The sequence below is a fragment of the Physcomitrium patens genome, chromosome 4 (genome assembly GCF_059467195.1).
Source record: "Physcomitrium patens ecotype Gransden chromosome 4, ASM5946719v1, whole genome shotgun sequence".
In the NCBI taxonomy this organism is placed as follows: domain Eukaryota; kingdom Viridiplantae; phylum Streptophyta; class Bryopsida; order Funariales; family Funariaceae; genus Physcomitrium; species Physcomitrium patens.
Genome location: NC_143413.1, coordinates 5,335,276 through 5,407,364, shown reverse-complemented (window position 1 = coordinate 5,407,364; position 72,089 = coordinate 5,335,276). Strand labels below are relative to the sequence as shown.

Sequence of the window (72,089 nt, the reverse complement as noted above, 5' to 3'; positions counted from 1 at the left end):
TTTCTAGTTAGTGGAAGTTGCTTGAAAAGCTTCCTAGTTGGTGGAAGTTACTTGAGAAGCTTCTTAGTTGGTAGAAGTTGCTTGAGAAGCTTCTTAGTTGGTGGAAGTTGCTTGAGAAGCTTTCTAGTTGGTAGAAGTTGCTTGAGAAGCTTCCTAAATAGGAGTATATATTGAAATCGAGGCTGAAGAGTTCTTCAGTCTCGACAACACATCTCTTAGAGCTCTAGCTCACCTCTCCGGTGTTGTTCTTGTATTCATTTGATTAATCTAGTTCTTGCTAGTTCTTGCTAGTTCTTCTTGAATTTCTTGTTAGATCTCGAACCTATATTCTATGTCCGTGAGATATCTGCACCAAATCATGTATCTTCTCTTATAATGGAACATCCTTCTGATACTAGAGAACCAAGAGTTACATTGCTTGAGAAGTTTGATGGCACAAGATCCGAGTTTCAAAGTTTTATCAATGATGTACAACTTATGATTGAACTTGAATTCCAAAGCTATCCAATTCCAAGATCACAAATTAGATTCATTAGTACACTTCTTTCAAATTCAACATTATTGATATTTTTATCTTTTTTTGAACAATTGGATCCAATATTGAATAATTTAGAGGATTTTTTGGTGGAATTTTGATCCATGTATAGAAAACATGATACAATTCATGCTATAACCAATAAGATTTATATTTTACGACAAGGTAATCGATTCATAACATTATATGCTTTATAATTTTGACAACTTATAACAAATATCAAGTAAGATGATGTTGTATTTATTAGCCAATTTTTCTATGGATTACAATATGAGGTAAAGAAATTTATGCTCAACTTACCTGATCCTCAAACATTGAGTCAAGTCATTGACTTTGCTATGAAGTGTGACAATTGACTTTTCAAATTTTGATCTGAGAATTGAATAAGTTGGCCTCAATGTTATTATAATTCAATTGTAACATCAATGTCTCTTTAACATATATATTCAAAAATAGAGGATATGCAAATTGATACTGTACATTGCAAACTTCTTACTTAGCAAAAGAAGACTTGTCGCCATTAAGAAAGATTGTGCTTATATTATAGAGAACCTAAGTGTACTACTCAATATTATCCAAAGAAGGGACGAAATTATAAAATAAGGAGTATGAATGTTAAAGAAGATAATATATCAAAAAACAAGTTTGTCCAACTACAATAGGAACCGTTGTTGTATTGTAACACGTCTATATGGTAAAAATATAAATGAAAAAGATTTATTAATATTTAGTCATCTTGGATGTTAAAAACAGTGGCCAATTCCAGTCCTAATATTCAGGGGCCAGTTAATGTCATCCCATTGTAAGCTGTACCACCGAACTTGACAATAGTGTATGCTCTACCGGTGTCATCGAACCAAGTATCCTCCGTACCAATGGAACAACTAGGATCATTTTCTAACTCTACATGAAACAAGTCTAGTAGATATATACCAATGGAGATACTCAATATGCGTGATGGAGGTACAAGAAGACCACTTCGTTGTTTCCATTGTAGACAGATTGGTCATTATACTAGTGAATGTCTCAATCCCAGAGCTAGTGACAATTACTCGCCAGTGTGTAGGAATAGGAAGCAGTTGAGGCATACTTATCAGCAATGTAATGCTCCGTTCAATTTCAATAATCAAGATCAGTAGATCTAAAACCAAGAAAAAATTAAGGAGATAAATCGAGGTCCTCAAGATTCTTCGGTAAATCAAGTGGAATGTATCGAAGCCGTTCTTACCAAAAGTCGATAAAAGGAAAAAAGACCAATTCAACATTTGGGTGAGTATGATGTGAAGGGCTAATTTGACCCAATTATGGGGACATCTCATCCAGGTCCTATTATGGGCCTCTTACCCAGTATGAGACCTGACTCGGTTGGACAATCCAATGAAGTTCCAAATACGGAGGCTTTGGTTCTATTTTAAGCTGTTTCATTCTCTATGCAGTTTTGAGAGAAATGTCCTTTCCATGGAAAGATCCTCTTAGAAGCGAGAATTCCATGGAAGCGCGGTCTGCTGTTCCAATTTTGAGTCTAGGGCGGAAGAATAGGGGACCTCACGGAGTTAAAAGAATAGAAAGAAAAAAGAAGAGGGCATTCGGAGATGGAAATTTTTGAGGTTAGAGAGCTAGCTTCAAGCTCCTTCGAAAGGTATAAGACTAAGTTTCATAGGATTTGGGAGGATTTTGCAATCGTTGCAAAAAGTCAGTGTTTGTATTGGTGAATTGGGTTTTTTTTGCAATAAAGTTAAGGCTAGTACTCTTGACTGTTTTGTGAAATTGGAGAAATATCTGCAGTTGAAATTTTAGAAGTGTCTAGATGGTTGAGTATGCCAAGTGCTTGCAAAAATTTGTATTAATCTAATGGTACGGATAGAAGATATTTGATCATTAGTGTAAAGAGGTATTAGAAGTCGGCATATTGGGGTCATTTAAGATTTCTATAATATCTGGAGATCTATCAGCTGGAATAAGGTGAATTTTGACGTGGTAAGTCGAAGACTTAAAAGGAGAGCTGCATACAAGGTTTGAATGAAAATCAATGATTGGAGAAGGAGAAATTATAAGTCAAGGTTCGTCATCAATTTTTTAAGCATCGGTCAAGGGACATCAGTGTAGATTTACGACGTTTTCTTGTAATCTTTTGTATTTAGATGGTTGAAAGCCATTAGACTACTTAGATACTTATAAAACATCATTTTATCTTCCACAGCTAGATGCTCGATGCGTTCTCAATCAAGATAGCATGTATTACGATATAATACGGCTGGAACCTTGTACAATACCTAATAAAGATGTTATTCTCTTTTTAGAATCCTCTTCTTGTTTTATATTAAATATTATTTTAGGACCCAAATATTACAAAGCCTCTACCTTATTAGATTCATGAACCTAAGCATGTTTCTTAGATGAAGAATTTGCTAAAAAACTTAGCATATCTTTAGTGAAGAAAACTAAACATATTCATAGATAGCCGTCTGTTGTCTTTTGGAGATGTTACTTACAAAATTCTTCTTCTAGAAGTAATAATCAATGGTTATAATAGCTTTGTGGTATTTAATATCATTAGATCTTTATCTAATCCAATCATTTTAGGCTTATCATAGTTAAAAAAATACAACCCTTAAATAAATTGGATTTCGTGTATTTTTTATTTTTTTAAAAGTATAACTAAGATTATAATTAATCAAGTAAAAAATCACAAGTCTAATAAAATTAAACTTATGTTTATAGGTGTAAGAATTTTTTTGCTTGTTGTAAAAGAAGATCATCTTGTTTCATTTATGCCACATCCATTTCTAATGGTGCAAAGACTTCAAGTAGCATTCTAAGCCAATATCAAGAATTTCAAGATATATTTTAAAAAAAGAAAGCAAATACTCTTCTAGAACATTATTCCAATGATTGCTCAATTGACCTTCAAGAAGGAACACAACCGCCATTTGAACCAATCTATAATTTATCACAAAATAAATTGATTCAAGGAGTATATTGAAGAGAATCTAGCCAAGAACTTCATACATCATTTCAAATCTCCAATAGGAGCTCCAATTCTATTTGTGAAGAAAAAAAAAATAGATCATTGAAGCTATGTATTAATTATCAAAGATTCAACAAAATCACCATCAAAAATAGGTATCCACTACCTTTAATATCTAGACTTCTTCATCAATTGAATCAAGCTAAGATCTATACAAAAATAGATCTACAAAGAATATATAATCTGGTATGCATCAAAAAAGAAGATGAATAGAAGACTGCATTTTGAACCAAGTACGGACATTTTGAATATAATATCATGCATTTTGGACTTATAAATGCACCAACAGCTTTTTAACATCTTATAAATGATATTTTTTGGAAATTTTTGAACAATTTCATTGTCTATTATCTAAACAACATCTTGATCTATTCTATGAACACAAAAAAATATGAACTTCATATTTATTTTGTGTTACAAAAATTAAAAGATGTGGGATTCTATACCAAAATAAAAAAGTGTGTATTCTATACTACTTAAGTTGACTTCTTAAATTACATCATTTCAAATGATGGACTTATGATGGATCCTAAAAAAATCAAACTATTATGGATTAAAAGATTTTTAAAATAATACAAGATATCTAATATTTTTTGAGATTTACCAATTACTATCAAATTTTCATCAAGGACTTCTCTTGAGCTGTAGCTCCACTTACAGATTTGACTTATAAAGACAAACTTGAGTGGAATCAAAAAGCAGAAGCAACATTTGAAGCTTTAAAGACAAATTTTTTTTTGCACCAATCTTGTATCATGTTGACTTCTCCAAGGCATTTTTTATGGAAATAGACACATCAGACTTTTTTTTAGATGCCATATTATCACAAATAGGAATAAATGATAAACTTCACTTAATAGCTTTTCATTCTAGAAAATTTTCAGTAGCCAAGGTTAACTATGAGATCTACAATAAAGAACTTCTTACAATTGTGGATTCTTTTTAAGAATGACATCATTATTTAGAAGGTGCTTCTATTTTAGTCAGTGTCTATACAAATCACAAGAATCTCAAATTCTTCATGTCAAAACATATTTTGAATTGTCGCCAAGCTTGTTGAAGCATGTCATTATTAAAATTTGATTTTAAGATCACATATTGACTTGAAAAATAACAAGGCTTGTCAAACATCCTTTCTAGACGTTCTTATCTTATACCAAAAGAAAGAAATGTATTTTTCAATCAACAAAGAATGATGCTTTTAAAGCTCGAGCATTTTCATCTTCGAGTTATAAAATCAACATTGATTGTTGATTCAATCTTTGTCAAATAAATTCAATCAAGTATGTCTTCTAATCTTCTTGTCTATGATATCAAGAATCTTCGTTTCAAGTCTCATCATGCTTCCAAATTCAAATTCAAAAACAACCTACTCTATTTTGAAGGGCACCTATATGTTCTAAAAGAAGAAGCATGTTTACGTATTCTTCAAGTATGCCACGATTTTTTAGCAACTAGGTATTTTGGATACAACAAGTCTTTAGAGCTGATATCTAAAGTTTTTTGGTCACTACAAATGTAGAAGGCAATTAAAGATTTTATTCAATCATAAGATGTTTGCTCAAGATCAAAAATTCCCCGTCTTCCATCTTATAGACTTCTTTAGCAATTACCTATTTTAAAACAACCATAATCTTTTGTTTCTAAAGATTTTATCATGGATCTTTTAGTCTCAAGTTTATATGGTTCTATATTTGTGATAGTAGATTATTTTATAAAGATGGCACATTTTGTACCATGTGTAAAATCTATCACATGTGAAGAAATAACCAAGATTTTTCTTCACAATATCTATCAATATTGTGGATTGTGTAAGGATATTATATTGAATAAAAGAACTCAATTTATATCAAAATTTTAAAGAATCATTTTTAAGATTTTAAACATAGATATAAAGCTATCTTTGGCCTCTCATCCTCAAATTGATGGACAAATAGAGCATATAAACCAAGTTTTGGAGGAGTATTTAAGGTGTACAATTAATCGCCAATAAAATGATTGAAAAATTCTTTTGCTATTGAAAAAATTTACTTATAATAATATGGTATATTCTTTCATACAACAAACATCTTTTTTTATCAATTATGGTTATTATCTACAACTTGATACTTTGATTTTTAAAAAGTTAATAATCATATGGTAGAAGATTTGACAAATTATTTGTCTAAGCTACATGCAATAATAAAGGTGGAATTAAAAGAAGCTTAAGAACAAAAAATGATCAATAGAGATGCCTATTGAAAGGAACAACCACAATTCAATGTAGGTGACAAAGTATGGTTATTTTGTCATAATATCAAGACTATTTGTCTTTTCATATGTTGGACTACTGCAAGCTTGGATCTTTTCCTATTTGTAGACAATCAATCCAATTGATTATTGATTACAACTACCAAAGTCAATGAAGATCCATCTCATCTTCCATATGTCTCTTCTTGAACCATACAAGATTCTAAACATACCAAGAAATAGACAAGCTCTACCTCTTTCTATAGAAGTGGATAATAATAAAGAGTATAAAGTAGAAGAAGTTTTAGACTCAAGGCAGCATCAAAATAAATTGGAATATCTTGTCTATTGGCATGGATATAATATTAGTCAATGTAGATAGAAGGAAGCAAAAAATCTTGCAAATGCAGCAAAGACTATGGAGACTTTTCATCAACAACATCTATCCAAACTTAGATAAAAGATAACAAACCTTTGTTATAAATGAAACAAGATCTAAGAAAAATTGCATTCTACTTTTTATCTTTGTTTGTAGATTTTATATAATTGTAGCATCAAGGAGATGGAGAATCAATAATTAGTAGATTCAATTGAAGAACTATCATTTGTTGATTTATTGAATGAAACATTGCTATTATCACAGCCTTCAAGATGACATAAGAGGGATAAAGATCTTCAAAAATGACATGTTCTTCCTCGAATAAATGGCAAGATACGATGCGTTTGATATCACAACCTGGGAAAAGATTCTTGATATTTGATGATTTTGTTAGAGGCACATATGACTTTTGATGGTGTTGCAAATGTTTTGTTTGAAGAAAGTTACAAAGATTTCAACAATGATCAAATCACAAGGCAGTCTTTTTGCCCTGGAATGGGACATTATTAATGTTGTGTTATAACATGACTATATGGTGAAAGATAATAATATAGAACTTATTATAGAAGAGCCAAGTTAAAAGATAAAGTAGAAAAATATGAATAAAATATAGGAAGGTAGTAAAATTTTTAGTAGTAGTATTACCTTTTGTACAAAAATGACTTCTATTTACTTTATAGGGCCATAAATAAGGCAAAATAAAGTAGATTGGAAAAATAAATTATATAAGTATCTTTAGGATGATATTAAAAGTAAATTTTAGAAAAAATTACCTAAAAAAACTAGATATTGATACCCAAAAAGGGCTAGTTAGTAACCTCGGTTGAAATCAGACCCTGAGGCACAAATTAAGCATCTACGATAACTCGGGGGTTCTTTTGCAGATTAGAAAGTGGGATCTGATAGAAAACTAGATAAAATTTCTATTAACATTGGTTTTGGATAATTTAGAGTTGTTTTGACTTTGTAAGAGCTTTACAAAGTCAAGATTGTTTTCGGATGACTTGGATTTTGTGAAATAAAATAGGGTTGATATTTTGAATAATTTCAAGAGTTTTGTAATAGATCTACAAGTAAAATTTAGTAAATTAATGGTTATAGTTGTGCTTTATATGTTTTGTGAATCTTAGCTCGATCTAATAGTTGAATTGAGGGTTATTGAGGTTTAAGTGAGTCAAGGTCTCAGAAAGTAGAATTTTAGATCTAATGAGGTTTTTAAGATTTTTTGCAATCTGCTAGTTGGATTGGAGTGAAATTTATGTGAGAGAATATTAGACTTGTTTTTTATGTATATTAGAATTTTGAGATTAATTGAATAGTGAAAAAGAGAAATATTGGCTCTGGGAGATTGGCATTAATGTCAGAGAAGGAGGCCAGTCAATATCCAAGCACGTTTTTGAGGCTATCATCTATTTGGTAATTTCGATCCCTTTCAAATTTTTTTATACTTGTTGTCAATTTAATTGTTAAAAATCATGCAAATTTTGAGTTAAGATCAACAATTCATTCATTAGTAATTGAGGTATAAATCTATTGTAGGAATTATTAGGATTTGATTTAGGGTTTAGGATTTGATTGAAGATTTGATTAGGGTTTGATTTAGGGTTAAGGTTTGATTAAGGTTTGATTTAGGATTAGGATTTGGATAGGATTTGATTTAGGATTAGGATTTGGTTAGGGTTTGATTTAGAATTAGGCTTTGATTTAGGATTTAGGATTTGATTAGGGCTTGATTTAGGATTAGGATTTGGTTTAGGATTTAAAATTTAATTAGGATTTGATTTAGGATTAGGATTTGGTTAGGATTTGGTTTAGGATTTAGAATTTTGTTGGGGTTTGATTTAGGGTTAGGATTTGGTTAGGATTTGGTTTAAGGTTTGGAATTTGGTTTAGGATTGGTTAGGATTTGATTTAAGATTAGGATTTGGTTTAGAATTTAGGGTTTAGGATTTAGTTTAGGATTAGTTAGGATTTGATTTAGGATTTAGGATTTAAGATTTTATTTGAGTTTGTTTAGGATTTAAGATTTAGTTAGTTTTTGGCCTAAAGTTTGAATGAAGTTCAATAGGATTTTAACTAGGATTAAATTAAGATTGAATTAAGATGTATTTGAGATATATTTGTGATCATTTTAATATTTCTTTAAGATTTCTTATTATTTCTTTGTAATTCCTTGGAGGTTTCTTTAAATTTGATTAAATCTTGTTTAGCATTGTTATGGTCTAATTAGAGTTTAGTTAGTATACCATTAGAGTTAGGATTTTGTTGTTGCAATTTCCATTCTACCTTCCACAGCCAAGTGCCCGGAGTGTTCTCAAGAAAGACTTCATATATTACGATACCAATGGCTGAGAAGACCTATTAACTACCTTCTAAGGAAACAAAGATTAGAGTATGTAGCAAATATAATTTGCCACATCTTAAACTTTCTTAATATATAATCACTGCTCCCTATAGAACTTATCTCTAGAAGGAGAGATAATGTCATAGTTATATATCTATTGTAATCATTATCTACATAGGTAGAATTAGATAAAATAGATTAATTTCATAATATCTTCTAAAAAAGATTTTTAGAAGCTTTTTAGTCACTATTTTGACTTTATATATGTTTATAGTTAATTGATAGGTTAGAAACTTTGTCAATAAGCTATCCATATGCGACATGTATTGATAGCTTGAAGAAGAAGCTAATTATGTGGCAGCCATATAGAAAACTTATCTTGCAAGTTAAGATATGTATCATGTAAAGTCAATATATTTTTTAAAGATCCTATAGAATATTGCCATATAGATCTTAGGTAGATAGAATATATAAAAGCACGAGTGAAGTCTTCTTTACTTTTGTTAATTCTTTTTTTGCTTTTAGTCTAGATTCAAGAGTCTCTAGTTTTCTTAACTTTGACAATAGCTATTCCAATTTTCTTTCAATATATATACTTCTTTATTTCTATTTTATTATATTTATTTATTTACCTTCATCAATTTCTTATCCTTAAAAATTTCTTATAGAATCTTTTTGGAAAAAATCTATTAAGAAGTCATGAACAACAAAGCTTTTATTTTTTAGACCAACGATTTTAATTAAGGTGGCTAGGAAGAAAATTTTATTTATCATTTATACAATTTCAGCTTGTGAAGAAGCAAGCTCAGTAGTAGCTATCTTATAGCAATATAAAGAATTTCAAGATGTCTTTGAAAAGAAGAGTTTTGATATATTATCAAAGCATTGATCACATGATTGAACCATCAATCTTCAAGAAAGAACTCAACTACCATTTGGTCTAATCTACAACCTATTATAGAATGAGCTTTTGGCATTAAAGAATTATAACTACAAAAATCTTGCAAAGAATTTTATTTGGTATTTCAAATCTTTAATAAGTGTACCAATACTTTTTATAAAGAAAAAAGATAAATCTTTGTAAATGTGTATTCATTATTTTAGCTTCAATAAAATAATGGTAAAAAATTATTATCCATTACCATTGATATCAGGGCTTTTAGAGCAACTTAATCAAGTTAAAATCTATACCAAAATAGATCTCTATAGAACATATAATTTGATATAGATTAAAAAAAATAATGAATGAAAGATAATATTTTGGACAAAGTATAGACATTTTGAATATAATTTCATGTCTTTTGGATTGACAAATGTTCCAACTATATTTCAATATTTGATGAATGATGTTTTTGAAAAATTCTTGAATAAGTTTATTATCTGCTATCTTGATATTATCTTAATCTTCTCAAAGGTTCCTAAAAATTATAAAGAATATATAAGATTAGTCTTACAAAAGTTATAAGATACATGATTATATGCCAAATTAAAAAATATATATTTTATTAGTAATTTTTTTTTTTTTTAATATATTATATCTAATAAAGGCCTATTAATGGATCCAAAGAAAGTTCAAGCTATAATGGAGTAAGCAACTCTAAAGATAGTACAAAATATATAATATTTTTTTGGATTTTTAATTTTTATTAAATATTTATCAAAAATCACTTCCAAATTATTACTTTTTTTATTTGATTGATATCCAAAGATAAGTTGAAATAGAAATTTCAAGTACAAAAGACTTTTCAAGATTTGAAGGCGACTTTTATTATAGCTCTAATTTTAATACATTCAAATTTTATAAAGACCTTCTATTTGGAAATTGATGCTTTTGACTTTGTATTAAGAACTATACTATTACATATAAAAAAAGATAGAAAATTCTACCTAGTAGCATTCTATTCTAAAAAATATTTAGTAGTGGAAATCACTTATGAGATTTTCAATAAAAAAACTTCTTGCAATTGTAGATTCTTTTTAAGAATGATATCACTTCTTAAAAGGTGTTACATATCCTATGATCATATATACAAATCACAAAAACTTAGAGTATTTTATATCACCTTGGATTTGAATTACGACTAAATTTGAGAAAATATGTTATTATTTTATTTTGATTTTTTGATTATATATCAACCAAAGAAGCAGCAAAGATTATTAAATGCTTTATCAAAGAGATCATATATTATTCTAAAGATTGAAGAAGCAAAATTTAATCAAAAATACATCACTTTCTTGAAGCCAAAATAATTCCAACTTGGTATTACTTCTATGGTTATATTAATTCAAGTTTTTTTGAATAAATTCATATAGTCTCAACTAAAGATTCATTAATTCATGATAACAAGTAGTTCTTTGATAATAATAAGTTTAAATTAATGAAAGATCATTTGTATTGTTAAGATTGTTTATATATTCCAAAAAAACCAATGTAATTTTGTGTTCTTCAATTTCGTCATGATTTTCTAGCTGTAAGATATTTTGGATTTAACAAAACATTAGAACATATTTTTGGAGATTTTTAATAGCTTCAAATATAAAAAACTGTAAAAGACTTTGTTTTTTCATGTAACATTTGTTTAAGATCCAAGAATTTTTGTCATCATCTTTATGGACCTTTATAGCCATTGCCAGTTTTGAAGTAACTATGGTCTTCAATATCAATAGATTTTATCATTAATCTATTTCTATTATCTATATTTGATGTCATTTATGTTGTTATGGATCAATTTACAAAGATGGCACATTTTGTCTCATGAAAAAAAAGTAATTTTAGAAAAGAAATAACAAGGCTCTTTCTTGATAATATATATTGATATCATAGCCTACTTGATGATATTATTTCTAATCAAAGACCTCAATTTATATCAAAATTTTAGAAATTTCTTTTTGAAATATTAAAGATGAATATCAAATTTTTTTCTACCTTCTATAGTCAAACTAATGGTCAAACAAAATAAGTTAATCAAATTTTAGAGTAGTATTTATGATGTATCATTAACTATCTACAAGATAATTAGACTTCATATTTACCTTTAGTAGAATTTTCTTATAATAATATTCTTTATGTTTCAATTCAAAAAATACTATTTTATACTAATTATAATTACCATCTAAAGATTGATTTATTAAATATATTGAAAGATGAAAATCCAATAGTTGAAGATATTACAAAATAATTTTTACAGTTCTAGAAAACTTTAAAGCTCTATTTATAAGCAATTCAAGATTCCTACAAAACATCTTCAAAAAAATTTAGAAAAGAATCTACTACTTTTTAAGTTGAAAATAAAATATAGCTTCTTCAATGAAAGATTAAGACCAATAAGCCTTATAATAAGTTGGACTACCAAAGACTAGAGCCATTTTATATTCAAAAGTAAATCAATCCAATTGCTTATTGCTTGAAACTATCAACATCTATGAAGGTACCTCTAGTCTTTTATATTTCTCTCTTAGAAACTTATTCAAAATCAACTATTTGTCACGGCCATAATCATGTAAGCTAATAATTACATATAGAAATAGGTAGAAGTAAGTAAAAGTAGATAAAAGTAAGTTAATTCTATAATATTTAATATAGAAGCTTCCTAGAAACTTCCTAGACGCTGCTTTGACTTCATAGGTGTCTTTAATTGACTTTTTGGATTAGAAACGTGGTCAACCAGTTGGCCATGTGCCACACATGTTGTTAGCTTCAAGATCAAGCTAACTATGTGGCCCACACGTAGAAAAACTTGCCTTGTAAGTCAAGGCATGTGTCCTACAAAGTCAACACATATTGGAGGTCCTATAGAACGTCGCCACGTAGCCCCTAGTTAGATAGTATATATAAAGACAAGAGTGAAGGCTTCTTCACTCTTGTCAACTCCTTTCTTGCTTCTAGTCCAGGTTCAAGAGTCTTTAGTTTCTTGTCTTGTGGTAATAGCCATTCCAGTTTCCTTTTAATATACCTACTTGTTTATATTTTGACTTATTATATCGAGATAGCCTTTTGGTGTATATTTTCCCTCATCGAGTCTTTGTCCTTGACAGATTGACAAGAGTACACTTACAATATCAGAGCTTTGTTTTTTCTTGAGTAAGAGTGGATTACCCCTTTCTCTTGACAAGACATAAGCATATTAGAAGTTTGCGGATTACCCACTTCTAAACTGATATTGTACTTAGTATCTTCTTTGTTATCAAGTCTTTCTTTTCTTTTGTCTTGAGCAATATCAAACAAATTTTTCTTCTTAGTGACATTATGGCAGAGCTTGTTGAAATGAAGAATGCAATGGCACAAATGCAAGAGCAAATGAGGGAGTTAATGCTTGCGATGCATCAACTCAATTCACCAATACATGAAAGAACAAGAATAGCAGAAAGTAGAGATATAGAGATGATCGGAGCTGCTTCAACATCTACAACAAATCACGTTCCTTCTCCAATTGTACAACACCCTATAAGCACTAGAAAACCAAGAATTGCCTTATCTGAGAAATTTGATGGTACAAGATCAAAGTTTCGAGGGTTCATCAATCAAGTACAATTGGCAATTGAACTTCAATCGCAAAGCTATCCAACTCCAGGATCACAAGTCAGGTTTATTGGCACTCTACTTTCTGGTTTTGCATTATCGTGGTTTTCGTCGTTTCTTGAACAACGAAATCCAATATTGGACAATTTGGAAGCTTTTTTGGCGGAGTTTCGATCTATGTATGGTGAACACGATGCAACTCGTGTTGCAACAAATAAGATCCGAATTCTGTGACAAGAAAATCGCTCAATAACAGTATATGCTTCACAATTTCGACAACTTGCAATTGACATCAAGTGGGATGATGCTGCACTCATCAGTCAATTTCTTTATGGATTGCAATACGAAGTAAAGAAATTGATGCTCAACTTACCTGATCCTCAAACTTTGAGTCAAGCAATCGATTTTGTGGTAAAATGTGATAATCGACTTTTCAAATTTCGATCCGAGAATCATTCACGGGAACCTCAACGTTATTACTCAATGGCAACATCAACATCTTTGCCAAACGTACATTCAGAAGTAGAAGACATGCAAATTGACACGGTACGTTTTAAACTCCTAACTGAGCAAGAAAAGATTCGTCGTCGTCAAGAAGGATTATGTTTATATTGCGGAGAACCTAAGCACACTGCTCAACATTGTCCAAAGAAACGACGCAACTATAAAATGAGGGGTACGACAGTCAAAGAAGACAACATGTCGGAAAACGAATTCGTCCAGCTACAATAGGAACCGTGTAGCTGGAACCTTGTACAATTCCTAATGAAGGTCCTATCCTCTCCTCAGAACCCTCTCCTTGTTTTATAATAGACTTATATTTAGGACCTAAGAATTACAAAGCCTCTGCTTTATTAGATTCGGAAGCCTCAGCATGTTTTTTAGATGAACAATTTGTTAAAAGTCGTAAAATATCCTTTGTACAGAAACCTAAACCAGTACATGTAGAAGTCATAGATGGTCGTCCATTGTCTTCTGGAGATGTCACTCATGAAACTCATCCTATAAAAGTAACAATAGACGGTCATGATAGCTACATAGCTTTTAACATAATTAAATCCCCGTCCAATCCAGTTATTTTAGGTTTATCCTGGCTAGAAAAATATAACCCTCGAATAGATTGGAATTCACGTAAACTTGACTTTTTCCAAAGCGTTATTAATAGTTCTACCAACCAAGTAAAAAATTATAAGTCTAGTATAGTAAAACCCGTACTGATAGGTGCAAAAGCATTTATACACGCAGCAAAAGAAGGATCAACTTTTGCTATTTATTCTGCACCTATTTCTGAAAATGTAAAGACTTCAATTGGCATTCCAAGTCAATATCAGGAGTATCAAGACGTTTTTGAAAAAAAGAATGCAGATATTCTTCCTGAGCATCGCCCATATGATTGTTCAATCGACCTCAAGGAAGGAACTCAGCCACCATTTGGACCAATTTACAGTTTATCGCAAGATGAGATGGCTGAATACAAGACATATATTGACGAGAATTTAGCGAAGAATTTTATACGCCATTCAAAATCTCCAGCAGGAGCTCCAATTCTATTCGTAAAGAAAAAAGATGGATCTTTACGAATGTGTGTTGATTATCGAGGACTCAACAAGATCACAATCAAGAACAGGTATCCATTACCTTTGATATCAGGACTCCTTGACCAGTTGAATCAAGCTAAGATCTATACAAAAATAGATCTAAGAGGAGCATATAATCTAGTACGGATCAAAGAAGGAGATGAATGGAAGACTGCGTTTCGAACCAGGTATGGACATTTCGAATATAATGTCATGCCCTTTGGACTCACGAATGCACCACCTGCTTTTTAACATCTCATGAATGATGTATTTCGTGAATTCTTAGACAATTTTGTCGTCTGTTATCTAGACGATATCCTGATCTATTCTAAGAACGTCGAAGAACATGAAATACATGTTCGTCAAGTATTACAAAAACTTAGAGATGCAAGATTGTACGCCAAGATGAAAAAGTGTGTATTTCACACTACTCAAGTTGACTTTTTAGGATACATCATTTCAAATGATGGTCTCATGATGGATTCTAAGAAAGTCCAAACAATCATGGATTGGAAGATTCTAAGGACAGTAAGAGATGTCCAATGTTTCTTGGGATTTGCCAATTACTATCGGATCTTCATCAAAGATTTCTCACGAGTTGCAGCTCCACTTACACGCTTGACTAGTAAAGATAAATTCCAATGGAATCAAGAAGCGAAAGCAGCATTTGAAGCCTTGAAGACATCATTTGTCTCTGCACCAGTCTTATATCGTGTTGATTTTTCCAAGGCATTTTTTATGGAAACAGATGCATCAGATTTTGCCTTGGGTGCAGTTTTATCACAAATGGGAACAGATGACAAACTTCATCCGATAGCTTTTCATTCAAAAAAATTCTCAGCAGCCGAGATCAATTATGAGATCCACGATAAAGAACTTCTTGCGATCGTAGATTCCTTTCAAGAATGACATCATTATCTAGAAGGCGCTTCTAGTCCAGTCATTGTGTATACAGATCACAAGAACCTCGAGTATTTCATGTCAGCACGCATGTTGAATCGTCGTCAAGCTCATTAGAGTATGTCTTTGTCAAGATTCGAGTTCATTATCACTTATCGGCCAGGAAAACAACAAGGTTTGTCTGATGCCCTATCTAGACGTTCTTATTTTGCACCAAAAGAAGGAGATGCAACTTTTGAGCAACAAAGAACGGTCCTCTTGAAACCGGAGCAATTTCATCTCCGAGCAATGAAATCAACATTGACTGTTGATTCAACTTTTTTCAAGCAAATCCAGTCCAATATGTCCTCAGACCCTCTTGTTTATGATATCGAGAATAATTCTTCCAAGTCTCATGATCCTTCTAAGTTCGAGTTCAAGAATAATCTATTATATTTTGAAGGACGCCTATATGTTCCAGAAGGAGAAGCACATTTACGTGTTCTTCAAGCACGTCATGACTTTCCAGCAGCAGGGCACTTTGGATATAATAAGACTTTGGAACTCATATCAAGAGATTTTTGGTGGCCACAAATGTAGAAGTCAGTCAAAGACTTTGTACAATCATGTGATATTTGTTCAAGATCAAAAATTCCTTGTCATCAACCTTACGGACTTCTTCAGCCATTACCTATACCAGAACAACCATGGTCTTCTGTTTCTATGGATTTCATCACAGATCTTCCAAGCTCAAGATCTTATGATTCTATATTTGTGATAGTAGATCGTTTCACCAAGATGGCACATTTTGTGCCATGTACAAAATCTATCACAGGTGAAGAAACAGCTAAGCTTTTCATTGATAATATCTATCGCTATCATGGATTACCTAAAGATATCATATCAGATAGGGGAACTCAATTTGTGTCAAGATTTTGGAGGACCCTTTTCAAGATTTTAAAAGTGGACATAAAGCTATCTTCGGCTTTCCATCCTCAAACTGATGGACAAACAGAGCGCGTAAACCAAGTCTTGGAGCAATATTTAATGTGTACTATCAACTACCAACAAGATGATTAGACAACCCTTCTGCCATTGGCAGAGTTTGCTTATAATAATACGGTACATTCTTCCACGCAACAAACACCTTTCTTTGCCAATTATGGCTATCATCCATGACTTGATACTTTTGATTTTTCAAAAGTTGATAATCCTGCAGCAGAAGATATGGCAAATCGATTGTCAGAGTTACATGCAATAATGAAGACGCAATTGAAGGAAGCTCAAGAACGACAAAAGATAAACGTAGATCTATATCGTAAGGAGCAACCACAAATCAACGTGGGTGATAAGGTATGGCTACTTCGTCGCAATATCAAGACTACTCGACCTTGTGACAAGTTGGACTATCGTAGGCTTGGCCCCTTTTCTGTTTCTGAACAGATCAACCCAGTTGTATATCGGTTACATCTACCGGAGTCAATGAAGATCCATCCTGTATTCCACGTGTCTCTTCTTGAACCATATAAGACAGTGGATATACAAGGAAGAAGACAAATGCCACCGCCTCCTATAGAAGTAGATAATAGTGAAGAATTTGAGTTGGAAGAGATATTAGACTCAAGGCGGCGCCAAAATAAGCTGAAATATCTTGTTCATTGGCACGGATATGATATTAGTGAACGCACATGGGAGCCATCCAGGAATCTAGGAAATGCATCAGCTAAAGTCAAAGTTTTTCATCAACGACATCCATCAAAACCAAGATGAAAATCTCTCTTATAAAAGAGACAAGATTGAGGCAAGATAACATTCAATTTCCTATCCTTGTTTGTAACTTCTTTGCATTTGTGACGCTAATTAGATGGAGAGCCAACAACCAGCGGATTCAACTCAAGAACCTTCGTTTGTTGACTTGCCGGACGAGACATTACGATTGTCACAACCTTCAAGACGATGCAATCGAGATGAAGATCTTCAAGAACGACATGTTCTTCCTCGAACAGATGGTGAGATACAACGCGTTTGGTATCACGATTTGGGAAGGGACTCTCGATGTTTGGTGATTTTGCTAGAGGTAGGAACAACTCCTGATGGTGTTCCGAATATTCTATTCGAAGGAAGTTACGAAGGCCTCAAAAATGATCAAATAACTAGGTGGTCTTCCCGCCCTGGTATGGGACACTACCGTTGGTTGAGAGGCCCTATCAATCATCTTCGAAGAGAACAGAGATTAGAGTATGTGGCGAATACAATTCGTCGCATCATAGATTTCCTCAACATATGATGACCGCTCTTCGTGGAACTCGTCTCTAGAAGGGGGGGTAATGTCACGGCCATAATCATGTAAGCTAATAATTACATATAGAAATAGGTAGAAGTAAGTAAAAGTAGATAAAAGTAAGTTAATTCTATAATATTTAATATAGAAGCTTCCTAGAAACTTCCTAGACGCTGCTTTGACTTCATAGGTGTCTTTAATTGACTTTTTGGATTAGAAACGTGGTCAACCAGTTGACCATGTGCCACACATGTTGTTAGCTTCAAGATCAAGCTAACTATGTAGCCCACACGTAGAAAAACTTGCCTTGTAAGTCAAGGCATGTGTCCTACAAAGTCAACACATATTGGAGGTCCTATAGAACGTCGCCACGTAGCCCCTAGTTAGATAGTATATATAGAGACAAGAGTGAAGGCTTCTTCACTCTTGTCAACTCCTTTCTTGCTTCTAGTCCAGGTTCAAGAGTCTTTAGTTTCTTGTCTTGTGGCAATAGCCATTCCAGTTTCCTTTTAATATACCTACTTGTTTATATTTTGACTTATTATATCGAGATAGCCTTTTGGTGTATATTTTCCCTCATTGAGTCTTTGTCCTTGACACTATTCTAAGAAGAATACAACCATCACTGCCTTGCATTAAATTAGTTAGTTATATAGAATATGAGGTAGAAAAGATCATTTTAACTTGAAAATAAGATTACTTATCTTTTTCAACAAATCTTTGAGATTGATCTATTTAAATTTATTTTTCCAAATTTATATTTAAGAAAGCTTTTTTTATATCCATTTGATGCATCTTTAAATTCATTGCTATTTCAATTGCAACAATGGTTCTAATGGTGGTGAATTTGACTATAGAAACAAATGTCTCATTGAAATCAATACTAATAATTTGTGAGTAGCTTTTGAAAATCAATCTTACCTTGCATCTTACAATATTGCCTATTGTATCTTTTTTAGTTTTAAATATCTAGTCACAACTAATTGAAGATTGATTTGATAGAAGTCAATTCATATATTCCATTGTGTATGAATAATTTATATTCTTCTTCTATAACATTTTCGTATTTCATAGAATCCATGGATTTTATTGCATCACATAAATTTAATAAAATAACCTCCTATTAATTAATAAATTATTCTAATCCATAATAATTAAATTATCTAAGGTATTCTTATTAATTGTATCTATTATTTAATTTTTTATTAAATTATTCTTTAATTTCTTCAATTAATACCATTAGTTACTAAAAACTTTAGTAATATTTATACATGTACTATCAATAAATTTAAAGCTTCTAAATATAAAAATATATATATATATATATATATATATATATATATATTAAATTTTATCCATCAATTAAATTTTATTTAATATAAATTTTTATCTTCAAATAATTTTTTATTTATAAATGAGATTTAATTGAAGAATGAGATTTTATTGAAGAATAAAATTTCATCTATGAATAAGATTTCATCTACATATTAAGTTCATTCAAATTTAAAAATCTTTCAAAAATCTTAAATTTATTTAATTCTTAATATTTCTAATTAAATCTAATTCATTAATTTTGAAAATCTTAAGTCCATTGATAAGAACAAGATTCAAAGCTTTAAATTAAGCTAAAATTAAATAAGGTTCAAAATCTTTAATCTCAATTATTCAAAAAAATCAATAATTTTTAACAAAAGATCAATAATAGCAATAATTTGGACAAAAAAACCTAATTCTATATTAATATTAATGAGTAAGAATTAGATTGCCTTAGTTAACAACTACAAGAAAATTTGAATGTAGTAACTTTATTGGGCCTTCAATCCACTTCAATGATACCTTGTAGTAACCATCACTAAAAGAATTATAAATCTTTTGTAGCACAAACAAAATAATGGCATTATCACTGCTTTTCTTGGAATTATATTATAAAATATTAAAACTTAAAAAAAAAAAAAAAAAAATCAAAGAAGTTTTTCATGCTTTAATTGTAATACTTTAAAAATTATCTATTCAAACTAGGCTTTTAATTGCAACAAAAAAAATGAGATCCAATATTGCTCTACTGCAAGACAACAAACAAAATATGCAAGAATAAGAATTAATACTTGCTCCAATAGACCAATAACATAAAAAATAATTGAGAACTAAATATCCACTTTAAACCATGGATATTGTATAGCATTGCTTTTATATAAGGACAATTATTCAAGACCAAGAAAATCAATAAACAACATTAAATGATTGCAGCACATGTTGCATTGCAAGGACCAAGCCAAACTGAAAAAAATGAAGAAAGAGAGACTAAGGAACACCATTGTATTGTAGCTAAATTTACGACAGATGGTTTATAATAAGAGAAGAGACAATGAACCAAGTGCATTCTCCACCAAACAGTTACATAATATCAACAGACAATTATGCACAATACTAAGTCTTTTAGAGCTCTATAATCCAAATGAAAAACAGAAAAAGAAAAAGAGAGAACTTTTAATGATTAGACTCTTGTCAATAGAGCCTCAAATTTTGTTAAAGTTAAAGCACCTTTAAAATTGAACTCTACTTTCTTTATGATTGTTCTTCTACTTCTAGTAGAAATCCAATTTTTTTTACAATGTCTAGACAACCTTGCAATTAAAGTATGTAGTGATTGTGAGTACCTACTTGTAACAAAAAAAAAAAAAAAAAAAAAAAAAATAGTTATCCTAAAACTAATATCAAAAATTGTGACAAGTATATTTCTCCACTTATTCTACTTATAGCTCATATCAAGTTTCTTACATCTACTTTTTTAATAATTATAGTTTTTAATATTCTAATTACATGATTTTTAAGCTAAAAACTAAAAATTAATTAATTTGGTGATTCACACCTTTGATATTATTCATAGAAATAGATACATTGGACTTTGTTTTAGATGCAATATTATCACAAATGAGAACAAATAATAATTTTTTTTTTATTATTTTTTAGTCAAAAAAAGTTTTAGTAGCAAAGATCAACTATAAGATCCATACCAACGAACTCATAATTGTGGATTCATTTCAAGAATAGTGTCATTATCTAGAAGATGCTTTAAGTCTTTTGAATATTTATATAAATTATAAGAACTTTAGATATTTTATATCAATACATGTTCTAAATTGTTGTCAAGTTTGTTGAATCATTTTTTTTGTCAAGATTCATATTTAAGATTAAGTATTAAAAAAAAAATAATGAAAAAAAAATATTAAATGCCATTTCTAAATGTTCTTATCTTGCATCAAAAGAATGAAATGTAGCTTTTGATTAATATAAAATAATTGTCTTGAAGTTAGAAAAATTTCATATTTTAGCAATAAAATAAATTTCAAATATTGATTTAATTTTTTATAAGTAATTTTAGTCAAATATATTCTTTTATTTGTAATATTCAAAAAAAAAATTAAATCTTAATATACTTCCAGGTTTAAATTTAAGAACAATCTATTTTATTTTAAATGATGCTTATATGTTCCAAAAGGTGAAGCATAACTACAAGTTCTTCAATCCCATTATAATTTTCCAACTGCATGACATTTTGGATATAACAAGATCTTAGAATCAATCTAAAGAGATTTTAGGTGGCCTCAAATAAAGAAGTTAATCAAAGGCTTTTTATGATTATGTGATATTTTTTCTATATTAAAAATTCCTTATTATTGGCTCTTCAAACTTCAAGTTTATATGACTCTATATTTGAAATAGTAAATTATTTCACCAAGATGGTACTTTTTGTATCATTTAAAAAATCTATTATAGGTAAAGAGATAGCTAAATTTTTTTTTGATAATATTTATTGATATTATAGATTACTAAAAAAATATCATATCCAATAGAAGAATCCAATTTTTATTAAGGTTTTGGAGAATTTTTTTTTAAATATTGAAGGTCAATGAAAAATTATTTTTGAAGCACTATTTAAAATGTATCATCAACTACCATCAAAATGATTGGAAAAATCTTTTGCCAATAGCAAAGTTTTTTTTATAAAAAAAAAAACACATTCTTCTATTTAACAAACATTTGTTTTTTTGCTAATTATGATTAACATCTAAAATTTGATACTTTTAACTTCTCAAAAATTAATAATCTTATTTCAAATGATTAAGAATTTTTTTTATTTGAGTTATATGCAAAATTAAAGGTTTAGTTAAAGGAGATTTTAAAATAATAAAATATCAATATAAATACCTATTATAAGAAATAATTTTAATTCCACATTGGTAACAAGTTATAATTATTTTGTCATAATATCAAGACTAGCCGCCCTTGTAAGTTAGATTATTGTAGATTTAAACCATTTCTTATTTAGGATCAAATTGATTCAATTGCTTATCAATTATATCTATTGAAGTCTATAAAGATCTATCTTTCTTAATCATACAATTAATAGACCAAAGGCATGGACCAATGAATACTTGAATATGTGTGTATGAATATCATTTTGTATATTGGCTAAAGTTTTTTTGAATAGAAAGAAGAGAGTCCGTCATGGTTTTTATGAGTATTTTATATGATATTAGCAAAAGTAAAAGCAGCAAATTTGAAGCACTTGATGTAAATCACTAAATTGACTCACTTATAAAATTAATACCAAAAATGCATGTAAAGTTCTTAAAATCTTAAAGTCTTGTGAGTTACTATAGAAATTCTTAGATAAATAGAAAAAAATAAAATGCTAGTTGTGGAAAAGCAATCTCTTGTAAAATATTGCATATAAATTTTTAAAATGAATATTTTTTCTTTAATTTTACAAATATGAAGTTATGGTCTAATAGAGGTAATTTTTATTGTCATTAAATTTTATAATTAAGTTCTTGGTTTGAACCAATTCAACAAGAAACAAACATTAATAGTTTTGAATAAATAAAGATAAATAAAAAATAGATGAAAATATATACATATATATATATATATATATATATATATATATATATATATATATATAATTCTTTATAAATCTATTAAAAACATGAATCTCAAAAAAATGAATCCTCAATAGACTCTTATGTCACTCTAAAGGACTAAAACATCATTCATAGATGATAATATATTGCACTAAAATGGCTAGTATCAAAGACAAGACTAGAAAGTCTTGAAACAAGACTAAGAACTAAAAAAGGCATTGATAAGAGTGAAAAAGGCCTCACTCTTATCTCTCTATATATTATCTAATTAAGAACTATGTGGCAATGTTCTATAGAACTTTTAATACGTATTGACTTTGCTAAATACATGTTTTAATTTAGAAGGTAAGTTTTTTATGTATGTAATACATAGTTAGCTTATTTTGTAAGCTACCAATATGTGTAGTATATAATTAACTTATTAACAAAGTTTCTAACCCATCAATCAACTATAAATACAAATAAAGTAAAAATTACATCTATAAAGCTTTTAAGAAACTTCTTTAGAAAATATTATGAAATTAATTTATATTTATTTATTTCTATTTAATTATATAGATAATTATTAGAATATATATATATATATATATATATATATATATATTTGTGATATTACCTCTCCTTTTAGGAATGAATTTCACAAGAAGCAGTCATCATCTTTTATAGATCTTGCTATTTTTTATTTTGGTTTTAATGGATGTTGTTGATAAAAAGCTTCAACTCTCTTTGTTGCATTTACAAGATTCTTTGTTGACTCCCATGTACATTTAGTAATATCATATCCATACCAATGAATAAAACATTATAATCTATTTTGATGCAGCATTGAATCTAGCACTTCTTCTACTTCAAATTCTTGATTTTTATCCACTTTTATAGGAAGAAGTAGCATTTGCCTTCTTTTTAAGTTATTAACTATCTTATATGACTCCAAAAAAAATACTTGAAATATAAAATAAATCTTTATTGATTCTAGTAGATGTAATCAATAAACAACAAAATTAACTTGTTCACAAATAGAAAAAGGTTCAAGTCTATAATAATCCAACTTGTCACAAAGACAAGTAGTCTTAATATTAAGCTGAATATCCATATCTTGTTAATCATATTGAATTGTGGTTGTTCCTTGTGATAGACATCTATATTGATCTTTTGTTGTTCTTAAGCTTCTTTTAATTATGCCTTCATTGTTGTATATAGCTTGAACAAACAACTTGCTAAATCTTTTTCTATAGAATTATTAATTTTTAAAAATTCAAAAGTATCAAGTTATTGATGATAACTATAATTAATAAAAAAGGTGTTTATTCAATAGAAGAATGTATCAAATTATTGTGTGCAAACTTTACCAATGGTAAAAGAATTTTTCAATCATCTTGATGATAGTTGATGGTACATCTCAAATACTATTCTAGAACTTGATTCACATCTTCTATTTATCCATTAATTTGCAAATAAAAAATCAAAAAGAGTTTTATATCCACTTTTAAAATCTTGAAAAGAATTCTCTAAAATCTAGATACAAATCGAGTCTCTCTATTTAATATAATATCTTCAAGTAATCTATCATAGCGATAGATGTTATCAAGAAAAAGCTTAGCCGTTTTCTTATTTATAATAGATTTTGTATATGGTGCAAAATATGCCATCTTGATAAAAAAATTTACTTTCACAAATATAGAATTATATAAACTTGAGACTAAAAGATCTGTAATAAAATCCATAGAAATAAAAGATTATGATTATTCTAAAATAGATAATGGCTAAAGAAGTCTATAAAGTTGATGAGAAGGAATTTTAAATCTTGAACAAATATCACATGATTGTACAAAGTATTTAATTATCTTCCATATTTGAGCCCACCAAAAATCTCTAGATATTAGCTCCAAAGTCTTATTGTATCTAAAATATTGGATTGTTGGAAAGTCATGACAAGCTTGAAGAACATAAAATTATACTTTGCCTTTTAGAATGTATAATTATTCCTTAAAATAGAATAGATTATTCTTAAATTCAAACTTAGAAGTATCATGAGATTTTAAAGAATTATTTTTAATATTATGAAAAAAAAGACCAAAGGATAGACTTGATAGAAGTTGCTTGAAAAAGTTTAAATCAATAATCAATATTGATTTCATTACTCAAAGATGAAAATGCTTTGACTTCAAGAAAATTATTCTTTGTTAATCAAGAGCTACATTTTCTTCTTTTGATACAAGATAAGAATGTCTAAAAAGGGCATTTGACAAACCTTGTTATTTTCCTAGTCAATAAGTGATTTTGAAATCAAATTGTGATAAAAACATGCTCCAATAGATTTGATAAAAATTCAAAACTTATGTTAATATGAAGCATTTGAAATTCTTCTATTCTATATATACAATATCATGTAGTAACATAATTATGGTAAAAAATAAAAACATGAATATTATTATAATAGAGCTTAATAAAAAGATGTGGTAGAAAAATAAGAATAAATGATAGAAAGATAATAAAAGATTTAGTTTTAATGCTGCTTTTTAAAAAAGATGCTTCTATTTGCTTTTTAAGAATATAAATATCTCAAATAAAAGTAATTGAGATAAGTAATTGATATAGACATATTAAAAAGAAAATTATCAATAAGTTCAAGTAAAAATTACTTCAAATTATCAAATATTGATATCTGGAGAGGATCACTTGTCAATTTGGATTGAAATCACATCTCAAGGCACAAAACTATATACCTATAGTGACTCTAGGATTCTTTTAGAGATCAAAAAGTGAAATTTGAGAGCAAACTTGTAAAGAAATTTTTAAGCATTGATTTTATATCAATCAATTTAATATTTAGTTTTTTTGGAGATTTTCAAAATTAGTAATATTCTTGGTTGAATTAGATTTAAAAAAAATAAAATTATGTTTACGAAATTGAGAGATTTTTGAATTTTGTGGTGTGTGTATAGGTGAATTTTGGATAATATATTGGTATTTTAGTTGTAAGTATGTGTACAAATTTTGAAGTCAATCAAACAATTAAATCAAAGTATGTTTAGGTTTTTTTGGATTGAGATCTCATAAATTAGAATTTGAAAGTTAATGAATATTTTTAAGATTTTTAACAATCTGTTGATTGGATAGAAATAAATTTTTTTATAATTTACGTATATTTTAGAGACAATTCAATAGTTTAAAAAGGAGATATTAGCACTAGAAGTTCTACATTTAGATTGGAGTAGAAAGTCAATCAATACCCAAGTGGAATTTAGAATTGATCTTCTATTTGGTAAGTTTGATCTTCTTCAAATTTTGTGTGGTTATTTCCAACTTAGTTGTTGAAAGCTATATAAAATATTAAGCAAGATCAATGGTAAAATTGATAGATATTAAGGTTCTAAACTATCCTAAGATTAGATTAATTTGATTAGGATTTGGTTTAGGATTTAGAAATTGATTAGGATTGTTTAGGATTTAGGTAGAGTGTGACTTAGAATTTAAGTAAGGACTACTAGGATTTTAATTAGAATTAAATTAAGATTTGATTAAAATTTATTTAAGATATATTAAGGATTTTATTCTAATACTTCTTTTAAATTTCTTTAGGATTTCTTTATGCTTCTTTCAAAATTTCTTTGAAGTTTCTTTGGATTTGATTAAATCTTGATTAGCATTGTTAAGATTTAATTAGAATTATTTAAGATTCTATTAGAATTAAAATCTTGTTGTTGTAATTTTTCTTTTACCTTCTATAACCAGATACTTGATACATTCTCAAGCAAGACTTCACATAATATAACATTAGTGACTATATTTGAAGTACCTTCTAGATAATAATGTCATATTTAGAATAAATCTATAATTGCAAGAAGCTTTTTGTCATGGATTTTATATTTAATCTTAGCTATTAAAAAATTCCATGAATAAAAAGCTACTTAATAAAATTTGTTATTTGCTCCCATTTGTGACAAAATAGTATATATAGAAAAGTTTGATATACTTGTTTCTATGAAGAATGCCTTCAAAAAATCAATAATGTTGTATTATAATTGTTTATAATATGTAAAAATTAACTAAATTATATAATATATTTATAATTATTAATATATATTAGAATAGTTAATAGATTAATTTAAAGAGAGTTGATGTAAGAAAATTTATTCTTAAGATTTACCTATTTTTATTATAATGTTTAAATTATATAAAATTCAAATATTTGGTATAAAATTTAAAGAAAAGATTAGGATTCAATGATGAAGATCCAAACTTCTAAGAAGCTTATTTAGAAGGATGAAAGAAAGGCATGGATGGATGAAGGCAAGGAGTGAAGATCTTCATCTCTATTGGACAAAAGTCATGCCCAATAGGTTCCTAGGAGGCTATTTGCGACTATAGTAAAGGTATTCACGGCTATAAAAGGAGCATTTGAGAATTAAAAGCAAAGATTGTAAGGTTTAGGATTTGAGCTATAATTTGTATATAAATTATAAAAGATTTGGATTTAAGATAATAAAATTATAGCTGTTTAAAGCTAAGATGTCTTTTTAAGACATATTGTTGCTTTTTTTAAAAATACAAAGATTTGTACATTAGCTTTTGGAGTTCAAAAGATGTCACTACAAAGGTAATTTTAAGATCTATATCTTTTGTAAAAGAATTACTATATTTGGAATTTTTATAAAGAAATAATAAAGCATTAAAGATAATATATGTAAATCAAAGGTAGTAAGTAAGTTGTTTTGTTGATAGTAATGGTTGGAGCCATATCTTAAGTTTCCGAGCAAATTTTTGGCTTAAAATTTTTAATCACTTTCTCTAAATGTAGTTGCAAACACTTCCAAGAATAAATTCAAATTATAGAATAGTTAAAAATATTTTTCTATTAAAGGTGCAAATCAAGAAAGAACATTTCAAAAACAAATGCTCCAATAAATCCAACTTGAGTAAATCCATCATGGTATTTAAAATGATACAATCTTAGATAGAATTTTACTTATTGTAAAAACCTTCAAAATTTTGATCTTTTTCCATCAAACTTCTTTGCTGTACTTATTCTTGTTTTTCTTATACTTATAGTAGCAAGATTCCTCAAATTCAATTATAAACTTGATTTACTTGTTTTTCTTAATTATTTAATTTTTTGGCACAAACTTTGAAGTTCATTGTTGATTTTTTCTATAGATGTAGGAATAATATTTCTATAATTTATGATAGAAATATCATAGATTTTTATTCATAGAATGTTAAAAAGTACATAGAAAATTACAATAATTACAAATCTATTCTCACTTTTACTGAGAGTAGTATCCATAATCTTTTTTTCCATAAACAACTCAAAAAAATTCAAAAAATTAAATTAGAAGAGGATAATTTGTAGCTTCTAATATTAAATAAAAATTTCTACAAAGAAAGGTAATCCACACTTTTTAAGAAAAAAATAAATGTTAGAAAACTAAATTATTTGTTTAAAGATAGGTAGTCCATAATCTTCAAAATGCAACAATAGAAGTAGGATAATTCACTTACCTTTAATAAAAGACAAGAACAATAAGTTAATATTCTTATCAAACTATCAAGGACATGAATCTTGAAAAAAGAAATCCTCAATACATTCTTATGTTACTCAAAAAAACTAAAAAATAATTCAAAGTTAATAATATATTGACCTAAAATGGCTATTATCAAAGACAAGAAGACTAAAAAGTCTTAAGACAAGTCTAAAGACCTAATAGGTGTTGAAAAGAGTGAAAAAGGCTTCACTCTTGCCTTCACATATACTATCAAACTAGGAGCTATGCGGTGATGTTCTATAGGACTTCTAATATGTGTTGTTTATATTAGACACATGTCTTAACTTGCAATGCAAGCTTTTTATATGTATGCCATATAGTTAGCTTATTTGGCAAGCTACCAACATGTGTGGCATATGGTTAACTTATGGATCAAATTTCTAACCTATTAATCAACTACAAATATATATAAAATCAAAACCACATCTATAAAGCTTCTATGAACCTTCTTTAGAAGATATTATGAAATTAATCTACATTTATCCACTTCTATGTAATCATATAGGTAATTATTGGAAAAAATATATTTTTTCATGACAAAAGCTAGAGGTTTTTTTGAATGTGAAGACTCATAGTTGAATTGCATTGATATATACATTAGATTTTAATTTATTGAGAATTACTTTATTGCATCAATTGAGCTCAAGGATGCTCATGCTATATATTTGAGAAGATGTTGTTAGATAATATGCTTCACAAGTGAATATTGTATAGTATTAAAAGTACAAAGGACTTCAAGCTTATGTAGAAGTACCTTGATTACCTTTATTATGCATCCTCATCACTTGAGAAGTTACTTATTATTTTTACATTACATGAGATGAAAATATTGTTCTTTATTGATTTTAGGGCATGTAGATAGCAATTTGGTTATATTATTTTTATTTATAAATTATGCACATTTTATACATACATACATATATATATATATTATACAAGTATTTTATTGTATATTTTATTTAAATAATTATTTTTTAAAATTAATCATCTATATATGTTTATATATATATATATATATATTGAAAAAAAATGATAAATTTCACAAGAAATTGAATAGGAAGTATTAAAAGATGAACATATATTGGATAGAAGTTTCTTCCACATCTTTATTTATCTTAAAAAATTACTATAGTTTAAGATTATTAACCAATCTAGAGTTTAATTTGTCTAAATTAAGTTTATATATAATATAATTTTGAATTGATGAAGTGTATATATATATATATATATATATATGATCAAGTTAATAAGAGAGTGGTTTATGCTAAAAAAAAAGTGCATAGAGATCCTTGAGGCTTCCTTCTAATCCTCAACAATTTTAATGTACTGACTAGAGTTTTGAAATTTGTGCATTTAAAAAATTTAATCTATTATTAGAAACTTTCTATAGCCTTGAGATAGATACAAGTCTTTTGTATTTTTTCTAAATATAAAATTGATTGATATCCTAAAGATATACTGTGAACAATGATGGTCTTTCATTGCTAGCACCTTTTAAATTTGGTATGTTGTCTTTTAATAATATATATATATATATATATATATATATTGGATTAACTTGTCTAATAGATGATAAAAAAACACATTATATTTCTATATTAGATATCTTGGAACTAGGTTTGAGGAATCAATATTAAAAAGAAAAAAATATAAAGTTTTTAAAAAATTTCTAACTAATGCAATTTTAAAATCTACTTATAAATTTTGTATACTATTTGCATAAATATACAATAATCAATATAAACATCAATTTCTTATTTATCTAAATATTTTGCTAATTTTTTAAGAAAGTAAGTATTATAAAACATTATAAATCTTATCCTACTATAATATGGAGAGTATAAGAAACTATGATTTTGAACTAAACACTAATTAACATAAACAACTTTGAAGATATTAACATCAAAGATACAAATAATGTTCAAAACAAAATAAATAAACTAATACATATATTGATATATGATAGTCTATATAATGGATGTCTATATTAATTAAATAAATATAAATAAGTAAAAATAGATAGAAGTCTTGAAATTGGAGTTCTTAATAATTTTTATCATGTGTAGTACATTACAATTTTAAGACAAGACAGGGGTGGCTAACACTAGCTTGGGCGGGAGCAGAGCACACTTCTCAGTTCTGAAGAGACTGGCCAGTCGGGGCTGCCCTTTGTGGCAGGGCAGCTAGCAAGCGTCTGCAATGGAGGAATCGGGCAGCAGAAATGCCCGGTCACTCCCCAGGATGAGACCCGGATGAATGAACATCCATCATGGGCCCGGCATCCCTGCGGAAGAATGGCAGGAATGCGGAGTGCGGCCAATTTGTGAGCTGCAAAAGCTTCAATTGGCTTTTCCGACGCGGTAGTAAAGCTCAGCCTGTGCGACTCCGCAATTGGGCTCTTGATGCTATTAACGTCTGGTTTACAGACGGAAAAAGCGCACCTCCAGGGCATCGGGTTAATAGTGAGAATTAGTCGGTAAAACGCGGAGAAGCTAGCTGTGTGCTTGCCACTAGCGGGGCAATGCGATTGACGTGCTGCTCATCTTGCGACTTAGATTAGCCAGGGTCGTGAGGTCATAGGTCTTTGCAGACTTGCTTTGTCAGTGCCGGTTCTTGTAGTCGGCATGGTTGCAGTCGGAATTCCGACGGCACTAGAACATCTTGGTCTGTGAGGAGTTCCCTGCATTGAATCCACCGTGTGTGCTGTCGATTATAGTTCAAGTTATTTGTGAGTTTTGCTGAGGCTGTTCATAAATCTGTCCATCGAGCGGTAGATGAGTGATCTTGAACGCTCGACGCAGTGCTCTGAAAAGCAAGGGTATGCCATTTATGTTTTTTTTTTTTTGAGGGTGGATGCCTTTGGGCTTCACTGACCTGTGCACGTCTCATGTCGGTATTGCAGCGGCATTGAGGCGCATTAGCTTTTTGTATGCGAGACGCTACTTGTGTGGGTTTCGTTTTCCCTGGATTTGCACCTGATTTGTGTCGTGAAGGATGTGTGGCGCCAGCTATGCAACCATGCTCTATTGTCTGAGCGTTCATCTAGTCGCTGATGCAGGTCTTCGTGAGACCCCCCAGAAAGATTGAGATCCAAGCTGGTCGGTAGTTGCGTTGAGTGTCGTGACTTGTTCACAGTTGGTTATATGTTCGCTACGAAACAGTGGAGCGACCAATTCATTTGCCAACCGAGACCTCAGATTCCTGCGTTCAGACGACTGTGTGCTTTCAATTTGTTGTCAGGTCATCTTCTCAGATTCTAAATGTGCCTCCTATGTAAATGCTCCCAACCGTCCACTAGTGACGAGAAGGATTGGGGCAATGGTATTCCCGAGATTGTGCAAAGCACAACAGATCGTGCCGCTGGAGGTCCCGCACGTGACTCCCAAAATGTAATGAAAGTAGATTCGTCAGTATCACGCACCAAGACAAGACCCAAAAACCCAATAAGATGGGTGGTGGGATTAGATTTTGGGACAACCTACTCAGGTTACGCATACACCAAAGTAGTAGGTAATGATCAGAGCGTCTATGTCAACTATGAGTGGCCGTGCGATTCTTCCGGGAGGTTTTACTGCAAAAATCTGACAGGATTGTACTACCAGAGGATCAGGGGACCCTTAGAGTGCATGTCTTGGGGTCACCGCGCTAGATCGGATCATTTGTCGGACAAAAAGCCCGGAGTTGCTACACAAGATGGACATTACCTATCGAGGTTCAAGCTACTATTGAAGGGAGACCTAAACGATCCCGAGTTGAGAAGTAGCATACCGTACCCGCTGACGGTGAACCAAGTCATCGCAGATTACTTGAAACGTATTGGTGGGCACGTTTTGGAGAAGATAAAGAACCACGACGGGGATGCTGCATTTGTTCAAGACTCAGTGCAATGGTGCGTGTCGGTGCCATCAATCTGGGACGATTATGCCAAGCAGCAAATGAAGGCGTGCATGGTGGATGCGGGGCTCGTGTCTGAGGCAGCCGGAGGAGCCGAGGCCGTGAAAGTGGTGCTGGAGCCCGAGGCAGCTTCTTTCTACTGCCATGAAATTTTGCGCGCAGACAGCAAGAGCATGTCCCTGTTTACGAAGGATAAGGTTCTGGTGGTAGACATAGGTGGTGGGACGGTCGACATTGTGTGTCAAGAGCTCTTAGGGAGCGGCGAAAATTATGAGGTGCGAGAACTCACGGAAAGCTCAGGTGGTCTTTGCGGTGGTACATTTGTGGATAAAGCTTTCATGCGGCTCTTGTCTAACAAGGTGCCGTGCCTGGACGAGTTTTTGCGCCGCGACTGCCCCTCCTACAAGACGCGTCTGCTCAAGGATTGGGAAGATATCAAGTGCACCTTCGGCGAAGACGAGGGTACAAGTTCATCAAAGTCGATTGATCTGCATCTCCAATTATCCAAAAAGTGGGAGGCCTTTGAGAAGCAACGCGGTCGCACGGTGGACACGTCAGTGGTTGAACTCACCGAGAGGGATTTGAAGTCCATATTCGACCCCGTGGTGGAAGATATTCTTCAGTTGATTGACGCGCAGTTAAGACAAGCGCTCGGCGTCAAGGCGATGTTTGTCGTCGGTGGATTTGCAGGCTCCAAATACCTCATGAGAAGGATCCGAAGCAGGTTCGCCCATGTGGAGAACATCATCTCCCCCCCTAATCCTGGAAGCGCCATCATCCAAGGTGCAGTGTTATTGGCACGCAAGCCTGAAGTTATTGTGGAGCGTGTCCTCAGGAAGACTTACGGTACCAGTGTAAGCTTGCCTTTTGAACCCGGCGATCGTGAGGACTTCAAGATTTTCAAGGACGGGAAGAAGTATTGTAGGCGATTCGACAAATTCGTTACTAAAGGGGACCGGATAAAAGTCAGCCACGTTGTAACGAAGGAGTACGTTCCCTTATCTTCGGACCAGGACAAAATTTTGTTTGATTTGTACAGCACCGATCAGAAGAATCCGAGATATGTACAGGACACCACTGTTACGAAAGAAGGACAGTTCGTGGTTACCCTCCCAAAGTTTAACATGAACAACAAGCCCAAATTCGATTTCTCATTGTACTTCGGTGGCAGCAACATAGAACTGAGAGCAGGGATCAAGAGTAGGACTGGGGAGTCGACTAGCCTGAGGATACCTGTTCGATATCAAAATTAAAGCATTTAGGGCTTGGCTTTTGTAGCTGAATTGCTCCTGGAGAGGTTTGTATGTGTATGCGGTGCGATGCCAATTTTAGCTATCGTGACCGTCTGATACAGCAATTCTTCGACTATCCTTGAATGGTGAAACCAGGGTTTTGGTGCAAGAATCTAGGCTGAATCTATATATATATAATACTAAAAGAAAATTATTAAATTATATGAAGAAAATTAAAGTTACTCCAAAAACATACATATTTTTCATGTTACTTGAATCCTTATTAAAAATAAAATCTTGAAATATGATGAAGTTGGTAAAAGTATAATTAAATTATAAAAATAGAATTATTGAAACTATAATATTAAAAATATCTTAACTAGTTAAAAAAAATCAGGTTCTATTTTATATATTTTCATGGAAGAAAAAATGAATTCCTAAATCAGATCACATATTTTTAAAATTATTCTTTGTTTATAAATACTAGCAATTTTTTTAATCTACACTAAAATAATAACCTGTCTACATTTACTTATTTTTGTGCTAGAATTTCAAACAAAAATTTCCAATTTGGTCTTATATCATGTAATTTTTAAAGTCAAAATATATTCTTTTTTTTTGTAACAACACTAGTATAAAAAAAATTAAAGATCAATCTCTTTCTTATTTTATAGGATATTTTTAGATATTATGTAAAGACATCATAATAAATACTTTGAAGTCAAGAATTATTTTGCAACAAGAACCTCAAAAGATACTTTAACTTTTGAGGCTTAATGTCAAGGACATGAATCTCGAAGAAAGAGAATCCTCAATACACTCTTCTATCACTGAAGAGAAGTAAAAAGTTACTCAAAAGGTGGTATAATATTATCTAGAATGGTTATTGCCAAAAACAAGAAGACTAGAAACTCTTGAAACAAGACTAAGACTAGAAGGCGTTGACAAGAGTGAAAAAGGCTTCACTCTTGCCTCCATATATACTATCTAACTAAGAGCTACATGGCGATGTCCTATAGGACCTCCAACATGTATTGACTTTGTTAGCCACATGTCTCATCTTGCAAGGCAAGTTATCTATGTATGCACCACGTAGTTGGCTTGTTCTACAAGCTATCAATACATGGTTAGCTTTTTGGCCAAGTTTCTAACCTACAAACACATCTAAAGTCAAAACTATTGTCGTATTACGTGCTATCTTGCTTGAAAACGCACCGGGTTGTAGAAGATAAAACAATATTTTACAAGTATCCAAGTAGGCTAGTGGGTTTCAACCATCTAAATATAAAATATTTCGGATTTCAATGTAAAAGCTTAATCCCAATACAAATTACTTAGAAACACTATTTTTAATAACTTCAAGATATTATAAGTACAAAGTCTTTTATTATTTATTATTTTATTTTTAATCCTAACTCTAAACAGCGAGCTTCAGCAAGTTGTAATTCTCAATCTGAATGTCCGATTGTTGTAAATTTCTACTACTTGTGTCTTTACAAGCCTTTTAAATGCTCAAGAAGTTTTAATCCAATCTAACTTACAGGTTGCAAGAAAATGCCGTTAATCCACATTGATGTATCTTGACTGCCACCTAAAAGTCCTCGACTTATCACGCCAAAAGTCACCTTATTTTAGTTGATAGATCTCTAGATATTACAGAAATCCTAAACAACCCTAATCTGCTAACTTTCGATACCTCTTTATACTAATGGTCAAATATCCTCTATCTGTTTTGTCAGATTAACACAAACTTTTGCATGCACTCGACATACTCAATCCTCTAGACATCTCTAAATTTCAACCGCAGAAGTTTCTCCAATTTCTCAAAACAATCAAGAGTACCAACTGTTACTTTATTGCAAAAAATCCAATTCACCAATACAAACATTAACTTTCAACAACAATTGCCAAAGTTCTCCCAAACCCTATGAAATCCAATTCTATACCTTTCGAACAAGCTTGAAGCTACCTCTCCGACCCCAAAAATCCGATCTCCAAATGCCCCTTTCCTTATCATCTCCTCCCTTTTAACTCTGTGTGGTCTCCTTTTCTCCCGCCCTGAACTTCGAATTGGAACAGCCGACGACGCTTCTCCGGAATTCCTGTTTCTAAGAGGATCTTTTCAAGGAAAGGACATTTCCCCTGAAATGGCATAGAGAATAGAACAGCTTGAAATGGAACCGAAGCCTCCGTATTTGAGACCTCATTGGGTTGCCCAACCAAGTCATCTCTCATACTGGATAAGAGGCCCATACCAAGACTTGGATGGGATGTCCCCGTAATTGGATCAAATTGGCCCTTCACATCAGACTCACCTGAATATTGAATTGGTCTTTTTCTCTTTTGCTGACTCTTGGTAAGAACGGCTTGGACTCATTTCACTTGATTTATCGGAGAATCTTGAGGACCTTGATTTATCTCCTCAATTTTTCCTTAGCTTTGGATCTACTGATTTCATTTATTAAAATTGGATGGAACATTACATTCCTAATAAGTATGCCTCCACTGCTTCTAATTCCTTCATATTGGCGCGTAATCATCAGTGGCTTTGGAATTGGAACATTCTTTGGTATAATGATCAATCTGTCTACAACGGAAATGACAAAGTGGTCTTCGTGCACCCCCATCATGCATATTGGGTGTCTCCACTGCTATATACCTAATAGGCTTATTCCATGTAGGGTTGGAAAATGATCTTGGTTGTCCTGTTCGTTAGGAGGGTACTTGATTTGATGACATTGGTGGAGTGACATTAATTGATCCTGAATATTGGCACTAAAATTGGACACTGTTTTTAACATCCAAGTTGACTAAATATTAATAATATCCATGTTCACTTTTTATATTTCCTTCAGGATCATAAGCAGTAGTCAATGATAGTTTAATTCCACATCTTTCAAAGAATTCACAAGCTTCTTATGTATTTAATTCTCCACGATCTGCAGTGATTTTTCCTACACATCCGTAGTGGCAAATAACATCTTCAAGCAAAAATCTACAAATTCCTTCTATAGTTTTTGTTCTCAATGCTCTTCCTTCTACTTGATTTGATAAATCTTTGCGAGCTAAGTCTAAATATTTCATTTGCCATAAATCGATTGGCATAATAACCAAATCAACAACCCATTTAAAATGAATAGCTAGAAGATATATAGGATGAAGACCATCTTGATGTTGTATATTAGAATACGCTTAACAAATTTCACATGATTCTACAAATAAGAGCACATCTCGATACATATTTTTCCACCAATATCGTTCCTTAAGTTTAGCAAAAATAGTCCAAATTCCTCTATGTCCTGCCCATAAACTATTATGAAACCCCTTTAATAATTTTTGTTTCTCTTCCTTATTACCTATCACTCTTTGTAGCATTCCAATTCCTTTCTTTGGTCTCTTCCATAAGAGTCCTTCTTGAAACAAAAATCCATATGTTTTTTTTCTTATTTGTTTAAATTTTTTTGTAGACCAATTTTTTTGCTTAGTCAAGGTATTCAAGTAATGACTAATATTCAGTAATTCTCCTTCATAAAATTCTTCAAGAAATAGCTTATCTTCTAAGTTAAGATTTGATATTGAATAGAATTTTGACCCAACATCATCAATGTCTTCAACCATTTCGTCTTCTCTTTCATATCTTCCTCGAGATAGCATGTCTGCTACTAAATTATCTTTTCCAGTAATATGCTTAAATTCTAGATTTAATGACTTAATATAAGCAATCCATCTTAATATTGTAATATCCGACGTTGAACAATTAGTAATCATTCCAAGTAATGGCAAGCAATCCATTTCAATTACTACTGCTACACCAATCAAATAATCCTTTTCAGCTTTCATAGCCGAAACAACTCCCCAAAGTTCTCTTTTGACTTGCAAATATGCACGTTGACGAGTACTTAAAACTTTAGCTCTAAATCAAACTGTAAATCTATTTCCACTTGAATCATCTTGACCTTTAGCCCATCCAATAGCAATAGGACTAGTATCCACAGTAAGAATTACTTATCTATTTCAGTCATAATCAATTTTTCTTAAAATTGGAAGTATCACCAATAACACCTTTAGCTTCTACATTGCTTCAGTATGCTTTCTTTTCCATTTAAATTGATAATCTTTACGTAATAATTCATATAATGGATCCGCTACATAAGTATAATGAGGAATTCATATATGATAAAATACACAAGCTCCTAAAAACTTGCGTACTTCTGTTAAAGAATCACATGAATCTTTCATTCTTCCAATTGCATCAACTTTGCTTCGATCTGGCTTTCTCCCATAAAATCCACACAAATATCCAACAATAAGAACTTCCTGTACTCTAAATATAGATTTTACTCTTGAAAATATAAGATGAACTTCTTCAAGTCGAGTTAAAATCTTTTCACAATCTTGTATATGATTAACGACATATTTGTGACACCCCCTTTCATCTAAAATTTCATCTTTTTTTTCTTCTTTACATCCTTTGATAGGAACATCATCTAAAAAGGGCATAGTTTTTTTAGGAATTAAGTCTCTTAATACCTTGTTCATCCTATTCATCATGTATGCAACTGAGTTAGTAGCACTCTGAGAGAGAGTATACATTTTAAGTAATCCAAGTGGCATTCTCATTGTTGTTAGATCTCTACTCCCATGTGTAAGTTGAAATTGATCATAACTCGAATATAAATCACCCATTGAATAAATTGCCCTTTTCGCAAACGCTTTTATAAACTCGTCTACTAAAGGTCCTATACCTTCATTTTTTATAGTTACTGCATTTATTGGCTGTATATCTTAAATAAAACATAACAATCCATTTTTCTTAGGCACCGTAAACCAACGACTAGAATATGGAGCAAAAGAAGGCTCTAAAACTTTCATTTGCATCTTTTCTTTCAATAATTCTACCAATTTAGGTAAATGTGCCCTCGACATAGGAATTGGTCTTAAGTTCCAAGGTAAAGATAACCATAGGAGCAACAATATTAGGATCTACACATCCTATTTCACGAGACCCAAAGATAAATGATTTACCTCGATCCACAAGCACTTTTTTAAAATATTCAATTTTTGTTGGAAATAAGGAACCATCACATCCAATCTTCAATTTTTCAAAAGTCTCCTTTGTAAACTGATGTCTAATCTTTTTTGGATCTCTTAAACTCTCTTCTTTTGATGCTTCTTCCATATATTCCTTAAAATCTTCTAGTAAAGGTCTGACAACAAGTTTTACCTTTTTATCTACTGTTTTATATTTTATCTCTACAATAACTTCTAGTGCTTGAAAAAATTCAAATATAGAATAAACCTCCCTCAAATGAATTTCCACAATCTTATCATTATCCCCTAATCTAATAGATGTAATTAATTCTAAAGAATCCTCCAATCCATTTTCTTCATAAATACCTAAAATCTTCTCATCATCTTCTAATGTCCCTAATTTGCATAATTCCTTTTCAATACTATATAATCTTTTCCTTTCTTTTCTTTTAAAATCATCAACTTTCTTATACATAATATTTCCATTCTCAAAAATACCAATAAAACTTGCATCAAAGATACCTTCATCTCACAAGAATACCTCTTCTTTTGTACCTCCATAATCTCACTTTATAGTGGTACTTGTCCAAAATCATTAAATCTTTCAACAACCCTTGGCAATAGTTTCTCCCTTAACCTATCTCGATTCCGTTCATGATTAGGAGGTATTGCCAAAAATTATATAGCTTTCCTTCCATCTTCATTATATATGCTTGCATAAGCAAAACCATCGTCAAGTACTTTTGTTTCCATCCGTCTTGCTATAATATAAGATTGTCCTAAAATCAATGGATAAGACGTTGTATCTTGAACAAAGAAATGTTGTTCTGTTGCAACATCTCCAATCCGAATTTTGACATCTGGATAAGCTCCATATAATTTGCCTTGTGTATTATTAGCTGCTCGTATTGCCCATCCATGTTCCATATCAATTGACCATTTTTACTTCTTATAAAGATTCTTAGACATAAGATTTATTTTAGAACCATGGTCAACTAAAGCAATAATTGATTCTTCTATATCTCCTACTTTCACCAATACTTCAATAGGTGCCATTGTCCAATGTTTTCGAGTATAATGGCTTAAAGCTTCCATTTTCTTATCACTATAATCTTCAAAACGTACTCATTGATTATATCTATTCTTTTTATTTGTTGATTGCTTATAATCATTATCAACCTCTTCTTCATCTTTATATAATCATGCATCAATAGCATGACTTATTCTGGCTTTGTCCATTAATTGCCTCTTTTGCTTAATGCTGTTAATGATAACATCATGAAACTCCATCTTTGCAATTCCCAAAATCTCTTTCAATGTGAATTCCACCTTAGCATTTAATATACGTTCTTTCAACACTCCTTTTAAATTTGTTGTCGCTTCAATATCAGAAAGTAGCTTATAAGCAATTGATTTATCTTTACTTTTTGTCTCCTTTGTTTTTTCTTCCAATAATGTTGAAGTATCCTTTATAGGCAATTCTTATGAAACCGCCTCACAAGCCTCATTTCCTCGAGTCTGACTCTTAGAAGAATTTCCTTCTCTTGTATCATCAAAAAAATTTCATCTCTTTTCTTCCATCAAAGCTTCATGTTGGCTCTTAGCAATATATGCATGAACTGAAAGAGACTCAACAGGATCTTCCCAACCTGTTGCACCTTGTATTATAGCTGCAGTCTTCAATAACACTTCTAGAGGTATTTTTCCTTTTTGCATTGTGGAAATGGCAAAAGCCTAAAATTCACTAGTTTGTATACTTCCACTAAAGTCATCATCTACTCTAGTACCATAACTTGTACTCTCTCATGATGCTACTCCATGTTTTGTTAAGTAATCTTGAACCAATGCTCTCATACCTCTTTTGCCAAAATTGGTTTGAAGGAGATCCTTTGTATCCTTTAATACAATCTTTCCATCTTTCCAACAAATAACTCCTTGCTGTATCATATTATTAAATTCATTGTAATCCTTCCTAGTATGTGAAGCATCATCAGACTAGATACATCTTTGTATATACCCTTATTTTGAAACATTCTTCAAATTATTTGTAGAAGTATTTTCTTCAAGTCTTGCCAATTTGATTTGAAGATCTCGCATTCCACGTGTAATTTCTTCAATCTCCATCTCTCCTTTCTTTGATAAAGATCTTGAAGGTTGAACAGTAGGCATTTTTGGTCGTATTGTATGTACTGGAATTTTAGGTGCTTGTATTGCTTTTAGAATATTACTCCTATCTTTCCTCATTTTTCTTTTTGCAAGCAAATCCACCATATTTTCAACATTTTTCTACTTTGTTGTCAATCCTTCATCTTCTTCTTTGTCTTTAAGAAGCAACTCCAATTTTCCTTGTAATTCTCCATCAGCAGCTTGAAGAAATAATTCAACCTTCTTCGGTTCTAATGTCAATTTTTCTACCTTCGATAATTGAAAATACTACCTCTCAAATTCTCTTAGTAGCTCTGTTGCTTGTAAATTCTTATTAGGCTGCTCAATCCATTCTATAAATAGTTTCTTAATAACACGATCAATATCCTCTAATAAATATTCGTCTTTTAATGCATGTGAAAAAATCTCCTACGAATTTCCATAATTCTCCATAATTGAGGTAATATGTTCTCTTATCTCCGGTATAGTGGCTAGTCCAAATAATTCAACCATCTTCTTCTCAAAAAACCTGATTTAATTCCATTTCTCAAACATAACATCTTAAATACTTTGAAATATCCCTTCCATCAAACTGGTCAATTTTATTGACCATTGCTTGCAAAACTTTGGTTGCTAAAGCTTCTTTGCAATCATTGCTTTGTTGTTGCTGCATAGATAATGATAAGGCTTCAAACATACTAGCAATAGATGGATCTACGTACATACCCTGTCCTTTAGAAGAAACTCCACCAGAAGCTCTACTTGAAGCTCCTTCCAAAGATCCTTCAAAATTTTTATTCTCATTCTCCATAAAATAAAATGAAAATAAACGAAATCCAATACCTTCTACCTCAAGCTTTTACGTTGGGTTCACCACTTATGTCGTATTACGTGCTATCTTGCTTGAGAATGTATCGGGCATGTAGCTGTGGAAGATAAAACAATGTTTTATAAGTATACAGGTAGGCTAGTGGATTTCAACCATCTAAATATAAATTATTTCAGATTTCAATGTCAAAGCTTAATTCCAATACAAAGTACTTAGAAACACTATTTTTAATAACTTCAAGATATTATAAGCACAAAGTCAGTTTTTATTTGTTAGTTTTTTATTTTTTATTTTATTATATTATTTTTATTTTTATTTTTATTTTATTTTTAACCCTAATTCTAGACAACGAGCTTCAACAAGCTGTAATTCTCAATCTGACCATCCGATTGTTGTAAATTTCTATCACTAGTGTCTTTGCAAGCCTTCTAAATGCTTAAGAAGTTTCAATCCAATCTAACTTACAAGTTGTAAGAAAATGCCGTTAATCCACATTGATGTATCTTAACTGCCGCCTAGAAGTCCTTGACTTACCACGCCAAAAGTCACCTTATTCGAGCTGGTAGATCTCTAGATATTACAGAACTCCTAAACAACCCCAATCTGCTAACTTCTGATACCTCTTTACACTAATGGTCAAATATCCTCTATCTGTTCCGTTGTCATGATGTAACATGGATAACAAGTGAAACGGTGAAAAAAATATCATGTTTTGAAGATCTCACTTCAAAAATATTGTAGAAAATTATCTTGGAAAAATAGATATTAGTCAAAGGGTAAAAAAATTAAAGCTACTAATGCTGCCTATTTACAAATTATGCTTCTATTTACTTTGTAAGGCCAAAAATAAGGAAAAACAAGGTAGATTAGAAAAATAAAGGATATAGGCATATGTAGGGAAGAGTTAGGAGTGCAAATTAGTAAAAATTACCTCAAGAAGACGAAAGTTGATACCTGAAGAGGACTGGTTATAAACCTGGGTCGAAATCAGATGCAGAGGCACAAAACCTCACTCTGACGGCGACTCAAGGGTTCTTTGGAAGATCGGAGAACCAAATTGGAGGCCGACTTGTGGAGAAATTTTTGAGAGGTGATTTTGTGTCATTTGGATCAATATTGGATTTTTGAGGGATTTTCAAAGTAAGTGATGTTCTCTATGAATTTAGATCTTTGAAAAATAAAATTGGTTTACAAATTTTTGGATTTCGTGACTTTTGTAGCATTTTTACGAGTAAAAATTTAAAAACTTATTGGTATGCTTGTTGTGAATGTGTACAGGAGATTTGAGGTTAATCGAATGGCTAGATTAATACATATGAAGGTTTTTGTGGGCTAAGATCTCGAGATTTAGGGTTTTGAGGACCACTAAGGTTTTCTTAGATATCTAGCAATCTGCCAATTGGATTGGAGAGATTTTTAGTTTTATCAGTAGAAGACTTGACTTCCTATGTCTAAGTAAAATTTGGAAGCAATCAAACAGTGGAAAAAAGAGATATTGGTGCTAGAAGTTTGGCATTAGATTAGAAAAGGAGAGGCCTACCGACATCCGAGTAGAATTTTGAGGTCATCAACTAATGGGACCTTTTGTTGCAATTTTCTTTTACCTTCCATAGCCATGTACCCGGTGCATTTTCAAGCAAGACTTCACATAATACGACACTGTCAGATTAACACAAACTTTTGCATGTACTCGACATACTCAACCTTCTACACACCTCTAAATTTCAACCGCAGAAGTTTCTCCAATTTCACAAAACAATCAAGAGTACCAACCGCTACTTTATTGCAAAAAATCCAATTCACCAATCCAAACACTGACTTTTAGCAATGATTGCCAAAGTTCTCCAAATCCTATGAAATCCAATGTTACACCTTTCCTATAAGCTTCAAGCTAGCTCTCTGACCCCAAAAATCCGATCTCCAAATGCCCCTTTCCTTATCCTCTCCTCCCTTTTAACTCCGTGTGGTCTCCTTTTCTCCCGCCCTAGACTTCGAATTGGAACAGCTGATGGCGCTTCTCCGAAATTCCTATTTTTAAGAGGATCTTTCTACGGAAAGGACATTTCTCCTGAAACGGCATAGAGAATAGGACAGCTTGAAATGGAACCGAAGCCTCCGTATTTGAGACCTCATTGGGTTGTCCAACCAAGTCAGGTCTCATACTGGGTAAGAGGCCCATACCAAGACTTGGATTGGATGTCCCTGTAATTGGGTCAAATTAGTCCTTCACATCAAACTCACCTAAATATTGAATTGGTCCTTTTCTCTTTTGCCAACTCCTGGTAAGAATGGCTCGGACTCATTCTACCCGATTTATTGGAGAATCTTGAGGACCTTGATTTATCTCTTCAATTTTTCCTTAGCTTTGGATCTGCTGATCACCTTTATTGAAATTGGATGGAGCATTACATTGTTGATAAGTATGCCTCGACTGCTTGTAATTCCTTCATACTGACGCGTAATCATCAATGGCTTTGGAATTGGAACATTCTTTGGCATAATGACCAACTTGTCTGCAACGGAAACGACGAAGTAGTCTTCCTGCACCCCCATCATGTATATTGGGTGTCTCCACCGGTATATACCTAATAGGCTTGTTCCATGTAAGGTTGGAAAATGATCTTGGTTGTCCCGTTGGTTAGAAGGGTATTTGGTTCGATGACATTGGTGGGGTGAAATTAACTGACCCTGAATATTGGCACTGAAATTGGACACTGTTTTTAACATCCAAGATGAGTATATATTAATAATATCTTTTTCATTTATATTTTCACCATATAGTCGTGTTATAACATGACACTATGTCTATGAAGCTTCTATAAAGCTTCTTTAGAAGACTTTATGAAATTATTCTATGTTTACCTATTTCTACTTAATCATATAAGTAACTATTGAGGTAAATATATATGTTCATGACACTTAATAACTTATAATTCTAAATTAACTTATATTTTAAACCTAGCAAAAATCAACAAATCTTTAAAGATTTATAATAGACTATAAATTTAGGTAGATGTAGATTACTTTATTGTCATCTAAAAAAAATCGTGTCAATGTTTTTGTATAAATATATAGAAACTTCTTAATATCATTTCTAACTATACCAAAATGTATTTTTTATAATTATTATAGTTACTAAATCTTATTAAAAAAATTATTAAATTCCATTAAGTAATATATATATATATATATATATATATATATATTTATAAAATAATAAATTATTGAAACTTTGGTAACAAAAATTCGTATTTAAGAATTAAATTAAAGATAAAAAAATACCTTTACAATCACTTATATTCAACTTAGATGCATGTTATATTAGATTTGTTAAGTAATTCAAGATAATTTCACACATGTATTGAAAGAAACACACACTTTGGAGTTATTTTTATAAAGATCTAATCAAACAAATATATAATATCCTTATTATAATTATTTAATCAAATTTCATTGATCATAAGATCATCACTTTGCTAAATTTGCTAATAGAAATTTTTTGTAAATTTACAATTGTATTTAATATTTAAAATCCTATTATGCTTTGTTTAAAAATAATATATTTTTTAAAACCTCAGAAAGACAAAGTCCAGGAAAAAAAATAAAAGTAGAACTCTAATACATAAATAAAATCTAAAAGCAATTTATATATTTCAACAAGACTTAGATTCTTGTTAAACCATGTGTAATATATAAATGACAATATAAAATATAACTTTCTCATAAATAATTATTAATAGAGTTGTAACATTAATATATATTATTATATTGTAGAACAATACTTTCTTATTTTAGAAATATAATAATAAAAAATAATATTATGTTTTAATACAAATCATGTGCATGCACCTAATTAAAATTACATTAAATTATATTTTATTTAATTATACCTAATTTTGTATCTTATGAAATTAGGTATAATAAAATAAAACATAATTTAATATAATTTTAGTTAATTAATTATATTTAAACATGAGAATAATATGAAATATATATAGTAATAATGAAATATTTTTTATTAGAAAAAATATATATATATATATATATATATATTTGAACTTCAATCACTTTTTGGTTGATGACACTACATTTATAAAAAAAAAATAATGGCTAAATTTTTAATGCAATATTCACTAAATATACTACTTGATTTTTAATTAATTAAAAAAATATTGAAATTTTTATAATATTTAATTTAAAACTATAAATACTTGAGATATAAAATTTTCTGTATAATAAATAATAGTTATTTTGAATTATTCTCATTTTAATTAAGATAATTCGTAGTTGAATTGATAGCATTTGATTTTTAAGGAGGCATTAATGTAAAGTATTAAAAACCATACTCTTTTCTCCAATATTCCTCAAATAAAAACGCAACGACCAAATAAAAATCTCCATTAGTACTTGGGATGTAATCTCGCAATAAGATGTCGAAATGCGACTGCTCGACGACGATCAGATAATGAATCCAAAATCATTCATCCACTTGGGAATCGTAATGGACGCGTTCACACACGTCCAGGCGGGAACGCTCAAGCCGTCCTCTGTAAATTTCTGTATACATGTGTTTCTGTTTCAACCTCCTTGCCTTTCGCATCACCGCATTTAGATTTGGAGCTTAGTTCAGGGCCCGATTTCTTGCTCACCACTGCTGGAGCTCAACGCGGGCTTCATTTGCATCGGTGAGCTTCGAATTGGGTTGATTGGATTAGGCTTGACAGCACCGGAGAAGTGAAGACTCTGTGCAGATCGCGTGCTAGGTTGTGTCGCTTGCATCGGCAGCGATGGGGTTCACGGCGTGGTGGTATGCGTGGACCCATGCGTTGCTGTACATGTCGCCTTATACGTACTCTGCCATTGGAATTGCGATCTCAATTGGGGTGTCCGTCCTCGGAGCCTCATGGTACGCGCTCACCTTCTCTCGTTATTACTGGGTTCTCTGTAGCTCGTCTTAAATGTATGCTAGACCTGAGTTTCTCGATGATGGGTGCGCCTTATACGGACATTGTGGATGTTTTAGATCGAAGACTTGAAATTAGAACACATTTGAGGTGGAAAAGCGATGGTAGAATGTAGAGTATGGTGTACCAAGAGTGCTTTTGGAGTAATCTTGTGTGATAGGTCTTTGTCCAGTTTCTTGAATTTTATACTTATGGTTTAGATGGTGGAGGGAATTTTCTATACTGTCGATGGGACTTACATTGACGTGATTTCTTCTGCAGGGGAATTTATATCACTGGGAGCAGTCTCATAGGTGCATCAATCAAGGCTCCTCGGATCACCTCAAAAAACCTAATTAGGTGAGCTGAGAGATATTGAAGTATTGGATTTATTTTTTCCCCCTGTTTGTAGCTGATTTTGGACGTTGAAATGGTTGTGTTTTGTTATTGAGCAGCTTGTGAAATTCTATGCAGTGTAATTTTCTGCGAAGCGGTGGCTATCTATGGAGTGATTGTAGCCATCATACTGCAAACCAAGTTGGAAGCCACAAAACAACCTTTTCACCCCGATTCCATGCGCGCTGGCTACTCATTGTTCGCTTCGGGAATCATCGTTGGGTTTGCGAATCTGTTATGCGGGTTAGTCTTCTTCATTAATTCACGAGTTGTGATTCACCTTTGTTTGTTGGTTTCATATGTCTAAGAGGTTAGGCTCAAACTAACTGCATTTATTCCAGGACCATTCTTCATGATATGTGTTCTCAGGGTTAGTGTCTGGTAATAAATCGAAGTGTCGTGTGCTCTACAATTAAAAGCTCTGACTCAAGTGGAATTGTGATTTTCTTTGAGTCATGGTAGTTCTATCAGTCCTTGATTTATGATCCCCGTGCTGACTACTCATTGTTCGCTTGATCCCTGTCTGATGGCAGGCTATGCGTGGGTATCATAGGCAGTAGCTGTGCACTTTCAGATGCTCAGAACTCCACATTGTTTGTCAAGATTCTAGTTATTGAGATTTTTGGCAGCGCTCTAGGTTTGTTTGGAGTTATTGTAGGTATCATCATGTCGTCGCAAGCTACATGGCCAGCAGCTGTCGTAGCCTGAACCTATGCAGGTCTTAGATTATTAACATACCTACAATCTGCAAGCGGCGCAAAAGGCATGTTAAGCTTGAAATGAGAATAGTTTTAAACTCTTCCTTCTGCGAGCAGCCATTCGTGGATCATAAGCCAGATGTTCCAGCTTGCGTGAAGGTATTAACTTTGGAAGGCTCAATTAGTATGAGAAAAATAACTCAGATTCGGTGCTCCCTTGCTTGCATGTACTTTTAGGTCGATTTTGAAAGGTTAAAATATTGGTTTGATATCCTGAGCAGATGCGTAGTATCCTCATTTGAAAGGCATATATCCCTTGTAGGAAGAGTATCTTGGGGACTAGGTGCTCTTTAAGAAAAATTCTTGTGGACATTTTTTGTGTATGATGGGTTTCGAGCATTTTCACATGCTGTGGACAAGTTACCCATTCTGCCTGTTTAAAAATCATAGATAAAACATTCAATTTCATTTTGGGTTAGTGAATGATGGATTCAATTTCCTTGAATAACCGAAACTTCGCCTGTATTATCAAACGAGGTATGTTATGGCAAAGTCACGTTAACCTGACACAAGTGTACATACAGATTTACTTAAATGAATGTTGTTCCTCATGCATACAAGAGAAGTAACATTTTAGTTCAGAATGGAGAGTAATTAAACTTGGAGTTCAATGCTTGAAACAAAAAAGTTAATGCTTATTGAAACTTGACAGTTGGAGCACAGGGAACGATGCGTGTGTGAGTTTTACCGACGCGCCCTTCATTCTCTACCCCGCGGACCTTTCAGTATTGAACCCACTTGCTTGTAACTGCACCTACAATTCATCGTTGTGTTGCTTGTTGAGCTCTGGATTAGCGGAACCTAGCTTACAGATTTTGTACTCCGGATAGACAGGTGATGGATGACAGGAATGCCTCTCGGGACAGTGCACATCCGCCTCACAGCAACACCACAATTGAAGTGCACAGAGGCCGGAGTAATTTGGTGCGCTTCTGTGCAAGACATGACGGAAGAGATCCGGCTGGAAGACCTTGCAAGGGTCGTGGTGTTGTTGCAATGCGATCATCTTAGCGAAATTCGAAGCTGGGTAATTGTCTCGCACACTGCATCTTGGGTGGCGAAATATGCGCTCCTGGTTCTTTCCCCAGTGCGGTCGGCCTTAGTATTTGCACAGGGTTAGCTGCTCAAGTGTCTCCGACATGGGTGCTTGTTTACCAGGCTTCTGAGGAGTCGCAGCGGAAGTCATCATGGTCCATTGGACCCAAGCGACGTCTTCGGTGCCGGCGTTTGTTTGTAATAGGTTTTCGCTTCCCCTGCCGAATCGGCAAACAAGCTTTTATTGTACGTCCGTATCGGTTCTGGAGGCGAGCTTCTACTTCGGCAAGCTCTGCTTTGACTATGGCTTTAACATCTTGCACCCTCTCCTCCAACCGGGAGAATTTGATTGCGAGCCCCATATCCTCAGAAACTGCCCCCACGTGAGATTGTTGGTAGATACACTTCGGTGAGCATAACGCCGATAGCATTGCATGATTGGTGGGAAGAGTTGCGTGGGCGACTGGCAATCCAGTTCCGTCTATCACCATTGGAATTCTGCTCGTTGCGTCTCCCAAGCTGCAAGCAGCAGGTTGGAGCAGAGGATTTGGGTTACTTACAGGAGCAGGATTCAGGAAAAGCAAGAACGAGAACTTAGAAATAGTGAAAGGTTTGAGAATGAAGTAATCCGCTGACCTTCATTCAACAAATCCGCAGAATCTGATGTATCCTCATCCCCCCAAGCAGCCATCACCTCACTGATCTTACTTGCGACTCCACTATCTACACCAGCCATGTAAGCAGCCCGTGCATTCGGATCAAACGCTGGGGCTGTTGCGGTGAGCGCATCCTCGGATTTCACAGGTGTGAACAGAATGGCTCTGTATGTGCTGAAGTCAGGGCGCCAAAAACTTATGACGTGAGGGGTCTCGTTTTGCAGCATGTTTTTCAACTCAGCTACAATGTTCGCATCATGCAAATCGTTTCGCGTTTCCACGATTGTCCAGGAGTATGGTTCCAGCTGCAGAGTGAACTCTGTAATGATGCCCAAGAGGCCTAACCCTCCAATTAAAGCTTTCAATTCTTTAGCCCCCTTCTTTGTTTGTGCATCACTGACGATTACTTCTCCCCTTCCATTCACCCACTTTGCCTTCGTCACCAAATCGCCGAGGCTGCATGTGCTTCCCAGCCCAGACCCATGAGCGGAGCTTGATATTACTCCGCCGAGTGTCAGGTTCCCGTAAATGGAGAGTGCCCCTGCAAGAACCGACATGTTGTTTGCTTCGGCGGCGTTCGCCAGGTTGTGAAGCGTCATTCCAGCCTCCACGGTGATCTTCTTTTGATCCGTATCAACAGATACTATTCGATTCATCAGGTGGAGGAGCAGAGTGATTGAGGTAACTCCTCCGAGTTCTCCATCATCCGTGGTCTCCAGGTTTGTGTTTGAATCGAATTCCAGCTTTGTGCTGTCCCGCCTTCCTGCACAGGCCATCTCACTCGGGGTGTGAGATCCCCGCCGAGTGGCACGGATCCTCACTAGCTTGTCAACTGATGTATATCGGTTGATGATCTCTCTAACTTCCTCGGTGCTTTTCGGGGTGGTTTGGATGTCAGAAACGCATTTCACGAAGCCACCTGCAGAGTAGAGCGCATTCTCATCTTGCTGCTACAAGGCCTCGCTCACAAATTCCTGGGTCAATGTATAGGAATCGTCATTGCCGGCTACGACATTCGCCAATCGACGACCCAATAAGATTTGCAGAAAAACCACAACTCCGACCACCGTTCTCCAAGACATTGTACACGTTCTCGACACTCGCGGTCAAGTGAGTCGACAACGCCACTCTCGCACCTCTTGGGTAATTTTTCACAGAACTGACCTAAGAAATGACTTAGGTTTTCGCAACATTCCTTCAAGTTTGGAGTTTCTTATGATCTATTCCCTTTGCCAGCTTAACAGAAATTGGGGGATCCACTCGGGGTGTGAGATCAGAAATAGAGTGGATCGAACTTCTCTGCTTGAACAAGTACCATTTTATTTGTCGCATCCAGCGAGACGCTGCCGGCACTGAAGGAGTTGAATGAAATATTCAATAGAAAGATGCGTTTGGACGACTGTCAAAGAATCACGGCGTCCTTGTGTATCAGTCTGACAACTTAAAGGCTAAGAGGTGTTTATTGAACTGCACGGCTCTTGTCATAAAGCTGACCTATCAGTTAGTACTTCATTTGAGGTTTGACACTTACACTTGCATGTTAGTTGTTATGCTGTTTGTTGTTTGTCAGAGCGATCTGTATCTCAGTTCTGTAGTACCATCTTCGTTCCTATCGGTGAATTTGGTTTTTAGGGACCTAACTCTGGGTACAAATTATCTTCCGTGGACAATGAAAATAACAGAATGAAAGTGGGTCAATCACACTGACCTAGTTACAGATAGTGTTCTCTTAGACTAAAGCTAGACATTTTGGATACAAGTTTGTAGATCATCTATATATTGGTTGAGAAGTTGAAATAATAATGAGCTCATAGATTAGCAGTAATAGTAATCTATATATTGGTTGAGAAGTTGAAATAGTAATGAGCTCATAGATTAGCAGTAATAGTAATCTATATATTGGTTGAGAAGTTGAAATAATAATGAGCTCATAGATTAGCAGTAATAGTAGAGAAGTCAAGCTGCCTTACATCTTCTTTGAAGAATAATCCCTCCACCAATACTTAGCATCCTATTCTTGACAACAATCATTAAATTATTATTATTATTATTATTTTATTCAAATCTAGTAGTGATCTCTGACAAACTTCATTATTAAATAATAGTAAAGCTCATTCAAATCACTCATCTCATACTTTTTTAAAAAAAATTGCTTTCAATCAATCTATCATTTTTAATGTGTTGATTAAGATGATCAAATCATCAACATAAAAGATGATAATCAATATGAATTCACTTAATTGCATCACATACATGGAATAATCAGCCTTATTTTTTTCAAATTCTTCATTCAAGAAGAATGTGTCAATATGTTGATACAATGCCCTTGGTTATTGCTTGTACCCATACAAAGATTTCTTCAACTTACAAACAAGGTGTTGTTTGCTTTCTTCAACAAATTTTTGAGGTTGATCTATATAGATATCCTCTTCTAATTTTCCATTTAAGAAAGCCATCTTCACATCCATTTGATGCATCTCCAAGTCTATTATTGCCTGGATTGCCTTAATAGTTCTAATAATGTTGAATATGACCATGAAAGCAAATGTTTCATTGAAATTAAGACTTACAACTTATAAGAAGCCTTTGGCAACCAATCTAGCCTTGTATCTCACAATATTATTCATTGCATCTTTCTTGGTTTTAAACACCTACTACCAACCAATTAAAGATCAATTTGGTAGAAGTTGGATCATTTTCCATGTTCCATTGTCTATGAGTAATTTGTACTCTTCTTCCATAGCATTCTCTTACTTCAAAATATAGTAGTATTTATTTATTTTTTGACTTATTAATATGTTGCATAAAACTCTTTTAGAACTAAAATAATAATCTCAATGATATAGCTTATTTATTTTAATAAAAATTTGGATGCAAATATAAGACAAAAGATTAGAAGATGTGTATTACAGTAGAAAAAAGAAAAAAAATCAACCAAACACTGTATAAAATAAAAGACAAGATGCATATGTAAAGAAAATTGGTTAAAAGAGTTTTAATTCCACTTGAATAAATAAAAAAATAAAATAAAATAAAATAAAAATAATAAAAAAATAAAAATTGAGCAAAAATTAAAAATAAAAATTATCACAAAATAAATTATATTTTTTTTCAAATAAAAATTAAAAATTTTGATGTAAAAGAAGATAATAAGATTTAAAATTTTATTTAAGTTATGCTTTAAGTATTGCAATGAAGAAGTATTAAAGTAAATTTCTAAAACTTTTTATTTTATTTTTATTTTTATTTTTATTTTTGTATCTTAATTAGAATTTTAAATTTTACTTTTTTCATGATTTTTCTTAATTAAATGACTAATAAACCATATTTAAAGAAAATTATCATAAAATTTATTTATTTATATTTTAATTTTAAAAATTAGATAATCAATTAATTAAATATTATCATAATTTAAATAAAATTAAAAATATTAATATAAAATTATACACCAATTGAATATAAAAATAAAATATAAAGTAAAATTTCTTAAATTATGTAATTAGATTAACTAACTCTATATATATATTTATTTTAATTTATCAAAAGAGCCATTATAAATATGCTAAAATCTTACTTTATCAATGACAAGCAACATATATGCAAGTCTAAAATAATTTACATCAATAATAGAAGACCAAGCAAATAATTTATATTTTATTTTTTATTTTTTTAAATTCAAGCTTTATTTTTCTATTTTCTAATATATCTTATATTCTTATTATTTAATATTTTGTATTAGAATCCTATTAAATAGTTACAAAACTCTCAAAAATATTTTATAAGAATTTAGATTTAAATTCTATATCAAGATATTGAGATTTTAATAGAATTTTAAATTTTTATAAGAATACAAGTTCAATAAAATATAAAAATAAAAATAAATTTATAAAAAAATGTAACTTAATATATTTTTGTTACACATTAGAAGTTGCTTTAGATATCTACAAGTTTAAAAGAATCAAAAAATAAAAAAAGTAAATATCTTCATAATTTATTTATTTATTTATAGTTTATTTTATGTCTTCAAATATACATTTTTAATTTTAGTACCTCAATAGGAAAAATATATATTTATATTAATAGAAATTTTAATAGAAGATAAAAAAATCATTTTTATTTTATAAAGTAATTTATAGATGCACATTTGTATATAGGATTTCTTTACTAATATTATGTAATTATCACGAACATACTCATGTAAGCCAATAATTACATATATAAATAGGTAGAAGTAAGTAAAAGTAGATAAAAATAAATTAATTCTATAATATTTGATATAGAAGCTTCTTAGAAGCTTCATAGATGATGCTTTGACTTTATAGGTGTCTTTAATTGACTTTTTGGATTAGAAACGTAGTCAACAAGTTGGTCATGTGCCACACATGTTATTAGCTTGAAGACCAAGCTAACAATGTGGCCTATACGTAGAAAAACTTGCCTTGTAAGTCAAGGCATGTGTCCTACAAAATCAACACATATTGGAGGTCCTATAGAATGTCGCCACATAGCCCCTAGTTAGATAGTATATATAGAGACAAGAGTGAAGCCTTCTTCACTCTTGTCAACTCCTTTCTTGCTTCTAGTCTAGTTTCAAGGGTCTCTAGTTTTCTTGTCTTTTGGCAATAGCCATTCCAGTTTCTCTTTCAATATACATACTTGTTTATTTATATTTTGTTATCTTTCTTTGAGTGAAGGCTCACTTGTCTAAATTGCTTTTTCATCAAGTTCTTGTCCTTGACAGATTGAGAAGAGTACACCTACAATATCAGAGCTTTGTCTAATCTTGATTAAGAGTGGATTACCTCTTTTTCTTGATAAGATATAAGCATATTAGAAGTTACGGATTACCCTCTTTTAAACTGATATTGTCTTTAATATTTTCTTTGTTCTCAAGTCCTCTCTTCTATTTGTCTTGAGCAATATTAGACACCTTCTCTTTTCTAAGTGTTATCATGGCAGAACTTATTGAAATGAAGAGTGGAATGGCACAAATGCAAGAGCGATTGAGGGAGTTAATGCTTGCGATGCATCAACTCAATTTACCACCGCAAGGAGCAACAAGATTGGCAGGAAGTGGAGATATAAAAATGGTTGGAGCTACTTCAACATCTGCACCAAATCATGTCCTTTCTCCTATGGTGGAACGCCCTTCCAGTATTAGAGAACCAAGAATTGCCCTACCTGAGAAGTTTGATGGCATCAAATCTAAGTTTCGAGGATTTATCAATCAATGACAACTTGTGATTGAACTTCAATCCCAAAGCTATTCAACTCCAAGATCGCAAGTTAGATTCATTGGTATTCTTCTTTCAAGTTCAGCACTATTGTGGTTTTTATCTTTTCTTGAACGACGAGATCCAATATTGGATAATCTAGAGGCTTTTCTGGTAGAGTTTCGATCCATGTATGGAGAACATGATGCAATTTGTGTTGCAACCAATAAGATCCATATTTTATGACAAGGTAATCAATTAGTAATGTTGTATGCTTTACAATTTCGATAACTTGCAATTGATATCAAGTGGGATGATGCTGCACTTATTAGCCAATTTTTCTACGGATTACAATATGAGGTAAAAAATTAATGCTCAACTTACATGATCTTTATACATTGAATCAAGCAATTGACTTTGCTATGAAGTGTGACAATCACCTTTTTGAATTTCAATCTGAGAACTGTATAAGTGGACCTCAACATTACTATAATTCAATGGTAACACCAACATCTCTTCAACACATACGTTTGGAAGTAGAGGATATGCAAATTGATGAAGTACATTTCAAACCTCTTACTGAGCAAGAAAAGACTCGTCGTCGTTAAGAAGGATTATGTTTATATTGTGAAGAATCAAAACACACTGCTCAACATTGTCCAAAGAAACAATGCAACCACAAAATGAGGAGTATGGCTATCAAAGAAGACAATATGTTGGAAAATGAGTTTGTCCAACTATAATAGAGACCGTATCGCTGAAACCTTGTACAATATCTAGTAAAGATCCTATTCTCTCCTCAGAGCTCTCTCCTTGTTTTACATTAAATGTTATTTTAGGACCTAAACATTACAAAGCCTCTGTCTTGTTAGATTCACGAGCCTTAGTATGTTTCTTAGATGAAAAATTTACTAAAAGACATAGCATATCTTTAATAAAGAAAACTAAACCTGTTCATGTAGAAGTCATAGATGGTCGTTCATTGTCTTCTATAGATATTACTCACGAAATCCTTCCTATAGAAGTAATAATCAATGGTCATAATAGCTTTGTAGTATTTAATATCATTAGATCTCTCTATAATCTAGTCATTTTAGGTTTATCGTGGTTAGAAAAATACAACCCTCAAATAGATTGGATTTCCCAAATTCTTACTTTTTCTAAAAGTATAACTAACAGTGTAATTAATGAAGTAGAGAGTTATAAGTCCAGTTCAATTAAACCCATGTTTATAGGTGCAAAAGTTTTCTTGCATGCTGCTATGAAAGAATCACCATATATTATTTATGCCACACCCGTTTCTAATGGTGCAAAGATTTCACGTGGCATTCCAAGCCAATATCAAGAATTTCAAGATATATTTGAAAAAAAGAATGCGAATACACTCCCAAAACATTGTCCCTATGATTGCTCAATTGACCTTCAAGAAGGAGCACAATCGCCATTTGGACCAATCTACAATTTATCACAAAATGAGTTGACTGAACTCAAGGAGTATATTGAAGAAAATCTAACCAAAAATTTCATATGCCATTCTAAATCTCAAGCAGGAGCTCCAATTCTATTTGTGAAGAAAAAAGATGGATCATTGTGGATGTGTGTTGATTATTGAGGACTCAACAAGATTACCATCAAGAACAGGTATCCACTACCTTTAATATCAGGACTTCTTGATCAGCTGAATCAAGCTAAGATCTATACAAAAATAAATCTCTAGGGAACATACAATCTAATACGCATCAAAGAAAGAGATGAATAGAAGACTGCATTTCGAACTAGGTGTGGATATTTTGAATACAACGTCATGCCTTTTAAACTTACAAAGGCACCAACAAATTTTCAACATCTAATGAATGATGTTTTTTGAGAGTTTTTGGAAGATTTTGTGGTCTGTTATCTAGACGACATCTTGATTTATTCTAAGAATCCAAAAAAACATGAACTTCATGTTTGTCATGTGTTACAAAAATTAAGAGATGTGGGACTCTATGCCAAGATAGAAAAGTGTATATTCTATACTACTCAAGTTGATTTTTTAGGTTAGATCATTTCAAATGATGGACTTATGATGGATCCTAAGAAAATTCAAACTATTATAGATTGGAAGATCCCAAAAACAGTAAGAGATGTCCAATGCTTTTTGGGATTTGCCAACTACTATTGGATCTTCATCAAAGACTTCTCTCGAGTTATAGCTCCACTTACACGTTTGACTTGTAAAGACAAACTCCAATGGAATCAAGAAGCGGAAGTTGCTTTTGAATCTTTGAAGATAGCGTTTGTTTCTGCACCAATCTTGTATCGTGTTGATTTTTCTAAAGCGTTCTTTATGGAAACAGATGCATCAGACTTTGCTCTGGGTGCGATTTTGTCACAAATGGAAACAGATGACAAACTTCATCCAGTAGCCTTTCATTCAAGAAAATTCTCAGCAACAAAAATCAATTATGAGATCCATGACAAAGAACTTCTTATAATTGTGGATTCTTTTCAAGAATAGCATCATTATCTAGAAGGCACTTCCAGTCCAGTCATTGTGTATACGGATCACAAGAAGCTCGAGTATTTCATGTCAACACGCGTATTAAATCATCGCCAAGCTCATTGGAGCATGTCTTTATCAAGATTCGAGTTCATCATCATTTATCGGCCAGAAAAATAACAAGATTTATCTGATGCCTTGTCTAGACATTCTTATCTTGTACCAAAAGAAGGAGATGCAGCTTTTGAGCAACAAAGAACGGTTGTCTTGAAGTCAGAGCAATTTCATCTTTGAGCAATAAAATCAACATTGACTATTGATTTAACTTTTCTCAAGCAAGTCCAGTTAAGTATGTCTTTAGACCCTCTTGTTCATGATATCAAGAATAATTCTTTTAAATCTCATGATCCCTCTAAATTTGAGTTCAAAAACAACCTATTCTATTTTGAAGGACGCCTATATGTTCCAGAAGGAGAAGCACGTTTATGTATTCTTCAAGCTCGTCACGCTTTCCCAATAATAGGACATTTTGGATACAATAAGACTTTGGAGCTGATATCTAGGGATTTTTGGTGACCTCAAATGTGGAAGGTAGTCAAAGATTTTGTACAATCATTTGATATTTGCTCAAGATCAAAAACTCATCATCATCGACCTTTTGGACTTCTTCAGCCATTACTCACTCCAGAACAATCATGGTCTTCTGTTTCTATGGACTTCATCACGGATCTTCCAATCTCAGATTCTTATGACTCTATATTCGTGATAGTAGCTCGTTTAATCAAGATGGCATATTTTGTACCATGTACAAAATCTATCACAGGTGAAGAAACAACTAAGTTCTTTCTTGACAATATCTATCGCTATTATGGATTACCCAAGGATATTATTTCAGATAGGAGAAGTCAATTTGTATCAAGATTTTGGCAGACTCTTTTTAAGATTCTAAAAGTGGATATAAAACTATCTTTGGCATTCCATCTTCAAACTGATGGACAAACAGAGCGTGTTAATCAAGTTTTGGAGCAATATTTAAGATGTACTATTAACTACCAACAAGTTGATTGGACAACTCTTTTGCCATTGGCAAAGTTTGCTTACAATAACACGGTACATTCTTCTATAAAACAAACACCTTTCTTTGTTAATTATGGTTATCATGTACGACTTGATACTTTTGACTTTTCAAAAGTTGATAATCTTGCTGCGAAAGATTTGGCGATTCATTTGTCAGAGCTATATGCAACGATGAAGGTGTAGTTAAAAGAGGTTCAAGAACAACAAAAGGTCAATGCAGATGTCTATTGAAAAGAACAACCACCATTTCACTTGGGTGATAAGGTATGGCTACTTTGTCGAATTATCAAGACCACTCGTCCTTGTGACAAGTTGGACTATCGAAGGTTGAGACCATTTTCTATTTCTACACAAATCAATCCACTCGCATATCGTTTACATCTACCGGAGTCAATGAAAATCCATCTAGTATTCCACATGTCTCTTCTTAAACCATACAAGACAGTGGACAGACCAAAAAGACGACAAGCTCCACCTCCTCCTATAGAAGTGGACAATAATGAAGAGTTTGAAGTAGAAGAAGTCTTAGATTCAAGGCGGTGCTGAAATAAATTAAAATATCTTGTCCATTGGCACGGATATAATATTAGTGAAAGCACATAGGAGCCAGTAAAGAATCTTGCAAATACAGCAAAGGCGGTGGAGACTTTTCATCAACGACATCCATCAAAGTCAAGATGAAAACCTTCTTTATAAAAGAAACAACATCTAGGCAAGATAATATTCTACTTTCAATCCTTGTTTATAGTTTCTTTGTAGTTGTGAAGCTCGGAAGATGGAGAATCAACAACCAGCGGATTCGATTCAAGAGCCTTCATTTGCTGACCTGCCAGATGAGACGTTATGATTGTTACAACCTTCAAGACGACGCAATCGAGATGAAGATCTTCAAGAACGACATGTTCTTCCTCGAATAGATGGCGAGATACAACGCGTTTGGTATCACGACTTGGGAAGAGACTCCCGATGTTTGGTGATTTACTCGAAGTAAGAACAACTTATGATGGTGTTCCAAATGTTCTATTCGAAGGAAGTTATGAAGGCCTCAACAATGATCAAATAATTGGGTGGTCTTCCTGCTCTAGTATGGGACACTACCGATGGTTGAGAGGCCCTATCAATCATCTTTGAAGAGAACAAAGATTAGAGTATGTGGCGAATACAATTTGTCGCATCATAGATTTTTTCAACATATGATGACCGCTCCTCATGGAACTCGTCCCTAGAAGGGGGGATAATGTCATGGACATACTCATGTATTCAAATGAAATTAATTAAATTTTAAATAATAAAAATTTATATAAATCATTATAGAATAATAAAATTTAAAGATATAATAAAAACTTCTACTTAGCATTTAATTATTTTGTTTTGTTATGGCTATAATTTAGTTTTTGAATAATAGATGTATTAAAAGAATAATATTGAAAAGTTTGTCAAAGTGTTATGTTTTATTTATTTATTTAAAATAAAATAAAATAAAGTAAACTAATCAATAAAATCTTGAAAGTTATATTTTCACAAATTTAAAATCTCTTAAATCATTTTTGTCTTTAGTCATTTTTTTTTTTTTTTTGATTTTCTACTTTCTTCAAACTTAACTTAACATTTCCTTAATGTTGTTAAGAAAATGTTAGAAAATATAAAAATTTAGAACATTTACACTTCTTTTCTATAAGTAATGCGCTTCTTTACAAAATTTTATGAAGTGACACAATTCTACCCTCTTTTGCTAACTTCAAGCATCATCTAACTACCATCAATAAAGAAACAAAGTTTTAAGATTAACTGTAGTTATAGAACAAAATGTTCTTCACCACAAAAATATTGTAATACATCATTAGTTCAAATTGTCATATACATATTCGTCCTATTTCAGTTCACGAATACTTTAAATCTCTACAAATCGATTGAAAATTGCATGAATAAAAACATTTCTGAGTAAAATTTACTAATTTGTTACCAAACTATGGCAATGAAAATTGAATGCTATCGTCGTTTAAGCTGATACATAAAACAAATGCTAGAAAACTATCAATCCATATTGAATGCTCAACTTTCATGCTAACATCCGAACAGGTAGGTCAATACAGCCAATTGATCAATCGGCCAACAGAGAGCAGCCACAAGCATCATCAGATTATCTCTCAACCGGAATTGACAGAGTCTTGCGACCAACGCAAGCTGACAACGTGGGTACATGTGGAGCATCTGCTCTCTCTCTCTCTCTCTCTCTCTCTCTCTTTCTCATCGTATTTGCTTTCCTGCAATTGTATACTTTCAATGTACAAGCCACATTTGGACCCGAGGATGTGACCAAAACCTCGCCTCGCACCCACCTACTATGGTACATAACCTCTTTTGATGAAGACTCTCTGCTTACTGCTTTTACACCCTTTCGTTGCAGGGGTGAAGCATCGGAGTCACCCAGTTTAACCCCGCCTATACAAACCCATAGCCCAAAAGATTCACACATAGTACACCATGCCGACATGAAGCAGGCACTCGTGCGGGATGTTGAGCACCACGTGACTATCTCTACTTATCCTCCGCAGGAAGGTGTAGATATAATTGATGACCACCTTCTTGAAGAGGCTCGCATCCTTTCTCGCTTTGACAACGTTGTTGCCGAGGATGTAGACGACTCCAGATTCTTTGCACGAGTTGAGAAAGGCAACTTCGTCTTGTGAATCAGAACTGGTGCCGTTGACGCTTTGTGTTTGAATGCTACCTTCTTGATAAGTCGATGTGGTGGCCAAATTGATGTCTGACACGGGATATTCAGTGCAGCAACCTTCGTCGATGGAGTTTCCTTCTCCCATAAGCCCGTGCAATCTCAGCAACCTTAGCAAATTCAACCGGTTTGAAGATTCCGTCGGCATGGCTGGCAGTGACGCAACGCTCTGCTGCTCCTCAGGAGTCCAACTGGCTGCCATGGATTCTAGGTCCGAGGTCTCTCGTTTGGATTCAATCTCAACAAACTTAATCAAGCTACGGATGAGTAATTGCTCAAAATCATCGTCCTTCTTGTGTATATCTTTGTACCCATACCGCGCCGCACAGCGATACATAGAGTAAGCCCTCGTTCCAATGCGACGGACTAGAAACCTTTCTGCTTGTGGCACCGTGTTTACCGGTAAGTACTTCACACAGACGAAGACGACTGTGGAATGAATGGCAGGGAGGTTGGTGATGAAATGCGAAAACAACGGCGGAACTCCGTGGGCGAGATCCGTATACATAAGACCAATACCAGGGACGCGCACCAGGCCAAGACTGGGCCCCAGTCCGAGCAACCATCCCACCGAAACTTTGTGTTGCATCTCGTACTCGTAACGTTTTGACGTTCCGTAATGCCATGTGTACATGACGGTGCCAAAGACTGCAGCAATGACAAGAGGCACCCAGCCTCCTTGAGTTGTCTTGAACAGGACCGCACTGATGTAAACTCCTTCGATTGATGCAAATACAATTAAGAATAGCAAGGCGAGGAGGAAGTGCTTGCGCCAGATGATGACTATCACCAGAGTCATGAGTAGGGTGGTGACGATCATGACCATGACAACGGCAATGCCTGCACACATAGACGGAAACATTAATGTAGTTTAGATTAGATATTCAGATTAGGTACTATGTTAAGAAGAGAAGGACCTGTTAGGTTTTAGAGGAGAAAACGAGAATCCTTTACCGTAAGCGTTGCCGATTTCATCCGTGTCTCGAAAACCAGCTGTGACGCTGAGACATAGAACCATAAGTATCCAGTTGATTTCGGGTATGTATACTTGCCCCACGATGTTGTTCGATGTGTGCACAACCTTCACGCGTGGGAAACATCCCAAGGCTGCCGATTGCTTGACGATGGAAAACGTAGCGGTGATTATGGCTTGGCTTGCAATCATGGCTGAGATTGTTGCCAAGACAAAGATTGGCCAGTATATCCTACCTGTAAAGAACGACAACAACAGAATGTAAGAAAATGAAATCGGCCTAAGAAACTTTGTAAGTGTAACTCCACTTGGGACAGAACAAAGATGTTTCTTTCTCTCAAAATGCACACCAGCACAGTGAAAGTTGAATAACAGCTACGATCATACGATCATAGTTGATTAACAGGAAGAATTGACGATCATACGTGGAAGGGAGGCATAGAAAGGGTCGTTGACGTGTTCCATGTGTTCCACAAGGTATGCAGACTGCCCAAGATAAGTCAGAATTAGGCAGGGATATACTAAAGAAGTGAAGGCAATCTGCACGAAAACCAACACTTCTCATGAGAGTTACAGAGAACAATCCAACTGCTTTAAGGGACAAAATCTATTTTGCGAAGAACCAAATATCCAGTTCACATATTTGGCTTCACCTGAATAGACCGGAAACTGAAGTGACCCAAATCGGCAAACATCGCTTCCGTCCCTGGCAAAGTTGAGTCCAAACGTAGCGTTAAGAATCCACTCTATATATTCAATTCATGAGACTAATTCAGCATGTATTTAGACATCAGTTAGATAAACGTGAACACTCAATAATGTAGTCAGTTTGGTATAATTTTTGAGTAAAGAATAGGGCTGTGCTAGTAAAAGTAGCATCCATACCTGTCATACAAAGCACAATGCCTCCTAGATGCTCCCACCCTTGTCTTCCGTTTCTTCTAAAGAAGTATACGATTTCGAGGGGATTTAAGGCTAAGAAGATTGATTTCTCCCATTTAATTATGTTGTAGCAACCAATAAGAGCAAGCGATAGAAACCAAGTGAGAAATATTGGCGCAAACAAGAATGAGATTCTGTCTGTGCCGAAGCGCTGCAGGCTGAAGAGTATAACCAGGATGAGACATGAGATGACCGTCACCAAATCTGCGGAGACAGTGCTGAAAGATTAGAGGAGACTTGAATGAATTCATCAACGGACCATGAAATCTGAAGGAAAAAAACGTACAAACGCATATTAGAATTGGTTGCTAAGGTAAACAAAAGCTGTTACGTGAAGAATTAGAGTTAAAACTGTAGACATTAGAAGCAAGACACTGCATGATAAGGTTAAGATAATCACTTGTATCCAAGTTGGAAGAAGCAGCTTTGATCCCAACAACTGCTGACAAGACTGCAGAGTGCAAAAGATGAAGCATCATCAGACTTGTGCAATGCCACTTGCATCTCCTTCAAGTGATCCAGATAGACAGAACATCATATTGTGTCATCTTTGAATAAGCATCAGGTTCTGGAAACAGGAGACCATCTCATCAAGGAAGATACTATTGGTTAGCGATTGAAACTCAAATGCATTACAATAGCAAAAATCTCGAGAAACATTTCGATTTTATTGAAATCACTCCTCAAACCCTAAATCTCTACCCTTTACAGTCAGGTGCAAGGCAAGCCACTGGAAAATGGATTTTGTTTCTACTGTGAAACCTTGCCTAGTAAGTTGGAAAATCGACTGCTTACCTGAGATTGATGGGGTTAATATACCGTCGCCAATCACCATGCAGGTCCCGAAGATAACAATGGCTAACAGCACTTTCTGCGCAGTGATACTGTTCTCCAGCTTCCTCTGCATCCAGGTTTTGCGGTTGACGTTGTCAACAAGGTATGTGGTGAGTTCCACATCGGAAGGATGTTGATTTGGTAGGGAACTTATGTTACAGTACCGACAGAGAATAGAGTAAAGAGCAAAAGAACCCCCTGCGCCAAACAAGATAGTCCAAGTGAGGACTACATGACCTTCCAGGATTTTGGGATTTTACAACGAATATCGATAATGCAGGCAAGTGGAGTACGCCGATGAATCAGCACAAGAAATCAAATCAGCATTCGAAATGCAAGAGTGGAAGCAACTACCTTCACCATTGTCGTTAGCTCTCAACACAATAAGGACGTATTTGATCAGAGGAATTATGGTAAGAGTGTAGATGATGAGAGATAAAGCTCCAATTATGTCACTCTTGTTGCTCACTCCTACATTAGCAAAAGTGCTCTTGAATACATACAATGGTGATGTGCCCAAGTCTCCATAGACCACCCCAAGGCTCTGATATGCTAGACGCAACACCGTAGTCAGAGATACAGCCTGCAACACACAAGGAAACAGTCTTGTTACAAAACAAAATTTTCTGCAAGACCCTAAATCGACTCTGAACCTTGTCACAACGGCAACAAGGTCTAGTAGAAAAAATACATTACTAACAGGACAGAAAACCAAATACATGCAAGACATGCCTCTGCCGTAGATTCCAAAATTTATCCAGTACACGCCGTACGGTGTCCTCCAAAATAATAACCGAAAACCGCTAACGATGCAGTATATTCTTACAGAGAAACCCGTGCGTCACTGAAAGCTCTCTATTCTCTGCTTGCGCAAACAATCGCTAGGCGCGGGAGGGGGTGGTGCTTCTATCTCTAATGCTATCCGGTAAAAAACGCGAAAAATACACGTGACAGATACCAAACTGCAATTTCTCACGGCCAAAAGACTCAGGTTCTACACGCTACCACGAATCCAGTCGACATTCGTTTGTAAACCCATCTGCAAGAAAAAGGCTTCACAAACGAAACAGACGCCATGGGAGATCCAGGATTTCTCAACCATGAATGCTTTGTCCACCCCCAATAACACTCTCCAAACCCAGCCACGGACTGCCATTGTACAAGCTCTAACACGTCCACATCATGAATTATCACCCCTCGCAGACCCAAGATTGTCGCAATTCTTCATTAGCACACCAGCAACATGCAATACGATTCTGAGGGTAGCAAAGAAAAGTATTCTCCGAGGATTCAAAGATAAACTTAGGTTAATTACTCAACATATTGAATAAAGTACTCATCTAATAGAAAGTTGTATATAAAACAACCAACGGTTGCACTGCAACTCACGTGAAAACGAAAGAGAAAGCACTAGAACCCACCGTCTCTCTTCATCAAACCATCGCAGGCTCCAGCCTTTCAACACACCCGTAGAGCAGAACTGCCACTCTAATGCTGCAAATTCCGGCGGTAATCCTCACACTAAAACTCTTAAACACTAAAATACCACTTCTTCTATAAAAAAGCCCATACAAAATCAATCTCGCAACCTGCACGACAAACGCCGGAACCAACCAGACGCGATACTCGAAAATCACCCAAAATGCTACCAAAATAATCATCCTTCCACAAAAACTTCCTCGCTGAGTGCGAACCGAGTGCGAATCAGCTACGGCTCGCGAAGGAATGCGCGACGACGCACCTGATTGCGGTACATGGATTCAACGATGTCGGCCTCGGCTCCCAGTGGCTGATCAATGCGCTGATCCATGCCCCACAGGCGCCCTTGGTTGGCCTGCTCAGTGTTACCAGAACTTCTCGCGTCTTCGGAATCCTCCGACGCCATCACGGTCGACATGTTACTTCAATTGCGAAAAAACGCAACTCCTGAGGACCGGATCAACAAGCACTCACTCGCTCATTCATTCCTGCAACAAGCAAGCAAGCAATCAATCATCAACAATCCCTCGGCATCGACACAAGCCTTAAGAGCTCGCTGCGCGGCGAAAGGTCCGACTTGGCTTCGTCCCGATTCGTGCAACGCCACAAAATCCTACATGGACTGAGGGAATTATCTGAGGTGGCGGTTTCGCCCCCACTTACGCGGCATCCCCCTAGACTACTCCCCTGCCCCTACCTCTGGCCGTTACCGGATAATCATGCTATTTTTACCGGTTGCTCCCGTTGCTGGGCCAATAGAGGCCAAGTCCGCGTTCCCGGTAGGTTGGGATCGTGAGACGTTCACAAGGTTCAGATAGATTTGGCTCCCTTGGGAACGGCATCTGAGGTTGCTCCAGACGGAATGTTCCCTTGAAATTCCTTTATTATTAAATATATATACTCCTGCACATTCTTCAATACGTTCTCAGTTGCTGTGGCAAGAATAATATAAATACCCAGTTCCAACTACGTTCGGGCATCCCATCTGGGCAAGATTTAAAAATGGTTAAAAAACATTAAATAAATTTAAAAAGTAAAAAAAGTTAAAACTTGTGGTCGGGAATCTAAGTCGTCTTCACAAACTGAGGGCATTCTGCATTTAGAATGTGTTTCTAATGGAACTCCCTTTTAAGTCTTTTATGCAATATTCGATTCATCGTGTTCAGAGGAAATTTACGATGATGATGATGATACCTTTGAATATGATTTGTCAAATGATTATCACGTTTAGACAAGTATCATTGAAGCCAAATGATATGTATACCAGATCTTATAAAGTATGTGTGTGTGTATGTGTGTGTGTGTCTGTATTTGTGCATACATATGCAAAAGTTAGAATTGCATCTTAATATTTACTTCTTCTGACTTGTATGAATGTTTCTTTTTACATCGTATGGATAAAATAGATTATTCTGTTTAGTTAACTATTTCATTAGTATTACATTATTGTAATTTGGATTAAAAGGGATTTGTTTTATATGGTTCACTGTATTGTTTCAGCTAATTAATTGTTATCACAGCTGATGATTTGTCTGCAATTAGAAAGAAAAGTTGATAAAAATTCCCAGCATATTTTTTAGAATTTAAAACAGAACTTTATAAAGATAAACAAATGAGCTTTTAAAGAAAATATTTTCTATATATATTTTTTAAAAAATTCTGTTAAGGGTTGACAGAAAACTAACTCAGTTTTTTTTATTGCAAAATGTATATTTATTACAATGGATTTATGATACAACTTAAACACTAACACACTATTAACAAAAACTGTAAGAGCTAGAGTCTTCAATCCTTGTTTGTTTACATATCAAGGGGAGAATAAGGGGATGAATAAAACGTGGATGAACAGAACCTGAATGGATGAGGATGGGGACAGCCAAATTGTGTGTTCCAGATCGCGGTTATTGTCCACCTCAGCACGTCTGACAAGCAGTCATACTCCTGATGGGAATTGCGGGAATATTATTAAAAGGCGCCAAAATCCACGCAATCTGTGCTGTTCCACTTTGGGTCGCTTTGGCACTGCCAAGTGTCGTCTCGTGAGAGGTCGAAGCTCAGACACGTCTCATAGGCCGTGCCAAGTCGGCTTCTATCGGTGTTGCGTGCCAAAGTGGGTGTACTCTGAAAATCCTGGACTACGAAATAATAATAATGTATATGTGAATAACATTAAATTCTCTAAGTTTTATTATAAATGACTATAGCGAATTCAGTCTAAAATAGTTGGATAACCTATGTATTTAATAGCAACTGATACTAATAACCTAATTATTGTCTCAATAACAAATAGTTTTATTGTTATAGCATGCTCATAATGCTCAACTGATTTTTATTTTTTTAAATTATTCTTTTCTTTCTTTATACTAGAAAATCGGATAAGATTTTTGTAGTAAATGTCCATAACTACTTCAAGTTTTACAAAAGCTGAATTACATCTCAAGTTCTATAAATTCAGTATTTATTAATTTGTTTATTTATTTGGACAATTATAAATCACTTATTTCACTTCATTTAAAACTTGAATCTCTATTTATTTTTTGATATTTTATTCGCCATTCTTTTAGACTATGTCTAAATTACAAGCTATTTAAGAGTAACAAAATTAATACCTGAATCTAATATTTCAATAGTGCATTGAGTTTTTCTTGTGCGTCTACCAATTACTTTTAAATTCGACTGGGGTTTTATTCAATTTTAGGAAAATAAAATTTGAAGTTATTAAGGTAATCATCTGTGAGATCATTCAATGGGTTAGTACCAACAAACCATGTTGCTTTTAATATTCATATAATGCATTGAAGCAAACATAGCAATAATCAAATATTAGCTCTATTTTAGTCTTTTAATGCTGTTTTAGAAATAAATAAAATAAAATAGTGTCTTCAAGTATACATTTTATTATTCCTTTTTAATTATTTTTTTCTGATTTTGATTTCCAGATTATAAATACTTGTGAGAAAATAAAATAATAAAATAAAATAAATCATTAAAATATTAAAAGTTGAACTAAAAAATGAAAATCAAAATAAGTAAATACTTTATCCCACGACTGTTTAATATGCTTAGTATTTTAAAAGTAAATTGAAAACATTAAGAAATACAGAAAAAATAAAAAATAAAAAAAATCATATACATCTGAAACTATACAAGATAAAAAATAAAAATAATTGAAAAAATTCACTGAAAAAAGGAATCAAAGATGCAAATAAAATATTGATTTGTTTGCACAATATGTGGAATTGTAGACAAACCGTTACTTCTTCCCTGATTCATTCAAGCAATTCCCTTAATTTCCTCAACTTTTTCTAACTTTGCACTTTCTGTTATAGTGGATATTTGACTATTGGACATCCCTGATTCCAAGTGTTTGTAGGAAACTATCAAAACGAATATATGTTTTAAAACTTTACCATTTTAAACTATTCATATTACATTTCTCCACGCTCTTGAAACAACTATTAATCCTTCTACCCCCAATTCGGATAAGACTTGGTTTTCCAAATATTGTTAGAATACTAATAATAACAATTAGATAAATGAAAGATAAAGAAATAAATATTATAAATTACATGAGGAGTACATCACTTCGACTTGAATGACTTTCAACTAGTTTTATTTTACCATGATTAAAAAAATAAAAATAAAAATTACTGTTGCATTGCTGTCAAGTAAGAGAAATTAAAACCAAACTCTTTGATATTATTGAAGTAATCCTTGTGGCAGGGAGTCACATTTTCACCTTTAAATTATAAAATCCTATACATATTACAAGATGAAAGCTTTTTGATCCATCAATTCTAATAAAAAAAATATTATACCTCTATTTTTATTGTCCTTTTTGAAATTCCTCATTGTCAAATATAACATATAATCAATCCAACCAATATTTCAACAGGAGGTTTCAAACATGGCACTTTCAAAAAACCAAATAATTGGGATATCAAAAACCAATAAGGCCATGTTTAAAACCCCCCAATAGTACAACTGTATACCGATGCACAACCCATTTGTTTTGGATTGGAGCAATAAAGGACGTAGACTAGGCTTTTATTGAGACAATTTCTATTCATCCCAAACAAGTCCAATCCTACCCATTTTTGCCTCGATTTAGATATCCATGTTGCCCTTTCTCTTGAATCAAGGCCTGCTTTGCACTGCTAGGCTAAATTTCAACATTCTTTTTTAAATGCATGTCCTTACCCACATGCAAAAAATAAGAGCAAGATGAGCAGTGACAAAGGTGACTGGCAAGGGGGGGGGGGGGATTGAGAAGAAGCCACTCAAGGGAGAAATCCGATCCATTGTGATCGGCCACGAGGCGCAAGTGAGGAGCACTGCACTGGCCCTGCAAATGGCGGCATGACGGAATTGGATGAATTTGCATCTGCTGCAGTGACAGGACGATGGCGGTATTGCGCGGCTGGAAAAAAAACCGTCGCAAGTTTCTAGCAACATCACGATGACAGCGAAATAGAGATCTCCGTGTCCGTCGCACCGAAGCTGCCCGTCTACTGGTGCCAAAGCTCCACTACGGAAGTGATTCCGGACGCCAGCAGCTGAATTCAATGCTGTGAATCCCATGGAAGCGGCTATTTGCAACCGGGAATAAAATAACACAAGATTATATTGAACTGATCGGACCTGAACAGGTCTACACGTATATAGGCAGAGTAACGGGGTTGACCCTGAGATAGATGGATGAACGTTTTTCTCCTACAAGAGTTTATGCCAACACGCCTTATTACTTTGGAACAGTGGAACGAGAACTAAAGAAAAACCCTAGCAGCAATTTGGCTAATCCTAATATAAGCTGTAGACTGAGCTATGGAAGTTCATTTGTTTATAGTTATACTTATGTCGTTGTTACTGATGATTGAGAAGCCAGTGGTGATTACGATAATAGTAGAAGAGCGTTGGTTCTAGATCGCTTTGTTGGTTTCCTTGTCGTGTTGGTTTCGCGGAAGAGGAGGTGTGTCTCCTTGTCTTGAATGTCGTGCGGTACAAACTGAAGAGACATCTAGTGTCTGCAATTTAAGCTGCACAGTGTTTTCGCCGTTTGAGAATGAATTTGCATAGGATGTACGTGTGAGTTCTAGTTTGCTTGTTCGGGACGTTGATTCCGAGATTCAGGATTCGGCTGAAGTTAAGAACATTATAGCTAGAAAAATTCAAAAATAAAATTTAGCAATGGAAATTGAGAAAGAATTGGATAGTTTCGTTGCAGAAGAAGAAGTCCTTCAAAGTGCATTGGAAGAAATCGAGAAAGGGGTTCTCGTTTTATGTTCCGTGTTAAAGGAGCAGTTGGATAGTGTGATCATTCCTCGATTGATCAAAAATCTGGATTGTTTAGATGATGTTTACAAATTGCAGAATAACTTGAGAAAGGTATGTTTGCTGTGGAAGGATTTTATATTAGAGCAAGAGCAGTGGCTATATAATCAAAGAAGTTACGTTGATCGGTTGGCTGCCATTTGTACTGAAGATGTGTGTTGTTAACTGATTTCTATCATCGAGCTGGATTGTTTCTTAATAGTCAAATGAGTTGTGGCTGACTTAACTATGTCATGATAGTCGCATAATTGTAATCTTTGTTTGAATTTTTGAAATATAGATTTTCCTAAAGATTTGGTGATAAAATTTCCATTTTGTTCTGTGGATGGAACAAACTACAGGTATATATTGCCACTTGTGATTTTTTCACAAGTAAAATGATAATGTGGAGTGCTGTATTTTCTACATTGATTTATATTTGGCTTCATTGTCACAATGAATGATGACAGGTCGATTTATTTTGAGACCAAGATTGTTGATTAATTTCTATAGCCAAGTTGTTGTAATGTTGTCGTGATGTAACATGATAGAGAGAAGAAACGAATGATAGAGAGAAGAAAAATTTATTATAAAAGATCTTATTTTAAACTATAGTACCAAACTATTTTAGAAATATAAATAATAGTAAAAAAGATAGTAAAACTAAAAGGTGCTAATATTGCTCTTTTACAAAATAGGCTTCTACTTACTTTGTAGGGCCATAAATAAGGCAAAATAAAGTAGATTGAGAAATTAAAGAATATAAACATGCATAAGAGGGAATTAAGAGTAGATTTTAGCAAAATTTACCTAAAGAAGTCAAGAATACTCGGAGAAGATTGTTAGTCAACTTGGGACGAAATCAAACCGTGAGACACAAAACCACACATTTACAAAGATTCCAAAGTTCTTTGGTAGATCGAAGAATAGGATTTGAGAGCAGACTTGAGAAGAGATTTTTGGATCCTAGTTTTATATGAATTGAGTCAATATTGAGATTTTGAGGGATTTTTAAAGTTAGTGATGTTCTCGGTTAGTTTAGATTTTGAAAAATAAAAATATATTTACAAATTTGAGGATTTCTTAAATTTTGTGGTTTGTATATAGGTGAATTTTAGGCAATGTGTTGTTGTACCAGTTATTAATGTGTGTGCAAATTTTGAAGTCAATTGAACAGTTAGATCAAAGTGTATAAATGTTTTTGTAGGTCAAAGTCTCAAAAATTAGAGTTTGAAGATAAGTGAGTATTTCTAAGTTCTTCAGCAATCTATCAATTGGATTGAAGTGAGTTTTTTTTATTTGAATATTAGATTCAATTTCTAACATTTTAAGTAAATTTTGGGAATAATTCAACGGTTCAAAAATGACATATTGATGTTGGAAGTTTAGAATTTAGATGGAAGTAGAAGGCCACTTAATACTTGATTAGATTATCTTATATTTTTTTTAATTAGTAAGTGCGATTGATTTCATCTTTCTTGTGCTTATTTTTAATTAAGATATTAAAAAGTTTATAAAATTTGAATTGATATTAACGGTTCAATCATTAATTGTTAAGGTTCCAATTTGCTATAAGATTTGGTTTAGGATTTGTCTACAAATTGGTTAGGATTAGGGTTTGCTTGGGATTTGATTTTGAACTTGAGTAGGAATTGAATAGGATTTGTTTAGGATTTAGGATTTATTTAGGATTTCATTAGGATTTGACTTAAGATTTGATTAAGGTTCAATTAAAATTTTAATTAGGATTATATTAATATTTCTATTTTTAGTATTGAAAAAGATTTTTTATTATTTTTTAAAAATATTTATATTTCTAATTTTTCTTTGATATTATTTTTATTTCTTTAAATTTTTATTTTTATATTTCTTTAAGATTTCTTA

General features: G+C 32.9%; 4 protein-coding genes and 1 long non-coding RNA gene across 7 annotated transcripts; 3 read left to right on the top strand and 2 right to left on the bottom strand.

Annotated features, from left to right (window-relative positions):
- Positions 1 to 31,502: 31,502 nt before the first annotated feature.
- On the top strand, positions 31,503 to 33,389 carry LOC112280782 (uncharacterized). The gene has a single exon (XM_024516613.2). It carries the CDS (start codon positions 31,503 to 31,505, stop codon positions 33,387 to 33,389), a length of 1,887 nt encoding a protein of 628 aa, XP_024372381.1.
- A 12,585-nt stretch (positions 33,390 to 45,974) lies between these two features.
- LOC112281862 (V-type proton ATPase subunit c''2) lies at positions 45,975 to 47,878 on the top strand. The gene is made up of 4 exons (XM_024518821.3): positions 45,975 to 46,279; positions 46,599 to 46,676; positions 46,791 to 46,955; positions 47,246 to 47,878. Exons 1-4 carry the CDS (start codon positions 46,161 to 46,163, stop codon positions 47,418 to 47,420), a joined length of 537 nt encoding a protein of 178 aa, XP_024374589.1. The 5' UTR covers positions 45,975 to 46,160; the 3' UTR covers positions 47,421 to 47,878.
- A 178-nt stretch (positions 47,879 to 48,056) lies between these two features.
- LOC141045336 (uncharacterized) lies at positions 48,057 to 50,243 on the bottom strand. Its single transcript, XM_073533677.2, has 3 exons — positions 50,165 to 50,243; positions 49,142 to 50,080; positions 48,057 to 49,024 (listed from the first exon to the last, which is right to left on the bottom strand). The coding sequence occupies exons 1-3, from the start codon at positions 50,241 to 50,243 to the stop codon at positions 48,990 to 48,992; spliced, it is 1,053 nt and encodes a 350-aa protein (XP_073389778.2). The 3' UTR covers positions 48,057 to 48,989.
- On the top strand, positions 48,312 to 51,106 carry LOC149989365 (uncharacterized). Of its 2 annotated transcripts, XR_016502530.1 has the most exons (3): positions 48,312 to 49,842; positions 50,060 to 50,304; positions 50,398 to 51,106. It is a non-coding gene; the product is annotated as an uncharacterized LOC149989365 (long non-coding RNA). The 2 variants fall into 2 exon arrangements; XR_016502529.1 differs by having other exon boundaries at positions 50,060 to 51,106.
- An 8,924-nt stretch (positions 51,107 to 60,030) lies between these two features.
- LOC112281552 (putative potassium transporter 11) lies at positions 60,031 to 65,403 on the bottom strand. 2 transcript variants are annotated; one of them, XM_073533730.2, is made up of 9 exons: positions 65,158 to 65,403; positions 63,771 to 63,999; positions 63,378 to 63,614; positions 62,983 to 63,033; positions 62,526 to 62,786; positions 62,294 to 62,346; positions 62,066 to 62,180; positions 61,622 to 61,876; positions 60,031 to 61,507 (listed from the first exon to the last, which is right to left on the bottom strand). In XM_073533730.2, exons 1-9 carry the CDS (start codon positions 65,311 to 65,313, stop codon positions 60,402 to 60,404), a joined length of 2,463 nt encoding a protein of 820 aa, XP_073389831.1. In that variant the 5' UTR covers positions 65,314 to 65,403; the 3' UTR covers positions 60,031 to 60,401. The 2 variants fall into 2 exon arrangements, with proteins under 2 accessions (XP_073389831.1, XP_073389832.1); XM_073533731.2 differs by having other exon boundaries at positions 62,066 to 62,126.
- Between the last annotated feature and the right edge of the window lie 6,686 nt (positions 65,404 to 72,089).

Coding starts and splice junctions, on each gene's coding strand:
- LOC141045336 (XM_073533677.2), bottom strand. CDS start 50,243: ATGTCTTGGAGAACGGTGGTCGGAGTTGTGGTTTTTCTGCAAATCTTA. Junction 50,081..50,164: donor ATTGGCGAATGTCGTAGCCG/GCAATGACGATT, acceptor TCTACTCTGCAG/GTGGCTTCGTGAAATGCGTT. Junction 49,025..49,141: donor TGCGGATTTGTTGAATGAAG/GTCAGCGGATTA, acceptor TGCTGCTTGCAG/CTTGGGAGACGCAACGAGCA.
- LOC112281552 (XM_073533730.2), bottom strand. CDS start 65,313: ATGTCGACCGTGATGGCGTCGGAGGATTCCGAAGACGCGAGAAGTTCT. Junction 64,000..65,157: donor AATCCATGTACCGCAATCAG/GTGCGTCGTCGC, acceptor TGTGTGTTGCAG/GCTGTATCTCTGACTACGGT. Junction 61,877..62,065: donor TTTCTATGCCTCCCTTCCAC/GTATGATCGTCA, acceptor CGTTCTTTACAG/GTAGGATATACTGGCCAATC.
- LOC112281862 (XM_024518821.3), top strand. CDS start 46,161: ATGGGGTTCACGGCGTGGTGGTATGCGTGGACCCATGCGTTGCTGTAC. Junction 46,280..46,598: donor TCCGTCCTCGGAGCCTCATG/GTACGCGCTCAC, acceptor TTTCTTCTGCAG/GGGAATTTATATCACTGGGA. Junction 46,677..46,790: donor ACCTCAAAAAACCTAATTAG/GTGAGCTGAGAG, acceptor AATTCTATGCAG/TGTAATTTTCTGCGAAGCGG.
- LOC112280782 (XM_024516613.2), top strand. CDS start 31,503: ATGTGCCTCCTATGTAAATGCTCCCAACCGTCCACTAGTGACGAGAAG.